The 71467-nt window shown below is 41.8% G+C and overlaps 4 protein-coding genes across 10 annotated transcripts in view; 1 reads left to right on the top strand and 3 right to left on the bottom strand.

Moving 5' to 3' along the window:
- Positions 1 to 7154: 7154 nt before the first annotated feature.
- On the bottom strand, positions 7155 to 26062 carry CCL28 (C-C motif chemokine ligand 28). 2 transcript variants are annotated; one of them, XM_039234137.1, is made up of 2 exons: positions 25697 to 26062; positions 7155 to 7862 (listed from the first exon to the last, which is right to left on the bottom strand). In XM_039234137.1, the coding sequence occupies exons 1-2, from the start codon at positions 25918 to 25920 to the stop codon at positions 7670 to 7672; spliced, it is 417 nt and encodes a 138-aa protein (XP_039090068.1). In that variant the 5' UTR covers positions 25921 to 26062; the 3' UTR covers positions 7155 to 7669. The 2 variants fall into 2 exon arrangements, with proteins under 2 accessions (XP_039090068.1, XP_039090069.1); XM_039234138.1 differs by lacking the exon at positions 7155 to 7862 and adding an exon at positions 14989 to 15073.
- An 11103-nt stretch (positions 26063 to 37165) lies between these two features.
- Positions 37166 to 37852, top strand: LOC120233077 (60S ribosomal protein L9-like). Its single transcript, XM_039234165.1, has one exon. It carries the CDS (start codon positions 37189 to 37191, stop codon positions 37765 to 37767), a length of 579 nt encoding a protein of 192 aa, XP_039090096.1. The 5' UTR covers positions 37166 to 37188; the 3' UTR covers positions 37768 to 37852.
- A 14013-nt stretch (positions 37853 to 51865) lies between these two features.
- Positions 51866 to 66373, bottom strand: TMEM267 (transmembrane protein 267). 6 transcript variants are annotated; one of them, XM_039234133.1, is made up of 5 exons: positions 65189 to 66373; positions 58645 to 58735; positions 58500 to 58548; positions 55858 to 56245; positions 51866 to 52637 (listed from the first exon to the last, which is right to left on the bottom strand). In XM_039234133.1, the coding sequence occupies exons 4-5, from the start codon at positions 56167 to 56169 to the stop codon at positions 52302 to 52304; spliced, it is 648 nt and encodes a 215-aa protein (XP_039090064.1). In that variant the 5' UTR covers positions 56170 to 56245; positions 58500 to 58548; positions 58645 to 58735; positions 65189 to 66373; the 3' UTR covers positions 51866 to 52301. The 6 variants fall into 6 exon arrangements, with proteins under 6 accessions (XP_039090064.1, XP_039090062.1, XP_039090065.1 ...); XM_039234131.1 differs by having other exon boundaries at positions 58500 to 58551; XM_039234134.1 differs by lacking the exon at positions 65189 to 66373 and adding an exon at positions 65116 to 65132 and having other exon boundaries at positions 58500 to 58551.
- Positions 66374 to 67396: 1023 nt separating this feature from the next.
- CUNH5orf34 (chromosome unknown C5orf34 homolog) overlaps positions 67397 to 71467 on the bottom strand; it is a 27188-nt gene continuing 23117 nt past the window's right edge. The window contains exon 14 of the mRNA XM_039234149.1: positions 67397 to 67798. Coding sequence (XP_039090080.1) covers positions 67605 to 67798 — 194 coding nt within the window. The 3' untranslated portion in view covers positions 67397 to 67604. The remainder of the gene's footprint in view (positions 67799 to 71467) is intronic.

Here is a 71467-nt window from a genome sequence, read left to right on the forward strand (position 1 = left end):
CTTTCGGTTCTGTGGCAAATGAAGCCCCTCAAGAAACCCTTCACAGAACAATGGAGACTAGTGAATCACCATTGCAAGATGACTTCCTGTTTCTGCCTAGAAAAAAAGAGGCTGAGATCATTGAAATAATAACAGCACTGCATTCTCCAGAAAATTCTTATTTATAGTCTTTATTTGCCAATAAACATTAAGATTTTTTACTGAGATATAAGGGACATATAGCATTGTATTAGTGTTGGGTGTACAACAGAATAATTAGATAGATGCATATACTGCAAAATGATTACCACAATACATTTAGTTAACATCCACCACCACATAGTTAATTGTTTCCCCTAGGATGAGAACCTTTAAGATCTACTATCTTATCAACTTTCAAATGCACAATATTCACTATAGTCACCATGCTGTACATTATATCACCATGACTTATTTATTTCATAACTGGAATTTTGTACCTTTTGAACCCCTTCACCCATTTCACTCACCCTCCCGCCCCCTGCCTCTGACAACCACCAGTCTATTATCTGAATCTATGAGTTCAGGGATTTTTAAATTCCACATACAAGTTAAGATAATAGGTGATTTTTTTTTCAAAAGTTTATTTATTTTGAGAGAGAGAGAGAAGGTGAGAGAGAGTGAGTAGCTGAGAGAGAGAGAGAGAGAGAGAGAGAGAGAGAGAATCCAAAGCAGGCTCCATGCTGTCAGCACAGAGCCCAACACAGGGCTCAATTCCAAGAATCATGAGATCATGAGCTGAGCCAAACCCAAGAGTCAGTTGTTTAACCGACTGCGAGACCCAGGCACCCCATAGGTGATTCTTGTTAAATTAGAACAACACAGAACAAAGTGATGCCTTGGGGGTGGGTTTAGGAGGGGAGAAAGAAAGGACAGTAATTTTCCACAAAAGCAAAATGTGTGTGTGTCTTGCATAGGTTGTTATATATAAATACAAAATACTTTATATCTTTATGCCGTTGCATGTTTTACTTATGAAATTTTGTTTGCCTATCTGCTAGCCCATGAAGTCTAGAAATGGACAGTTTTGATGTCTCCCATACAAATCCTCAAGCCAGTAACCAGAACTGACAATAAAGTGAATTGAAGCAAAAAGCTAAGTCTGCCAGATCTCTCCTCACCAGCGCTCTTGATCCTGATTCCTTTGCATTGAATCTTGTTCCCTTGTCCGTATACTTGTGAGATACATCCACGTTAATGCATCAATTATAAATTGTCCTTCCTCATTGTCAGACACTATTTCATCTTATGAATGTATAATTCTAAATCTATCCATCCTACTGTTGATGGGCACTTAGGTAGTTTCCCATTTTTGGGCCGTTGTGAACATTCTTTTTTTTTTATTACATTTTTTTAAATGTTTTTATTTATTTCTGAGAGAGAGAGAGAGAGAGAGAGAGAGAGAGAGAGAGAACGTGAGCAGGGGAGGGTCAGAGGGAGAGGGAGACACAGAATCTGAAACAGGCTCCAAGCTCTGAACTAGCTGTCAGCACAGAGCCCGACGCGGGGCCCAAACCCACAAACCATGAGATCATGACCCGAGCCGAAGTCAGATGCTTAACCGGCTGAGCCACTCAGGCGCCCCCTGTTGTGAACATTCTTATACATGTGTTTTGGTGAATATATTCACTTAACTGGATATTACTTAAGTGTAGGATTTTGGGCACATAGCATAGGTATATAGTCTTAGTAGATACTCCTAGACAGTTTTCCAAAGTGATTTTATTAATTTACCCTCCCTTCAGCACGCAGAAGGGTTCTAGTTGCTCCACATCCTTGTCAACACTTGGTATTTTCGTCTTTTTAATTTAACTCACTCTGGTATGTCCAGGGCCACTCTGAGAATCAAACAGGGACTCTCCTCTGTTTTCTTCCCCCCTTATAATTCCTAAGGCTTCCAAGATCCCATTTTCTTCCCAAACCTAGATTTTCTTGCAGATTGTACAATTTGCCTGCACTGTGGTCTGGGTTTAGCAAAATCAACCTAACAGAAACCACTTCTCTTGCTTTACCTCCTCTGCAAAGAAGGTTCTTTAACTCACTGATACAGATTATTATGTCCTGGGAGAAAGATGAACACAAATGGACATAAAGTCCATTTTATGGATAGGCTTATATCAGAGCTGTAGGGAAGAGGTAAAGAACATAAAAATTCTGAGATTAAGAAAAGCTTGAGAACACTGGAGCCCAGTCCCACTGGCTTATTAAATATACTCCCCCAGCCCAGGTCTTGGCAGAATTTAACCCTTAGGAACCTTCTCACTCTTCAGTAGTGGTTGGTTGTTATTTGGAGGGCATGACTGCTCTGTGGTGTTTAGTTTTCACTGCAACTGGCCAAAGGAGTGGTCTCTCTACTAGATTTAATCAGTAAATATTTACTGAGTGCCTACTAAGTGCCAAACCCTGGATGAAGGAAGGAGATATTTATGCAGAGGCAGAATAGACAACAAGATAGAAAAGCTACATTATGCCAATTATGCAAATTATTTGTCAGTGATTTATGAGAAAGAGTATACTCACAGCATTTGGGGTAGGATGGGATGAACTTGGAGTTCTCTTAAGTTTACCAGAGGGAAAACGTGATTTTTATAACTTTTTTTTTGATGTGCTATAACGGGGCACCTGGCTGGCTCAGTTAGTAGAACATGCAACTCTTGATCTCAGGGTTGTAAGTTCAAGCCCCACGTTGGGTGTAGAGATTACTTAAAATTAAATAAAATATTTTTGGGAGTGCCTGGGTGGCTCAGTCGGTGAAGCATCTGACTTGGGCTCAGGTCATGATCTCACGGTTTGTGAGTTCAAGCCCCACATTGGACTCTGTGCTGACAGCTCAGAGCCTGGAGCCTGCTTCAGACTCTGTCTCCCTCTCTCTCTGCGCCTTCTCTGCTCATATTCTCTTTCTGTCTCTCAAAAATAAATGAACATACAAAAATTTATCTAAAAAATTATTTTAAAAATCTTTGTAAAGAGTACTACAATTGTCAAAAGAGCATCAAATGGGTTATATAGATTGTGAAGTATATGCCATAGATCTATTTGTTCTGTGATCATAAAGAAATCCGGATCTTAGAAGGTGGTGTGCTACTACCAGTCACGGGTCATCTTTGCCCACCTTCCCACACTTGCTAGTCAAGCTTTCTGGTGATGAGTGGAAGTATTCTAGATCATCTTCTAGCCAACCCAATTTGGACTGGAATAGTTAGTGGATGTTTAATGGTGCTAAACACAGTCCATATTTCTACAAAATGGAAGATCCTTTTCAACTCAGACTGAAAGCTACAGTAGACTTTCCCCCATCAAAAGGGGTAAATATAAAACTCACCCACCACCTCAGGGCAACCAGAACACAGAGGCAGCCTTTTATCTCAGAAAGGAAAAGCCAGGGGGCTATGCTGTTAGAAGGCCATTGCCAAATTTTAGGTATTTGGAGAAAGATATATTGCGGACATTTTGCATTATTGAAGAGCACAGCTCTCTCCAGCAAAAGAGATAAGAACACTATTACTTGAAAATCTTAGAATTTTGAACAGCTTCTAAATGCACAAATGCAGATTTCTCTGCAATTAGTAGAAGGAACCCTGATACCTCAAGTAAGTGACTGACAAAAACAAGAAGCAGATGTAAATAATCTGGGTGCCTGGCCATACCTGAGAAGGAAGTAAAATATCTACACCACATGAATAATATAGAAATACTCCATCAGATTCCAATTACCTGAATAGTGAATCACATACAATTCACTGTTAGAGAAGGGTATTAAACGAACACACTACTCGGCTCAGCAGGAAACAAAACTTACATAGTTAGGATGGTTCAAGTGCCATTTATTGACTGTGTTAATTTTCTGTTGCTGCATAATAATGTACCACATACTTAGCCACTTTAAATGGCACCCATTTATTAGCTCACAGTCTATAAGTCAGAAGTCCAGACATGGCATGACTGGGTTCTCTGTGCAGGGTCTCAGAAAGCCAAAATCAAGCTATTGGCTGGGCTACATGCCCTCTGAAGGCTCCATGAAAGAATTTGCTCCAAGCTCATTCCTGTTCCTGGCTAAAGTCAGTTCCTGTTGGTGGTAGGACTGAGGTCCTTGTTTCCTTGCTGTCGGCTAAAGGCTGCTCTCAGCTGACTTGTGTCAGGCAGCAAGAATTCCTGTTCCCTCAAAGGTCCTTCTAGCTGGACTAAGAATCGAATTGACATGAAACAGATTAGCAGGAGAAAATCAAATTTAGTAAGTATACATAAGGGAAATCCACATAGACATGGAAATTCCAAAGACAGTCGGGCAAAATGAGGTACATATGTCATTCTGAACTGAGGAGAAGGGGCGAGGGGTCTGGGATTTCAGAAGAAGGGAATGTACTTCACAGGGTACTAAGAAGAGCAAATGTTCGGGAATTAGATATTTCCCTACCATACAGGTAGGTCACTCAGATAAAATTTATCTCTGTTAATAACACTTATTCTGGAAAAGACCCCCAATTTAGATTCTTCTATGTAGTTAAGGGAGGGGCAAAAATTTCTTTTGAGGCCGCAAGATCTCAAGTGCCTCTAGGTCAAAATAATCCACATGTCAAAGTATCACTTTGGCGGGGGGGCGGGGGTATGGGGAGCTGTCCTGGACCCCTTCACTTGGCCCCCTCCATCTTCAAAGCCAGCAGTAGCATGTTGAATCCTTCTGTTTTGAGTCTCTCTGACTACCCTGTCTCTGACCTCTAGGCTCAGACTTAAAGAGCTCTTGTGATGAAGTCACACCCACGCAGATAATCTCTCTCCCTATCTTAAGATCAACTGATTTGTGACCTTCATTACATCTGCAAAAATACATTAGCGCTACACCTACATGAGTGTTTGGGAGAAGACATGTGTATACCAGGGCAGGAGAGTCGTGTGTGTGTGTGGTGGGGTGGTACTTTAGAATGGGATTCGTGCCTGATAAAAGAAGTTCCAGAGAGCCCCCTGGTCCCTTTCTCCTTGTAAGGACACAGGGAGAAGTCAGCAGTCCACAGCCCAGAAGAGGGATTTCACCAGATACCAAATCTGCCAATGCCATGATCCAGGAATTCCCAGCCTCCAGAGAGGCTGAGAAATAAATATTTGTTGTGTATAACAGTCTCTGGGATTTTCTTATAGAAGACCAAACAGGATAAGACATTTAGGAACCATTTTCCTCAGGATCATATTATCATATTAAAAAGCAGGATGGGGGCCACCTGGGTGGCTGAGTCGGTTAAGCGTCCAGCTTTGGCTCAGGTCATGGTCTCACGGTTTGTGAGTTCAAGCCCCGCATCAGGCTCTGTGCTGACAGCTCAGGACCTGCAGCCTGATTTGGATTCTAGGTCTCCCTCTCTCTCTGCCCCTCCCCTGCTCACTCTTTGTCACTCAAAAAATAAATAAATAATAAATAATGTTGAAAAAAACTTTTTAAAAAAAGCATGATGGATTTGAGTGGAAGAATACTGTATTTTTTGACAAAATCCATCTTAAAGTTGAAAAGAGAAACGTGGTGAGGGAGATTTGGCAAAACAAAGGCTACAAATATCTCCTCCACTCTGTCTAAGAGTGTGAAACTGGAAACTCGGTAAAATCAGGCTGGGGCCTGTTTGAATCTACCAAGGTGGCTGATGTTAGTATCGGCACCAGCAACGCCAGTAAGCAGCATGTTTTAATACTAGACTTCCAAGTAAAATTGTCATCTGGCATCTCCTAGCCCTTCATGAGGCGCCAGATGCACAGATCTTTATCCAAATTCCTCTCCCTCTGCCCCACCTCTTTGTCCACACCTTTCAGGGTCCACTGCTGGGGCTGATAGAATTGAGGAGGGTCTGGAGACCTGGGCACAAAGCTTGTCTCTGCCACTTCCCGCATGAACTCGGGCAAGTCATTTTACCTCTATGAGTTCCAAATTTCCCCGTCCATAAAGTAGAAATATCAATACAAAGCTCACAGAATTGCTGGTGAGAATAAATAAATCACTTGCTATATTACTGTCCATGAGGGGAATTAGTCGGCGGCCATTTGATATTTTAACCTGCATCAGGCCCAGCGCTTCCGTGTGACCCATTATCACCTCCAAGTCAGCCTGGCAACACCACTGCTTGGAACTGGCCTGCGGGGAGGCACAGGACAACTGACGCCTGGCGAAACGGACACTGTGTTCCTGCCATCTGATGGCTATTTATTAAAACTAGGTCTTACTCTGCATCTGGAAGTCTTTGTGGACGGCAAGGAGGCCAAAAGATGAGCGATACAGTGGGACCCACCCACAAGGTGTGGGAGACGTGGGCCAGGAGTTAAAAGGTATAGGCTCCTTATTGAGGAGAGTGTAAAGTCATCCCACATGGGTTCCAACTCGGGACCCCTCCCTAGTGATCCAAGAACTCACCGTGGGAGGATGATGGCTTCCTGAGCAAAGCAGGCTTTTTTTTCCAGCATCAGAATTTATCAATCCAAACAACAGCCGTTACTCAAACTAGATGTGATATTAAAGTGATACTCAGCTAAAACTTTTCTATGTAGAAAATGAACTCCAATGTTTATACACTCTAAATAATGCAATAAGAAATATACAAATTCACATAGAAAGCATTTTTTCCTACTGAAAATGTTGAACCTGAATGTGGTTGTGAGGAAACAGCCTAACCCCGAATGTGGAACAGATTCTGCACTAGACTCTTTTAACAAGTCTGTGCCATGGGAAGACTCTTTTAACAAGTTTGTGCCAAAGGAAAAAAAGGTAGAGATTTTCTTCTAGTAAAATATACTAAAGAAGTGTAAACATTAATTGCAATATGTGAGCTTGATTAAGAAACCTATACAAAATTTATGCTCTGAGAGGCCCCTGGGTGGCTCAGTCGATTGAGCGTCGGATTTTGGCTCAAGTCATGATCTCTCAGTCTGTGGGTTTGGGCCCCGCGTCGGGCTCTGTGCTGACAGCTCAGAGCCTGGAGCCTCCTTCAGACTGTGTCTCCTCTCTTTCTGCCCCTCCCCCTCTTGCACTCTATCTCTCAAAAATTAATAAACATTAAAAAAAATTTTTTTAATTTATGCTCTGGAAATGGGGGAAATTCAGAGGTGGAATACATATATATGAGGTGCACTTGTTAATTTTTTTAAGCATAAACCTGATAACGTGATTATATACAAAATGTCTTTATTAAGGGATGTCAAGTTGTAACACTAAAAAAAAATTAGAAGTATCATGATGTTTGCAAGTTGTTTTCAAATGGTTTAGCAAAACAATTACATATTTATATATAAAACGTTTTATACACACAAAGAGAGGAAAAAAAAACAAATGTGGCAACGTATTAACGATTATTAATCTAGGCGAAAAGTATACGAGTGTTTATTGTGCTAATCTTTCAACTTTTCTGTAGGTTTGCAAACCTTTCCAATAAAAATGTTGGAGAAATTCTATCTGTATGCTGCTCTTAAAACATTATGTGAAGGTAAGTGTTATCTTTTCATTTCATTTTCAGATGAGTATATTATTGGCTACATTTGTATCCTGTATAATTGCTCCTTTAAAAAACATATTTTGTTCTGCCCTGTTGTCTCCCAATAAGGAACATTCACGTGATACATTTATAAGCAACCGATGGCCAAGTTCACTTCAGGAATTGTCCACGTGGATTCACTTGTAAACGCTTTAATAAGGAGTCTGATGGCCACGGGTTTCGGGTTTCCCGTGACGCGCCCCTTTACTGTTGCCCTTGCCGGCCTGGCTCTTCCTGTGGCAGAGGTTGCCTTTAGCGCTCTTCTTGGCCGCTTGTTCTTTCATCCACTGCTTAATGACGTGACTGTGCGGGCTGACGCAGAGCCTCCTGCGCCGGACGTGAAGGCTGCCAGAAGGGAAAACAAAAATCACTGATGGAAAGTGCGAGTCAGTAAAACTTTAGTGACTTCTAGGCAGTTCCCACTTTTAGTCTTTAGTATTTTTAAAGACTGAATCGTCAAGTTGACTACCACCGGGATGAATCTTTACTATACCTCTGCCTGGGTTCCTCGAACATCAGTATTAATGGGAGAAGGAATCTGAGGAGGGGAGAGAGGGGAGGGAGGGGAGGGAGGAGGGGGAGGGAGGAGGGGAACTGGGACAGGGAGGAGGAGGAAGAAAGAAGGAATGAGGGAAAGTAGTGAAAGCAAGGGTCTTTCCTGACCCCAAGTTTCACCCACCGAAACCAATTCACACCTCAGTGCCCATCTCAAACAGCTCCATAGAGTTTTTCTAGATTCTCTCAGCTAAATGCTCTTTTTTCCTTTGAGTCGCAGCATTACCTCTCTTCTGGCACTTAACTTACGCTGTTCTTTGAGTTTTTGTTTCAAAACTTCTCCTTGTCCTATGGCGTTATGCTCCTTGAAAGAGGAATAGTCTGGAATTTCCTTGAAAAGACCTCATTCACAGTAGGAATTCAGTAGTTACAGAGATGAAGTGAAAATTGTTCAAAACAGTCTGGTTTTGTTTTCAACAAAGCAAACGACTAAAATGTTCTAGGCATTTGTTACCATTTTGATAATAATTTTTAAAATGTTGTGCAGAGGCAGGAAGGAGGGAGCATGTTTAGGGCACAGGACATGGCCTGGATAAAGCATGGCAAGTGATGAGAAAGAAGGCTGGAAACATACATTACAGCCAGTGGATGGGCACGTTAGAGAATTTAAACTTTATCTGGTAGGCAGTGAGAAGAGAGAGGATGTTCAAGAAAGGAGGTGATAGGGACTGGACGCAGATTTCTCTCAGAACAGTATGTAGTAAAGGTGAAAGTAGGAAAAGAATAGAAAGAAACCATTTAAAGGGCTACTGCAGGGGCGTCTGGGTGGCTCAGTCACTTGAGCAGTTAACCGTCCAACTTCAGCTCAAGTCATGATCTTGTAGTTGCTGAGTTCAAGCCCCCCTTCAGGCTCTGTGCTGACAGCTCTGAGCCTTGAGCCTGCTTAAGATTCTGTGTCTGTTTCTCTCTCTGTCCCTCCCCTTCTCACACTCTGTCTGTCTCTCTTTTAAAAATAAATGAACATTTTGGGGCGCCTGGGTGGCTTAGTCGGTTAAGCGTCCGACTTTCGCTTGGGTCATGATCTCGCGGTTCGTGGGTTCGAGCCCCGCGTCGGGCTCTGTGCTGACTGCCAGCTCAGAGCCTGGAGCCTGTTTCAGTCTGTGACTCCCTCTCTCTCTGACCCTCCCCTGCTCACGCTCTCTCTCTCTCTCTCTCCTAGAAATAAATAAAACATTTAAAATAAATAAATAAATAAATAAATGAACATTTTTTAAAAATTAAAAAGGAAAGAAAGGGCTACTGCAGAATACAATGGTGACCTGAACTGGGTGGGGACAGTAGAAACAGAACAAGAATACCAAACATGAGAGAACTGGAAAATCATATAAAACCAACTTATCAACTCATCCAACGCTGGAAGATGAGGGAGAGAAAGGGTTTGAAGGTGAGTTTGAAATTCCATTCCCGGAAGCCTGGATGGATGTTGGGGTCAGGTGAAGCTTCTGGGCAGGAAATCAAAAGTTCCCCTTTGGGATGTGCTAGCATAAGGTGCTCGTAAAATGGCCCACAGGCAAAAAAAAAAAAAAAAAAAAAAAGGAAGTCTGCCTTTAGGAGAGTAATCAGATATAAAGAGGTGGGTGGTTATGGGGTAGTTCTCTTATAGCAAATACTTGAAGCCATGACAGCAGGTACGAAAACTAAAGATACAAAGCGAAAACTCTTTGGAAAGAAGAACTGGGGACATATCTATATTTAAGGATGAGAAAGAGCAAGAGGAGTTAAGAACAGCTAAGGAAGAGCATTTAGTAAAAGAGGGGAATCAGAAAAGTTTAGGGCAATGGAGGCCAAAGGAGAAAAGTTTCAGTAAGATGAGCAACGGTGTCAGGGGCTCCAAGAAAGCATCGAGCCATTTGTTAACATTTTATTATACTATAGATCTATACCCCATCTCAAATGTTTTCATAATCATCTTGACCTTGGGGTGGGAGAACCCTAAAACAGCGTTCAGTTTCTGATAACTGGAAGAATTTCTTGTGACAAAACATTTTGTGACTTTTAACTTCCCACCAGGTATCATCTAACTCTTGTTAAATGTCACACTTCCTGCTGGCTCTACATATACAACACTTCTGTGTCTGGATCATCTGAACCCCCTGCCCTGTTATTGGGAGAAAAAAACGGGGGATAGAGAGGAGGCAGCCATTTCCCCAGATGACCTAGGAGGATCATCTGCTAATGTGGGGACTCTTGAAATGACAGGAGAGTTGGGACAAGGTCTGAATGAGCTAAAGTATAATCAAGCTGGCACGTGGGAATATTAATTTGAAAGAAGTGAGGCTTCTTGATAGGAAGACAATACATTCTCCAAGTGCATTACAATGGGAGGTCTTCCAAAGGAAAGCTCCCCCTCACTGTGGCTAGCTGCTTTCCCTTTGGCTGTGGTGAGTGAGAACCTGGCTGTAGCATGCAGTGGAGGAACTAGAAAGACTCGAAGCTCCTATCTTTCCCAAAGGACTACCGCTCTCTCCCTTCCGTGCAGTGTCGGCAAGGACGTGAGCAGACATCCAGTGGAGAAAGGCTCCACGGACAATCACGTTAGCCCACAGGGTATGCAGGAGGGAAGTGGCACTCGGCTCCCCGGCTCCGTGAGGAACGGGCGCTCCCAGGACGGGCACAGGCCCTGGGGCTGAAGTGAGCACCAGACGGGGCAACGCAGACAGAGGCCTGGGGAGGTGCAGAGCACCAGGAAAACAGGCAGCAGTAGCTGCTGTGCAGCACCGTTTTCTTTAAAAAAATTTTTTTAAACATTTATTTTTTTGAGAGAGAGAGAGAGAGAGCAAGCAAGAGAGCGAGTGGGGGGAGGAGCAGACAGAGGGAGACAGAGGATCCAAAGCAGGCTCCACACTATGAGCACAGAGCCTGATGCAAGGCTTGAACTCACAGACCGTGAGATCGTGACCTGGGCAGAAATCAAGAGTTGGCCACTTAACTGACTAAGCCACCCAGGCACCCCAGGACCCTTTTCAAAGGCCTTCCCAGTGGAGCCTCAACTCTCAATGTAATACAATGGGAAAAGGTCGGCTACCAGAACACAGCTCCCAAATTCAAGATGCTATGATGTTTTCAAACCTTGAAGTGTGAAGACTGCTTTCACCTGCACTCTATCCCCTGTGAATTCCGTCAGGATACAAAGAGACGAGGCAATCATGCTAGACAAGGAGGCAGCCTATTCCACACTCCGTCATTCGCCCCCAACTCCACGGTATTCTGATAGGCATTGCCCCGCCTCGTGGTGCACTCCTGGGTGGAGAGTTTGGGCTCTAAGGAACCATAAAGCTGATCCCCTGATTCTTTTGCCCAAAAGAGAGTAGCTAGGGACAGGCCAATGGACCACAGGGTTGGCCCTGCCACAGAGATTAAACCTGGGATTGTTCCCTAAACCTTTTTTCTTTCCCCTTTCCCCTGAGCACAATAACTACTCAACAATCACTTCTGAAAAAGTACGCAAGCCTCCCAGATAACTTTAACAACCCCATGTTTTCTTCCCAACAGATAGTATCTGGGAGCTTCAAAACCTCAGCCCTCTGCCCAAGATAAACAACTTTGCACTGTATTTATGTTTAGAAATAAGCCAGAGGCTCTTTAATGAATCACTGTAGAGGGATTTAAACAAACTCCTCTCTCAGAGAACAAAAATTACAATGATCATTTATAGGGTGTGAAATAAAGGATCTATTCTAGGCAGAAAAGGAAAAGGAAAGAAATCTAGTGAGTCCACTATAAGCTAATTTATATTAGTTAGTTGCGGGTAATAATACATACTTTTTGGGAGTGACACTGCCAACACTTGCAACGTTTTCTGCATCTAAACTACTGTCTCAAACCTATACACTCAGAGTGAAGGGACTACATATTAGATAAGTAAAGACATCCTCTGTATTAAAACAATTTGAAAACAAGAGAACTTTTATCTATGTTGAATGTCAGAAAAACAACAATGAAGATCTGTAATTTTATGATTTAAAAATATGACTTAGTCAAATCTCATCTTATTTGAGATGAGGTCATAACTACTCTATTTTTCAGTTGTCTTATAGCTCAGAGAGGCCAATTTATGAACCTGTACGTTAACAAAGTATTTTTATTTATTAATTTTTTTAATGTTTATTTGTTTTTGAGGAGAGAGAGAGAACAAGCAGGGGAGGGGCAGAGAGAGACAGAAAGAGAGAGAGAGAAAGAGAGAGAGAGAGAATCTGAAGCAGGCTCCAGGCTCTGAGCCTGTACTGCTCTGAGTCAGTACAGAACCCAACCTAGTGCTTGAACCCACAAACTGTGAAATCATGACCTGAGCTGAAGTTAGAGGCTTAACCGACTGAGCCACCCAGGTGTCCCAAGTATTTTTAGATCCATGCGACTGGTTTCATAGTTTCCCTTTAATTAAAATCAAGTGCTTTTCAATTTTTTTTTTTTTTTTTTGAGGGCAGGAGAGGGGCAGAGAGAAGAGTGGGAGAGAGAGAATCCTAGAATCTGTGCTGACAGTACAGAGCCTGATGCAGGACTCCTTCCCATGAACCATGAGATCAAGACCTGAGCCAAAATCAACAGTAGGACGCTTAACTGACTAAACCACCCAGGCACCCCTCTTCCTCTGAATTTCTAAGAATCCTGTCATGGAGCAGTGTTTTTCAAGGTTGGGTAATGGATGGATTCCTCTGAAAGGGAAAAAACGGATCTTAAATCTCAGAGAATGGTCTGTAAGACCCAGTGGAATAGAGTCACTGGGGACTGTAGGAGGCATAGTCTATTCGGTCACTGCTGCATCCCCAGCACAAGCACCATCCCCAAGAACGGTGCTTGGTACATAAATGTTAATCAATGACTATTTGTCGAATTCATTTAATAAATAAAGAGGCTTCTCAGTGACTCAGGCACTCAGGCCTAAGCAATGGGCTTATCTGGAGCTCAAAGAAGGGGGTACCAAATGGCTCATTAGCATCCCCTACAGCCATAAGTGGTATTAAAACCAGCACACAGGGAGATGCCTAATGTGCTGTGGTTATGACTTGAAGGTGCAGAATCAATGAAGTTTGGAGAGAGCATTTTATGGCTGGTTCCATCATCACTTTTGAGAGATCTTTGAGGTATGTGGTGTTCTGAATGAGAAGACCTGGCTCACATCCATCTCCGCCATTCTCTAGCTGTATGTCACCCAGGTTAACCTGATGCTCTCCTCAGCCACAGCTTTATCCTGCGTAACATGGAGATAATTTAAGCCTTCCTCGCAGCATTGTTGTCAGAACCCAGATTTGTTAAATACCAGTGCATTTCAGGTTTTAAAGTTTCTATGAAGACATGAAGAACGCAGAAATCTAAAATATTTAATAACTGAGCCAGAGGTAGGGGTGAAAGGGTTCACCATGAGCCAACAGCTCAGAATCAAGAGCAGAGATGAACATTTGCGCTTGGCTGCATGTGACAGGTACAGACACCTCTATACTTCTGTTCGTTTTTTCAAGTTAAAAAAATTTTTTTTTAATTTTTATTTATTTTGGGGAGAGAGATACACACAGAGTGTGAGTGTGGGAGTGGGGAGAGAGAGGAACACAGAATCTGAAGCAGGCTCCAGGCTCTGAACAGAGCCCAATGCGGGGCTCAAATCGCAAACCGTGAGCTCATGACCTGAACTAAAGTTGGACGCTTAACCAACTGAGCCACCCCGGTGCCCTGTTTTTTCAGGTTTTTATTTAAATTCTAGTTAGTTAATATACAATGCTGTATTGGTTTCAGGAGTAGAATTTAGTGACTCATCACCCAGTGTATGTAAGCGCTCATCACAAGTGCTCTCCGTATCCATTTAGCCCATCCCCTACCCAACTCCCTCCACAAACCCTCAGTTTGTTCTCTATAGTTAAGAGTCTCTTATGGTTTGCTTCCCTCTCTTTTTTTTCCCTTCCCCTTTGTTCACCTGTTTTGTTTCTTAAATTCCACTTATGAGTGACATCATATATTTGTCTTTCTCTGACCGACTAATTTCACTTAGCGGACCACATTCTAGTTCCATCCCCATTGTTGCAAATGGCAAGATTTTATTCCTTTTGATGGCCAAGTAATATTCCATTGTATATGTACCATATCTTCTTTATCTGTTCATCAGTCAATGGACATCTGGGCTCTTTCCATAGTTTGGCTATTGTTGACAATGCTGCTATAATACTGGGGTGCATGTGCCCCTTCAAATCTGTATTTTTATATCTTTGGATAAATACCTAGGAGTGCAATTGCTGGGCCATAGGGTAGCTCTATTTTTAATTTTCTGAGGAACCTCCACACTGTTTTGCAGACTGGCTGCACCAATTTGCATTCCCACCAGCAGTGCAAGAGGGTTCCCATTTCTCTACAACCTCACCAACATCTGTTATTTCCTCTGTTGTTAATTTTAGCCATTCTGACAGGTGTGAGGTGGTATCTCGTCATGGTCTTTTCTATACTTTTCTTTGAACCTTGTATACACCCCTGATGAATTCAGAGGGTAAAAATGACAGCAATTCATATACTTGCCCGGAAAAAGCTACAGTTAAAGCCACAATAAAATAGAGTCACCTTCTGGTTTTTTTTGTTTGGTTTGTTCTTTTCCTCAGAATGTCCCTAGCTGTGTTTAGGACAGCCATGCACATTGCCCAGAAGGTATCTGTCCTGAATAACAGCACTGTGGTGGGGGCCACGGAGGCCAGTGTGGGCTCTAAACATGCCAGTACTGACAGACTGTGTGCTCTCTCCAGGGAGCCTGGCACCAGAAAGGTGGAGTGTTTATTCTTCCCTCCCTTGTTTGAATGACTGTATGTTGCACATCAGGCAAAGCCTTCTCAACCTATTGCTTACTGGCCGACAAATGGTCACTGGACAGATTTAGACCTCCCTGAGGCAGGGCACTCACATGACAGCAGCCAAGTCACAATCCCCATCAGCTCTCTGAATTCGACATAAATTCACTCTCTCCAGAAGCCGTCTGGAGATATGGCGTGAAACCTCAGTGCAGCAGCTGGAGGCAATGGGAAGTATGGCTAAAAGAAGAAAAGAAAGAAAAGGTTACATCTTATAGTTCATAGAACAATGGCCTGGACACCAAAAGACAAATAATCCAATTTAAAAATGGGCAGAAAACAGAAACAGACATTTTCTAAAGAAGACATACACATGGCCAACAGACACATGAAGAGCAGCTCAGCATCACTTGTCGGGGAAATGCACATCAAAAATACAATGAGGTTATCAGCTCACACCAATCAGAATGGCTAATATCAACAACACAAGAAACAACAAGTTTTGGCAAGCATGTGAAGAAAAAAGAAACTTGTGCACTGCTGGTGGAAATACAAACTGGTACAGCCACTATGGAAAACAATATGGCGGTTCCTCAAAAAGTTAAAAATAGAAGTGAAGTACCTTACGATTGATTCAGTAATCAATCACACTACTACTTTTTACCCAAAAAATACAGACACTAATTCAAAAGGATACATGGACTGCTATGTTTATAGCAGCATTATTTACAATAGCCAATTATAATTTGGCTATTATGAAACCAGCCCGAGTGTCCAGTAACAGATGAATGGATAAAGACGTGGTGTATGTATATACAATGGAGTATGACTCAGCCATAAAAAGGAATGAAATCCTGCCATCTGCAATGACACAAACAGAGATAAAGAGTATAATGCTAAGTGAAATAAGTCAGAGAAAGACATAGGATTTCACTCATATGTGGAATTTCAGAAACAAAACAAATGAGCAAAGGTTTAAAGAGAGAGAGAGAAGCCAAGAAACAGACTCTTGACTATCGAGAACAAACTGATGGTTACCAGAGGGATAGGAGTGGGGGGACAGGTGAAATAAGTGATAGGGATTAAGGAGGGCACTTGTGATGAGAAACCAGTGATGTATGGAACGGCTGAATCATTATACTGTATACCTGAAACTAATACAACACTCTTTGTTAACTCTACTGGAATTTAAAAACAAAAACAACAAACAAACAACAGCCTGGACCTGGGTCTCTTCATAGATTCCAGAGAAACAGAATGCTAATCCATTCAAGTAAGGGGCAAACATGTACTAAGGCCTCTGTGAATGCAGACCTGGGACAGGACATCTCCCTTCCAGAACTTACACTGTATTTGGGGAAGATAAAACATTAAGTACAGGCAAAGACACAAAACAATGAAGAGATGAAAAATAACTCCAGACAACCATGCTAGCAGGGTTGAAGACTGACCTGATTAGAGATAAAGGAAGTGAGGTTGACAGAGTGTCCCACGCAGTTTAGAGGAGAGGAGGGACCACATGAGTCCCGGAACAGGTTTGAAGTTTCCTACCAGGGAAGGACTTGGATGAATCTTTAAGAATTTGGGTGAGAGGAGAAAAATGAAGACTTGTCAAGACTAAAGGAAGTGCATGGTCAAGAATTCTGAAACAGGACAGCCCAAGATGTATTTAGGGAATAGAGAAAAACAGATTACTTAGTTTGAATTGAGTAGCTAGGAAGGTGAGGTATGGGAGATATAATTCAAAAGATAGACTGAGGTCACACCAGTGAGGCCCTGAATGATTTATGAAATGGGGATCATTAAAGATTTGGGAAAGGAGAATTTTAGGAAAATCCATCTTGCAGTGATAAGCAAGATGCATTACGGTGGGGAGTGACTGGAGGAGGAGGTCAAGGTAGGAGGAGCTTATGTTATCCAGAAGTAAGGAGGGCAACACAAATATGAAAGGAAATCCTACCTCCTACTAAAACGTGTCTCTGCAAATTCCTACATGCCACACACACACACAGTATTCTCCTATGTTTCCCATTCCACCAAGTGGGTAGTAAATGTTAAAAATATTTTTTGGAAATTACAGCCAATAGTGGGTGCAGGTGGCAGCCTCATAACAACAGAAACTAGCCCCTAAATTAGTGCTAAAATAAGTCTTTTGACCTCTCCATAGTGTCAGCTCTAAATAACAGTGGTATCTACCCTAGGATAGGGGGAAATCTCAGTAGCCATGCTGTGTCCACATGAAAACATCAGGTCACTCATAACTATGGAGTAGAGGAGCTGAATATGAAATTAAGAATGTTTATGTGACTCATTTTTTGAGCATCACAACTTTCCATTATTATTCATTTATTCACTCATTCATTCAATTACTCAACATTTATTGTGCAGTTAAAATGTTCCAGGCACAATGCTAATGGGGGGGAGGAGATACACAAATAAATATAACAGTATGTCCGTGTCCTCAAGAGGCTATAGGAGAGGAGGCACATTTGGAATTAAATGCTTAGGATACAACCCCATTGTCCCACTATAATTGTGCTTATGGAATTCTGTCCTTCTGTCCAAGTCATAAAGACAGGTGCACAGCCGTCCACTATAGAACATTAGAGACCATCTAAATGTCTACCAATAATTAAATAATAGTACATCCAAATGGAATAAAGGATGAGGTATATATATATATATATACATATATATATGGACATATATGAGTCTCCATAATTTATTGCTATGTGAGAAAAGCAAGTTTCGGTATAAGAACTATAAACAATCTCCATTTTTATAAAAAGAATGTGACACATACACAGAGGAAAAATTATAGAAGTATGTATGCCCAAATTTATAAGCAAAGACCACTTCTAGAGAGGGGGCAACTTTTTAACTAGCATGCACTATTTGTATTTTTTCTAAACCTCCAATGCTATGGAAATCTGAACCAAGTCCTATAGAAACACAGAAAGTTAGAGAAATTAATTCTGAATAGGAAAGACAAGGCAGGCATCAGAGGACATGAAGTTTGGACTCAACTGTAAAAGAGGAGTAAAAATTCACCTGATTGAGAAAGGAGTGGAGCAGCCCAAGGAGAAGGAACTACGTGGCCAGAGCCCCGGTGTAGGAGAAATAAGGATGCTTTTCTTGGTTGCATAACTCACAGAGTCCGAGTCAAAACTCCTGCAAGCTGGTATCTTAGACCAGGGCAAGGATGCTCTGTCAAGGCTCTTGTCAACTATGATACAAGAAAGCCTGTGCTGCCTTCAGGGGAAATGCGTTGACTCTAGTCTCAGAGCCTCAAGGAGGAGCCATGCCAAGTTAGCAGGAGCTCTTTCCCTCTAGGAAGGAAGGCTTTCACCTTCCTCTCCTGTCCCACCTGTCCTGAATAGCCCAGTGCTGCCATATGCCATATTTAGAAGAGAATCTCAGCTTGAGATATAGATCAATCACAACTTAGCATTAGCCCAATAGTATATTTTTAATTCTCAGGAAATTAGATATATATATTTTCAGGAAATTAAATACACACACAAACACACACACTCCCCAAATATATATTAATTATATTTACATAAATTCATTTACAAAAACGTCTTCAATAACTTTTAAACCACTAATTTGAATTAAAAGATATAGTTGAAATATACCCACGTAAGTGATACAGAGTGTTATCAGTCCTGCTCAGCCTCACTTGTGTTAATTGAGCTGTCACGCAAGTGTGCAGCAGCCCAAATGAGGAAAATGTCTACTTCTCCCAGTGCAAGTCCTTTCATGCCACAAGGATCTACTTCTTTGCTCTCAATCTAGATGCAGTAAAGGGTTTTCCATTTTGTTATGCATGTAACGAGTGTGCACAGAGGCACATCCCAGCACCAACCAACCAGATTCACTAGAGTAAGAAAAGCAAACATTTATCGAGTGTCCACTCTGTGCAGGGTCCTGAAGCCTGCATGAGATATGCTGAAATAAACAAGGCGTAGTTTCTGCCCTTGTGATGCTTAATAGTCCAATGGGAGGCAGGGAGGTAAACAAATGATCACAACACAGCAAAACAAATGTTAGCAGATTGACGTGTTAAGTGGAATGGGATTACAGGTGAAAGAAGCCAGACTCAAAAGGCCACATGCTGTAGGACTCCATTCCGATGAAATGTCCTGGAAGGGCAGCTCCACGGACACTGGATGTGGTTGCAGGGCTTGGGGGTTGGAGGGCGCGGGGAGGGGCTGCTAACAGGGACATGGTCTCTGTTTTGGAGGTAATGAAACATGCTGGAATTGGATAGTAGTGATGGTTGTACGATTCTGTGAATGTACTAAAAACCACTGAATTGTATGCTTTAAAATGGTAAATTTTATGTTATGTGAATTATGTTTCCACTTTTAAGTGCTATAGGAGCATTTGGTTAACATTGGTTATCCTTTCCTTTATTAATGCATTTATCTCCTAAAATGAATTTCTTCTTCAGCTACACTATGCTGCCTATTCTCCAAGTCAACTGTTTTAAAATCTCAAAGTTTTGGGTTTATTCACATATCCATCCATTCATTCATCACCTTACTACATAAGAATTACTATGTGAATTCTTGTAGAGTGATATAGATGATCATATATATATATATATATATACTTATAAATTCTTATAGCGTGAGTCATTATGCTAGACTTAGGAGTAGAGAGATGAAGAGTTACTAGCTTCAGAGAGCTAATACTCAGACCACTGCTATTACTTGTGGCCCAAGCATCTATAATATATGACATGGACTTTCAGAAACATTGTGGGAATTAAGAAATATTGGCAGACCTGTGTGATTTAAGAATTTGAGTTATCTGAGTGCTGACATCAATTCAAGGAATAGTTTTAAGCCAGAAAAGCACGCAGAACCTATACACACTCAGTAAACTGAATTACATTTCTCATAAATGAAGGTAGTACGGGCTCACCTAGAGATCATTTAATCTAAATTGGATTAACTATTAAAAGGCAAGAGGCAGGCCAGATTTATTTCACGTTGGCAGATGTGACTGGTGCCCTCCTGAGGCAGCTGGAAATATAAAAAGCCAGGAGAAATGGAATCCTCAGAAGAGTGCTCAAAAAGTCAGGCAGCCAAGACTATTAACAGGGTAGTTTGGACAAGGACAATGCCAAGGTTCTTTTGGAGAACAGCGCCCCCTACAGGTTTTCTCGATCAGTGTCCTGTCAGAACACTTCCATTTCAAAGAATGGTCAGCAACTTCCGCTGATTTCAATGATGATCCAGAATTTCCAGATAGGAAAGATTTGGAGGTGGCAATAAGGCTGAAGAAGGGGCTTAGGTGCAGTTTCTTCCACATTTACATAGTTTTAATTCAATTGATATAGTTACTTGGTTGGGGAAGCAAGCTGGTAAGGGTCTTCCCAGAAAGACCACCCTAGTGCCCCCACTATACAAAGCACGGAATCCTGTGGGAAAGAACCTGTGTTCGCTCCAAAGCTGGAGTTTAAACAAACACAGACCTGTCTGATGGAGTAGGGGTTCCCTGACGGAAATATGGGAAAATTATTGCAAATAAGAAAGAAGGCTTGCAGAGGAGGCTTAATAAAGCTGCAGGGCCCAGAGGTATGAACAAGCAAAGACCTCAGGTTTATTGTGGGGCTTTTTCTGCTCCATCCCACCCCCTTTCCTCTGCGCCAGACATGCCCTTTTGCTTTGGAAAGGACACTCCAGAGTGTATCAACCCCAACAGCTCCACCTGGGAATCTCTTTGGAAAGATGATTTATGGGAACAGTAGATGCACTTCCCTGGGGGCTAAGGTCAGCTCCCTGGGATAAGCGGGTGCCACCAGTGAGTAGGCGGTGGTCAACAGCAGCTGCCCAGGAGAGGCACTGCAATACTGCAGGCAGTGGCACTGATTACGTGAGAGGCCAGCCTCTTTACCCTCTCAGACCACCTCTCCCAGACTCCTAGAGTGAAAAGACCTTTTTCTGCGACCCACAATTTGAGAATTATCAAGAATATTTGGTTTGTGGGATTCTGGGAAAAAACATGTGATGACTGACTAGGCAACAAGGTGGGGACTCAGAACATCATAATTGCTATTCACCGGCCAGTGAAGCCTGGACCATACAGTTTCCATGGGCAGCATGTGTGTACTCAGTCAACTGAACTCAATATTTGAATCATTCTCCAATTTTTTGTAGACTATACTAATTGTTGCCCCATTAAAAGACAATTTGCTACTGAATAAGAAGTGTGAGACAAAGTAGGGGGGAAACACTTCTAACATAAGGCAGAATGTGGCAAGGGCTATGTGAGAAATAGAATGAATGTCTGGAACATTCAGGGGCAGAAAAGATGTACCAGTAACCCAGGTACATCTTTATCAAGGAGGTAGCATTTGAGCTGGGGACTTGAAAGATGGAGAGTTTGAATAGGGCAGTAGATATGGAGGAGACAATGGGTAAAAAGGCACAAAAGTGGGAAAAGATAGAAGCTATTCAAACTTGGTGAGAATTATAGGATATTAGGAGCGCAAGTTATAAGAGAAATGCCAAAAACACAAGTTCAGTGACCTCTACAGGAATCTTTTTTTTTTTTTTTTAATGTTTATTTTTGAGATACAGAGAGAGAGAGAGAGAGAGAAAGAGAGAGAGATGGGGAGGAGCAGAGAGAGAGACACAGAGGACCCAAAGCAGGCTGTGTGCTGTCAGCGCAGAGCCTGATGTGAGGCTCGAATTCACAAATCATGATATCATGACCTGAGCCAGTCAGAGGCTTACCTGACAGAGCCACCCAGGCACCCCCATGAAAATATTTTTGATGAACACATCATGATTTACTTAAACTATCTCCTGTGGAAATCTAAATGTGGAGAGATAAATGATGACACCCTCTGCTATTCTCTTTTGCTCCCAGAATACCCAACATGTAGAGAGGTGCCGGGGTGGCTCAGTCGGTTAGGCGCATGACTTCAGCTCATGTCATGATCTCACGGTTCATGAGTTCGAGCCCCACATGGAGTTCGTGAGTTCAAGCTCCACATCGGGCTCTATGCTGGAGCCTGATTTGGATTCTGTCTGTCTCTCCTCTCTCTCAAAAATAAATAAAAAAACAAAATCAAAATATTCAACACAGAAAAGTACAAGGGATGATACAACACCTATATACCCACCACCCAAAATTTTACCAATTTTAATCCTTTTCCATGTTTGCTTTCAGTCTTATTTTTAAGAAATCTTTTTCCAATACTTTACTGTTAACAAGCAAGGCTGCAATAAATACCCTAATAAGAGGCTACATTTGTGGAGTGCTTACTCTGTGTCAGCCACTGCCCTGTGTGAATTAATTCATGCACAGCTACTATATGCAGAAGGTACTATATTCACCTCCATCTCATAGACGGGTTACTAACAAAAAGAAAAGCTACATCATTTTCTCCAGATTAAAGCACCAAGACATGGTGGGGCTGGGATTGGAATCCAGAGAGCCCAACACTTTAAAACCACTAAATTAAGCCTTGCTTGGTCTTCTATGTCTCCCTGGGCCCTGTATGAGAATTCCTCTAAGGCAGTGGTTCTCAAAATTAAACACGCATCGGAATCATTTGGAAAGCTTTTTAGACCAGATTGCTGTCTATCTCTCCCCTACCCTAGGTTTCTGATTCAGTATACCAAGGATGAGGCCTAAAAATGCCCATGTCTAACAACTTCCCAGTTGATGCTGATTCTGTGAATTCTGGAACACACCTGGAGAACCACTGCTCTGAGAATAGACCTACACATGGAATCACTAGGTTGTAGGATATACTTGCTTTGGCAGGACATATACTAAACTTGGAAGGCTACAGAGAGGAAATATGCACCTTCTACTGTATTTGATGCTAACAAATTGCTCTCCCAGGGATCACACCAATTTACACTCCCACCTGCAGTACATGAAAGTTCCTTTCATGCACATTTTCAACAATACTTCATAAAGTCACTTTAAAATTTTGTCAATCTGGGGCACTTGGAAGGCTCAGTTGGGTTAATGTCTGGACTCCCGATTTCAGTTCAGGTCATGATCCCAGGGTCACGGGAATGAGCCCTGCATCAGGCCCCGCACTGCGCATGAAACCTTCTTGGTTCCTGTATGAAATGTGCATGATTCTGTTCTGACTTCATAGTCCCTTTCAGGCTTGTCGCTCTGTTAACGCTCACCCAATAATATATAGTGTTCGCTTGTCCATATTAGTACAGAGGGATCTTTTGTTGGCAAGATTGCTTCCTTACTACAGCGGAACCACCCAGTCTCACTGATACGTATACTCCCCTTAAATCTTCATGTTCCCATATACACAGAGGTCTCTTTCTGAGCTCTCTTGTTTCATTGCTCTCTTTATCATCTTTGCATCAGTTCCACACTGTCTCATTTAAGGTGACTTTTTAATCAATCCTAATACTTAACACAATTAATTCTTCGCACCCAACTTGTTCTTCTTTCAAAATTGTCTTGACTGCTCTCGGCCCTTTACCCTTCTTATAAACTTCAGAATCTACTTGTTAAGTTCTGTAAAAATCTTTGAAGTTTTGGTTGGAATTCTGAATTTAGAACTGAATTCTGGGAAACCCAACATCTGAAAAATATTGTTTCCTCATCTATAAATATAGAATTATCTCTCTAATCATTCAGGTTTTCTTTGATGTGCTTTAAAACCTTTATGAAGAAAATAATAAAATATTGTTGTATATCTTATCTTACATCTATTCCTAGGTACTTTATAGGTTTTGTGCTACTGTGAATGGTCTTTTGAAAAATTATGTTTTCTAATTAGTTATTTTTGATATGTAGGAATGCTGTTGTTTTATGGTGATCTTGTATCCAGCAACTTTGCTGAACTTTTTTAGTTGTAATAGTTTGGAGTGGATATTCTTTGGTTTTCTAGGTAAAGAAACATTATTATCTCTTCTTTCTCAATTTCTGTATAGAAATAAAAGGCTTTTCTCCTTTAATCCATTACTTTGTTAAATGCCTAGAACAGGGCTTAACCCACTGTAAACTCAATACACAAATTAAAAGTCTTTTTATTTTTGAGAGAGAGACAGGGTGTGAATGGAGGAGAGGCAGAGTGAGAGGGAGACACAGAATCTGAAGCAGGATCCAGGCTTCTGTCAGCACAGAGCCCAACACAGGGCTCAAACTCATGAACTGCAAGGTCATGACATGAGCCAAAGTCAGAGGCTTAACGACTGAGCCACTCAGGTACCACTCAATACACAAATTTTATTATTTATTTTTTTAGTTTTATTTATTTCTGAGAGAGAGAGAGACAGCGTGAACAGGGGAGGGTCAGAGAGAGAGGGAGACACAGAATCTGAAACAGGCTCCAGGCTCTGAGCTAGCTGTCAGCACAGAGGCCAACGTGGGGCTCGAACCCACAAACCGTGATATCATGACCTGAGCTGAAGTCGGATGCTTAACCAACTGAGCCACCCGGGCGGCCCATCAATACACAAATTTTAAATTAATATAATGGATTAATCTATTTTCTTGCCCTCCTAGGATCAACTATACTTGGTGATAATGTATTAATTTCTATACGATTCTGAGTTTGATCTGCTACTTATTTAAAATTTTGCATTTATTTTCATAAACAAGATTAGCCCATACTTTTATGCCCTGATATCAACCTTCAATGTTTTGGGTATTAAGGTTATATTAATCTCAACAATGCATTGGGTAGCTTTCTCTATTATTCTATTATTTGAAGAGTTTGTGTAAGACAAGGATTGTCTGTTCCTCCAATGTTTGATAAAACCTCTGAAACCATTTAGGCCTGATGTCTGTCTGAGGGTAACATACTCAACTGTGATTTAATTTAACAGTTACTTGCTTTCTGGGGGTTTCCTGTATCTTCTCCAATCTTAATATCTTAGTTTTCTAAGAAATTGTCCACTTCATCTACAACTTCGAATTTAATTTCACTAAAGGCATTCAGAAAACCCCACCCCCAAAAGTGCCACTCTATCATATTAAGTTAGAGCCACTTAAAAATAGCGATGCAAAAAGAGCATTCTAACTTTCCTAAAAGGAGATAAAGCTCCCAAAAGGTGACCTCCCTTAACTTGGAGGAAGAAAGACATTTTTATCACTAGGGGGCGGCACTTCACCCCTCCCTTGAGTGGAGCGACAAGGTATTACTCCACTCCAGGGGAAGTTGAGGCCAAGAGAAATCCGTACAAATCCTGTTAAACGAACTCTTATCTTCCTGGTCATTAAGCGCCATAGCCCAGGTACCTTCATCTTACCACCTTCTCACGGTTTACCACTCTGCCCCACTTACTGTGTAAGTGTTGACTCAAACTCCTTTAGGTTTTCATTTCCTTATGAAGGCTCCCATGTCTTATATAGATGTGTATGCGTTTTTCTTTTTAATGTCTTTTGTTACAGGAACCCAAAGTCAACCTATGAAGGGTAGAATGAAAGGGTTTTTTTTCCTCCCCTGTATCATAAAGTTGTATAGTATTATCTCCAGTATCTCGAGGGCTCCTTTTTCATTCTTAATAGCGTTTGAAGAGGAGGCTCCTGTGCAAAGTAACCGTTTAGAAGAGGAGGCTCCTGTGCAAGAGGAAGCTCCGTTTAAAAGCTTGGATCTAAATAATATACACAATAATTATAAACTTACAAATACCATTTGTTTTGAAACTAAAAAAATGTATTCGATTCATAGGTCAAAGAACAAAAAATAAATCACAAAGTATTCTGAGAAGTGTAAGCACTATTTATTGTAACGGGTGGGTTATAAATTTGGCCTAAGTGCATTTATTTGAAACACATGCACGAAAAAACGATTAAGCGTTCAACTAAGAACTTGGGAGAAGAAACATCAATGAGTAAACTAACACAATCACACACCAAAACCAAAGATAGGGCGGCGGGGCGGCGAGCAAAAGCGCGACGTCGCGGCGTTTTACGGCCGTTGCGCTCACGTGTCTGCGGTCATGGCGGCCACGAAGCAGGAGGGTGAGAGCGGGAGACTTGGTGCTGGAACCGGAGCCCGGGCCCAAGGACGAGGAGGAGGGGAAGAGCGGCGGCAACGAGAAGCGGGTGGTGCCTGTTGCGGCAAAGCGGAGCCACATCCTGCCGCCCTCCCGGCCTCTGAGGGTGCGCCACGGGCTTGGTGCCACTCGCGAGGCCCCGCGGCTTTTCTGTTAGCCCGTGGGTGGTGCGCGTGGCGCAGGAAGAGAACGTTCGCGGAGAAGCGGCCCGAGGAGACTAAGGGCCACGCCCAGGGGAGGGGCCACGGGCCCCCAAAGCGCCGGCCTCTTCCGGCGGCGGCCTGGGGCAACTGCGGACGCCTGCTCCGCGTCGCCTGGGACTTCCCCTGGCGCCTCGAGCCTCTGTCCCCAGCGTCCCGGGGCCGCGCTTGGGCGGCGCGGACGGACGTTCGCAGCACCCAGCACCGGCCTGGACTACCGGCCGCTGCCCATCACAGAGTTGCGGGAAATTTTTCGTTTTTTTATTGATCTGTCCGTTTCCGATGCGGGTATGTTAAAAATCTCACACTATTGTCGAGATTATGTCAGGTTTTTTTTTTTTTCCCTTCCGATTTTGTCCACTTTTGCAATATATCACTTGGAGTTATATGTTCAGATGCACACAAGTACCCTTCTGGTCCACAGCGGGGATTGGAGTGAGGCAGTAGCCTCGGGGAAAATTTAAATGGACGCCCAAAACACTCAGTAATTGAGATAAATAATATTTTCAGGCAACATTCTTAAAAATAAAGTTTATACAAAAAAATCTATGATGAATAAAATACAGTTGACCCTTGAAGAACATAGGCTTGAACCCTGTGGGTCCACGTATAAAGGGATTTCTTTTTGATAAACAGAGTGCCCTAAATGTATTTTCCTTACGGTATTCTTAACATTTTCTTTAGCTTACTTTAAGAGTACAGTATATAATACATGTAACATCCAAAATGTGTGTTTATCAGCTGTTTATGTTACTGGTAAGGCTTCTGGTACAGGGTAAGCTATTAAGTTTCAGGAGAGTCAAAATTCATGTGGGGATTTTCCTCTAGGGTGGGGTGAGGTAAGAGGTCCCTACTCCTAGAATGCTCAAGGGTCAGCCTTCCTTCAATTTTAAATAAAAACAAAGTTTGACCCTGCACTTGCATGACAGGCCTAGATGTACCTTCTTGTGAACTGATACTTTTTTTTATTATTATTATTTCTTAGAGAGAGAGAGAGACAGCGTGAGCAGGGGAGGGTCAGAGAGAGAGGGAGTCACAGACTGAAACAGGCTCCAGGCTCTGAGCTGGCAGTCAGCACAGAGCCCGACGCGGGGCTGGAACCCATCAACGGTGAGATCATGACCTGAGCCAAAGTCAGACGCTTAACCGACTGAGCCACCGAGGCGCCCCGTGAACTGATGATTTTTATCCTTCTGTAAAATTCCTCTAGTCCTACTGCAAGTTTTTGCCTAAATTCTACTTTTCTAATATTAATATTGTGACACCTTTTGGCTAAATTTACTTATTCACCTTATTTTTTATTTTCTTTTTATTATCCTTCCCCTCCCACCCCCCCTTTCCTTCACTGGATTGATAAGTTTTCTACATTTATCTTACTTTTTTTACTGAAAATTTAGCCTGGGTTAGGTCAAGAAGAAACTCCCTTGGGAAAATATCAACACTGTCTCAAACGTTTTTGAGTTTGAATCATTTGAATAAATTTATTGTGTTACTAATGAAAGTTATTGTCAAGTCAATAATATTCCATAAGCATTTGTGTAGTGCCTACCTTGTGTCTTTTATTGTTCTAATTACTAAATATACAAGAATTAGTGAGTCATAGTACCTGCCTCAGGTAGCAGGTGTTTTTCTAACATTATCCTATAGGATCTCCTTTCTGCATGTGATACTGGTACCCATTCCTTCCTGGAAATTTTCCATATCCCAGATTGACAAAACACTCGTCTCTCCTAGTTTTCCTACTACTGAGAAATTACAGTCTCTGCTCTTGAACTCCTCCTCCTCTCCTCAATAGTTATTCCTCAGAGTTCCATCCTTGACCTTCTACTCTTCTTTCCATTCACATCTTCTCATGCTTTGAATTACTACCTATGTTAGTAACTTTAAAATATCTTTATCTACTTTACCCTCTATGCCAATAATCCTGACATATATTCAACTGCTGTGTTTGTCCTTTTTTTTTTTTTTAAGAGAGAGAGAGCATGAGTGGGGGAAGGAAGCAGAGGGAGAGAGAAAGAATCTTAAGCAGGCTCCATGCTCAGCACAGAGCCTAATACAGGGCTTAATCCCACTACCCTGGGATCATGACCTGAGCCAAAATCAAGAGTCGGACGTTCAACTGAGACACCCAGGTGTCCGTCAGCTGCTGTTGAACATACCTCTGAATAGTCCACAGGCTATAAATAACTCCATAAATCCCAGACTGAAGACATTATTTCCTACCAGTGAAAAATCTTTCCTTTCCTCGTCTCACTGAATGCTCTCAGATTTGTTCCCTGCTTTTCATCCCTGTTACCACCACCTGAGTTCAAGATGTCATCAAGGACCTCCTTTCTCCCAGTCTTGCTGTTTTCTTATGTGCATCTGTGGTACCACAGCATCCTGTCCTTTCCTGTCATTACCATATATAAAATAAAGGGTTAGTAGGACTCTGTCTTTTGACTGTGAGCTCCCTCAGTGTATCTGTGTACCCATAGCACGAGAACAGGGCCCGGTATATACTGTAATTCATTTTATCTTGTTTTAAGGCTTATGCTGCTAATTTCCCTTTCTTTTTTTAAATTTAGGAAATAAGATTATCAGTGTTTGGTCAAGGTCTTAAGTCCCGAATGTCCTTTAATTACACAATGCTTTTAGAAACATTATCCCTCCACTCTCAAGTAATCAGGGGTCAACTCATGATAAATCTTTTGCCCCATTATATTTAATAATTTAAAGATATCAGTGTCTCATTAAAAGTATTACTATTTGACTTATTAAAGTGTTATCTCTGTTGGTTCTTTTGGTCTGGGGTTTTGTTGTTATAACATTTCCAGAATTAAGTGTCAGAGAGCTGGGTGTGTGGTTTGCCACAACTGTCTGTCCCTGATTTGGTTCTTTCTGTGATCCAATTTTGGATCAAGGCTTTAAAGATTTCCTGCCCAAGATCTGTTAGGATAAACGCTAAAACACTTCACATCACATCAGTGACATAAAAGTTAAGATTTTGGTTTTTAAGGAATGATCCTCTTATTATGGAGAGATGAACCAGCATCCTCTCTTCCTTGGATGTATCGTGTGTCCCTTGCCACTCAAAGTGTGGTTCCACACTGCAGCAATGACATCACTCGGGGGCTTATTAGAAACGCAGTTTGCAAAACACCGGTGTAAAAAACACTTTATAGAACACTAGTAAAATGGAAACAAAGCAGATGTTATGTCACTGTTGGGGAAAGGGCTCCTAGGATAAAGATAAAAACAAAGATTCCTTTGCTTGCTGTCAGTATTTCAAGTTTATGAGTGTGATTTAAGACCAATATATAAACAAACATGTTTTGAATGGGTTTGGTTAAGGATAGGTTTCCCTATTCTAGTGGACTTCACTAGAGCCACTTCAATCAAGCCACAGCACACTGTGGATGCCTACAAATGAAGGTGTCCACCGCTAACACCAAGGAGGTAGGAAGGTCCACCAAGCAATGAGGTATGAGATTGCTATGCCCAAATAATATCTTTCCCAATAATATCCTGGCAGAAACTTTTGGGAACCCTGGGGTAATGTAAGAGCATGAATAAGGCTTTTTCTTTACCTTCATAGGAAGACACTTGGTCACGAGTGCTTCCAGCATGGACATGTAGACCGGTCGGGGAATATTCTTGAAGGGGACTGGGATAATTTTGTGCCACAGGGACATGCTGAAAGGCATTGCTGCACAGTGGTTAAGCATATGGAGACAAACAACCAGGTTCAGTTCCTGGCTTTACCACTTACTGGCTTATGTTGGATGAGTTACTTCCTTCTCTCTGTCTCAGTTTCTTTATCTGTAATATGAGGATGGGAATAGCACCTACTCATAGGGGTGGTGTGAGGATTGCTTGAGTTTATACATTTAAGTGCTTAGAACACTGAAGCTCACAGAGGCACCTGGGTGGTTCAGTTAGCTGAGCGTCCGACTTCAGGTCATGGGCTCACAGTTTGTGAGTTCAAGCCCCCTGTCAGGCTCTGTGCCGGCAGCACAGAACCTGCTTGGGATTCTCTCTGTCCCTCTCCTTCTCTCTGCCCCTCCCCCTATTGCACTCTCTCTCAAAAATGAATAAATATTTATATATAGAGAAAAACAGAACAATCTGACAAATAGTAAACATTCAATGGTTGGAAACAAAACCACATCGCCTGCCCCACGGTAGGCATCCAGGTGTCAATATTAAGTGTCTGTGGAGTGTGCCCATTGTCCATCTACTGCCTTTCAGCTTCAAATTCATCCTTAATTGCCAGTCCTAGGGAATTAAGATGAGCCCTTTAAATGCTTTTCCTTCACAGGCCGGCACGATGGTAAACCATTGTCAGTGGAGGACACTGGAAAGGCATCGCAGCAAGAGGGGGTTTCCCTCCAGGCTCCAGTGTGCTCCCCGGCTGGCGGGCTTGTGCGGGCACCACCCCTGCAGCGCCAGGCTCTGGGAGCGCAGGGCAGCTCGCAGCACCCCTACCCGGGGCAGTTTTGTGGCAGTGTCTCTAGTGAGACACCTCCCTGTGAAGCACTTCCTTCTGCAAACTGGAGGACAGACCAGGGATTTTCCTGCCACTCGGTGAGCCATGGCTGTGCCCTCCCCAACAAGGGCAGAATCGCAGCCGGGCAGGGAAGGGGTACAGGATCTCTTCCCTCGAAAAGTCCACTTCACCCCTAGCAGAATCAGCCCTACCCAGCCCTGTATTCTTCAGAGTTCTGCCTGAAGTTCTGTCTCCCTTCTTCTAGCCTATTTCTTGTTATAGCTAATAATTGTTGTATTAAACTTCCCTTGTTCAGATCATGTCTGGTTTTGTCTCTTAATAGGACTCTGGCTGATAATGAATGAATAACTGAGACTTCAATGTTCCAAGTTATTCCTGGAAGTTTGTATGTTGTCTCTAAGATGAATGATCCAAACTTCTAAGAAATGACTATGTGTGTGAAACAGCTATACTGTCATCTATGATTAAGTGAAAAAATATTAAGTAATGTGTAGATTGTTGTCCTTTATATGTTTCTAAAATCTGTGTGAATGTGTGTGAGTCCATATTTGTAAATGCATAGAGAGGGCTCTGGAAGGGTACACAGAACCCAGAGGGGTTATTATCTCCGGATGGGTAGAGGGATGAAAGGAATAGAGAAAAGAGACTTTTATATATTTTATTCTATATTTTAAAAGTTTACATTGAGTATTTGTTACTTTTCTTCCCTTTTTTTAATGTTTGTTTTTGACAAAGAGAGACAGAGCATGAGTAGAGGAGGGGCAGAGAGAGAGGGAGACACAGAACTGGAAGCAGGCTCCAGGCTCTGCACCGTCAGCACCGAGAGCAACACAAGGCTCAAACCCATGAGTCGTGAGATTATGACCTGGGCCGAAGTAAGACGCTTAGCCGACTGAGCCACCCAGATGCCCCTCAAGCATAAACGTATATTCTTGGTAACCCTCCCTAGCAAGTGTCCTATAATTAAAACAAACAGAAAATAAAATGTCTTTTTTTTTTTTTAATTTTTAGTTTATTTTTGAGAGAGAGAGAGAGAGAGAACCTGAGTGGGGGAAGAGCAGAGAAAGAGGGAGACACAGAATCCGAAGCAGGCTCCAGCCTGATGCGGGGCTTGAACCCATAAACTGCGAGATCATGACCTGAACCAAAGTCAGACACTTAACCGACTGAGCCACCCAGATGCCCCTAAAATGTCCTTTTAAGATGCAAGCGGCAAGTCCCCAGCGACTCTGTGTGTGAGGAGGAGCCATGCTACTGTGAGAAAATAGGTTGTCGGAACCAAGTCAGCTTGGGACTATGAGCCAAAATGCCTGACCCTGCCGCTGCCAGCCACAAGGGGAGCCTTAGTCTGAATGCCTATAGTAATAACAGCCGGTCCGCATAGCCCTTAGATTGTGGCTTTAAGTAATCTGGCTCAGGGCCACTGGAGTGGATGATAGACATTTTTATGGACTTGGCTTTGAGTCCTCGGAGCCAGCAGCCACGTCAGCAGGAATATATACCCTCCTACCTTTGGGTAGAATCCAAGGCTTTTAATTACAGGTAAGTCAACTGCTTCCTGATTTATGCAAAACGCTTTGAGAATGCCAGCTACTGAGCCGTAACATTAAAATGGCCATTGAAGGGACCATTAAGGTAATGGAACCATCGGTGCCTGGAAGAACAAAATGTATTTCTCAAAGTCCCCAACTGGCAAAGACCACTTCCCAGTCCCCTCCTGGAGCCTGTGACAATTACCCAAGCCACCTATACCTCCTTCCCTGCACTGTCCAGTAGTCCCCACCTCCCTGCCTCCCGCTCCTCCCCCCGCCCCCATCCCTTAGAGCCTCCCACGGGACACGTGGGACACACAGATACTCAATGGAAGATTTTTATGGGAAGCAGTGGGTTCCCCTCTCAGTTCCACAACTGCTCTCAGGCCTACTCTCATGTATTTTAACCAGACATCACTTGTTTTTAGACGGCAGGGGGTTGGCGCTGCCCAGATCATGTGATTTTCCTGTGGCCCCCAAATGCCTTAGAAAAAGCTCTGGGAATCACCCAAGAGGCGACTGCGGGTTCTCAGTTCTCTTTCGTTCTTTCATCACCAACTTTACCTTCTTGAAACACCTCTGTGTTGGGCTGTCCCACCCCCTCTGGCAGGACTGGGTCCCGTGGGCAGCCTGTCCTCGGGTCATCACCCCCGCCCTTCTGCCTGCCCTTCTCGCCCTCCCCCACAGGAGGGCTGCTGCTGTTGCTGCAGGGACAGCTGGAAACAGATCAGGAAGCTGAAGGGAGATACATACACTTTTATTTCAAAGCTTTATGTGAAAAACAAAAGTGCATTTGCCAAAACTAGAAATAAAGCATGAGAAGGTAAGCCTTTGAGAAACACTGAAAGTGAACCCTAAAATTTCAATGGTGAATTTTTCTGAAAATTTTTGACAGGAACATAGAAAATGATACACTTGTGTCTTTGTCTTGATACGATAGATTGACAGAAATGAAGAAGAGATTATCCAGGTTTTTCCATGCTTGGTAATACAAGCCCAGTACACTGGTGCACTATATCGGGCCCCCTAAACAAAGGCCTAGGGGAACCAGGCAAGGTTAATAGGATGATAGCCAGCTTCAGAGAAGGACAGGGCTACTGTGCTCTAGCCAATTCCTGCCAGGGAACATGGGACCATAGTTGCCAGATGTGAGTTTTCAAGAGAAGCTTTAAAATCCAATTTGGGTGTATATGTGAGAATGTATATATGAAATCTGCCCGTTTTTAAGGGTTGGCAAATGTTTTCAAAAGCAGATCAGACACGGGGCGCCTGGGTGGCTTAGTTGGTTGGGCGTCTGACTTTCGCTTAGGTCATGATCTCACAGTTCGTGGGTTCGAGCCCCGCGTTGGGCTCTGTGCTGGCTGCCAGCTCGGAGCCTGGAGCCTGTTTCAGATTCTGTGTCTCCCTCTCTCTGACCCTCCCCTGTTCACGCTGTCTCTCTCTCTCCTAGAAATAAATTAAAAAAAAAAAAAAAAAAAAAGCAGATCAGACACGACTTACTTTTCCCTTGTCTTCTGGATTTAGAGAATCTTTACAGGGTAAAGTTTCAGAAAAGGCACAGTGGGAAAGAGTCAAATGAGTCAGGTATTAAGTACTTATGTTTAGTTTTCCTAAGTACCATAGAAAAGATTGCCTCCAGTCCAAATGCAGTTATAATGTCTACATATATGCTAGCAATTCACAATTTGAGTTCTCTTTGACCTAATTTGTATGGTCCAGTCTCCTTGATGACGCCTCCCTTCTGAAAGATCAGATTGGAGTTTTGGCTTTCAGTATCCACAGGGCTGATTTTGTTGCTTCCCAAACCCCTAACCCAGAAGGTGATGTCTGCCTTTCCTCCAGGACCACACACGCTTCGATCCAGTATAGCAGGTTAAGGGAAGGGGAGATGGCTGAATAATAGCGATTTTCCTCCAACCTCTACCTGGGGATTTTCTAAGAGACTATCATCGGAAAAGGAAGCACAGCTCAAAGTTGCTGTGTGGAAGGATCTCATCCTCCATGAGACAAATTACTAATATCCCTGTTCAAATGACATTCCGTCCTTCTTGAAGATCAGCAACTTAAACCTGTGCCAGTCTCTTGTAAGTAACTGGAAATTCCTACCTGAGGAGATCGAACTTCCTGCCCCAAATTGCCGCCAGCACTTCACTCCTTCCTGCTCCATCTTGGGGAGGCAGCACCCCGTCTTTCCACTGGAGGCTTAGATAGCCGGCACCCCCACTCACCTTCTGAGGAAGGAAGAGCCACACAGGCAGCCAAGGCCACCAGAGCGAGTCCTGTCTGCTGCATTCCTGCCTGCCCCAGCAGCCCGGGCTGTACCACAGGTGAAGCTGTAGAATCAGGAAATGAGGCTGAAGGTGTCCTTGGGTGCAGAGAGTGTGGAGGAACAGCAAGCCAGACAGCCCCGCCCTGGGAGGTGCTGGGGTACCTATTTCTCATATTTCTTTCCTTGAGACCAGGCTCTTTCTTAAGATGAGAACTGTGTGCAACCACCTGGGGGGTCTAGCCATGTCAGCGGTGGTTTGGCGGTTGGCGGGGTCCTTGCGAGCCGGGGGTGTGCATCAGAATCACCTGGGAACCATTAAACCATAGCTATCTACTCGAATTCCTTCACAGACGTAGCATTCAGGATTTGGCGCGGGGGGCTAGTAATTTGAATTCTTCTGAAGCTTCATAGGGGATTCTGATGGACACCTCCATTGAGAACTGTTGCATAAAGGAATCCGTTTTTAAGTAGCTTGGTGAAACTCAGAGTTTCTGGGGACAAGGGTGACAAGTCATAAAAAAACAGTATTATCTGGTGGAAGGATATGGAAAAATTCGACCCCACTCTGGCCTTGGTTTATAGCCAAATTGTTTTCAGTGGAGCTGTTCGTTTATTTAGGAGAAAAGACAGGTAGAGAGGCCTCTTCCCTCTAGGCTGTGCCTGGTAGAAAAGAGAGGCCCAGAGGAGATGTAAGCAGGAATGAGGTGGTGGGGTTCTAGTCCAGCTTTGCTGCTAATCAGCTTTGAAACTAAGAATGTACGGTAGGGTAAGAATAACTGGATTATTTTTTTTAATTTTTTAACGTTTTATTTATTTCTGAGAGAGAGACAGCATGAGCAGGGGAGGGTCAGAGAGAGAGGGAGACACAGAATCTGAAACAGGCTCCAGGCTTTGAGCTAGCTGTCAGCACAGAGCCTGACGCAGGGCTCGAACCCACGAACTGTGAGATCATGACCTGAGCTGAAGTCGGACACTCAACCGACTGAGCCACCCAGGCACCCCAAGAATAACTGGATTCTAAACCTGCCTCTTCTACTAACTGGTTGCAAAACCTCAGAATATGTACTTAACGTTTTTTTGTAAATAAGGAGTCAGGCTGGATGATCTCCAAAATTTCACCATGCTCTCTTTATAGTTGCTCTGTCTCATGTGGTAGCTGCTTGTCTGTATGTGGCCCTTGAGCATTTGAAACATGCTCGTCCAAATTCAAATGCACTATGAGCATAAAATACACACCAGCTTTCAGACTTAGTACAAAAAATATAAAATATCTCATTAATAATTTTCGTATTGATTACGTGCTGAAATGATAATATTTGGATATGCTGAGTAAGACATTATTTAAATTAAAATCACTTGTTTCTTCTTACTTTTTTCTTTTCTTTTTTTTTTTTTAATGTTTTATTTATTTCTAGGAGAGAGAGAGAGAGCGTGAGCAGGGGAGGGTCAGAGAGAGAGGGAGTCACAGACTGAAACATGCTCCAGGCTCTGAGCTGGCAGTCAGCACAGAGCCCGACACAGGGCTCGAACCCATGAACCGCGAGATCATGACCTAAGCGAAAGTCGGACGCTTAACCGACTAAGCCACCCAGGAGCCCCTCTTTTTACTTTTTTCATATGACTACTCAGAAAAGCCTAAGTTACACATATACTTATATTTGTGTTGGGTAGTTACTTTGTAAGGTCAAGAGCTCGAGGCCAGAATTGTCCCCTAGCTGTCAAGCTGTGGTCCTTAACCAAACTCCAATTTCACTATCAACCAGCCATAGGAGCCCTGAGGGGGCTCAGTCAGTTGAGTGTGGACTTCGGCTCAGGTCATGATCTCAAGGTTCATGAGTTCCAGTCCTGCATCGGGCTCACTGCTGTCAGTGCAGAGCCTGCTTCAGATCCTCTGTCTCCCTCTCTCACTTCCCCTACACCACTCACATTCTCTCTCTCAAAAATAAATAAAACATAAAAATAACAGCCACAATAAAGGACAAAATCTTGCTATTTGCAACAACATGGTTTGAGCTACAGGGTATAATGCTAAGTGAAATAACTCAGTTCAGAGAGACAGATACCATATGATTTCACTCATATGTGGAGTTTAAGAAACAAAACGAACAAAGAGAAAAAAGACAAACAACCTCCCCCTCCCCAAATATAAAGAACAAACTGACAGTTGCCAGAGGGGAGGGGGGAGGGGGGGAGGGGTGAAACAGGTGAAGGGGGTGAAGAGTGCACTTTCCAAGATGAGTGCCGAAAAATGTATAGAATTGTTGAATCATTATTCTGTACACCTGAAACTAATATCATGCTGTAGGTTAATTATACTCCAAGTTAAAAAATAAATTTTAAAAATTTTAAAAGGGAAGCAAGTTAAAAAGGACCAGAGTGATAATAAACTAAGAAATTGGAGCTATGGAGTACATGGGTGTAGGCAAAGATGGTGGCCTGAACGAAGACCCAATCATGCAGAGAAGCCATTCTGGACGCTGCCACCAAGCAAGGGGACCCTGCAACAAGGTCTTGGTTATAGAACACAAAGAAGCTGCGGAGGTGATCTGCTTCTCTGCAGTAGAATAAAGCCTCTGTTCAGATGAAATGAAGGGTGACTGCTAGAGAACCCAGAGAGATTTTTAATCCAACAGGAAGGTTGGGCTCGATTTTGATGAGACGGGCATTAGACAGAGCCTGTGTTCTTACTCTTGTGCTTTTATTTGCTTCTCTATTTAATGGGACAGCTTCCCTTTCACCGTGTGCTATTTTGCTAGGGAGTGTCACCAGGGGCTTGCCAGGAAGAAGGTAAAGGGGCAGAATCCAAATGCTTAGAAAACACAGGCGCTCGGCTCTCTCTTTGCCGCATCTACTGCGAGAATGAAGACCATTCTCAGCAATCAAACTGTCGACATTCCGGAAAATGTCGACATCACTCTCAAGGGACGTACTGTTATTGTGAAGGGACCCAGAGGAACCCTGCGAAGGGACTTCAATCACATCAATGTAGAACTCAGTCTTCTTGGAAAGAAAAAGAAGAGGCTCCGAGTTGACAAGTGGTGGGGAAATCGAAAAGAACTGGCTACTGTCCGTACTATCTGTAGTCATGTACAGAACATGATCAAGGGTGTTACACTGGGCTTCCGTTACAAGATGAGGTCTGTGTATGCTCACTTCCCCATCAAAGTTGTTATTCAGGAGAATGGTTCTCTTGTTGAAATCCAAAATTTCTTGGGTGAGAAATACATACGCAGGGTTCGGATGAGGCCAGGTGTTGCTTGTTCTGTATCTCAAGCCCAGAAAGATGAATTAATTCTTGAAGGAAATGACATTGAACTTGTATCAAACTCAGCTGCTTTGATTCAGCAAGCGACAACAGTTAAAAACAAGGATATCCGGAAATTTTTGGATGACATCTATGTTTCTGAAAAAGGAACAGTTCAACAGGCTGATGAATAAGATCTACGTTGTCCAGTTACAGAAACCACAAGATGCCGATGATACTTCTGGTATTTTAAAGATGCAATAAAAGCTGTACTGATTTGGAAAAAAAAAAAAAAAAAAAAAAGAAAACACAGGCGCTCTTCCTTGAGTGGTCTCAGCTTGTTAGCATTTTCTCTCTCTTTCCCACTTGGTCCCGGGGCCACTGCAAGGAGATGGTGGGTTGGGTAGTGGCTCCTAGAGGACAATTGGTGTGACATATGGGACTCATGAAATTACCACCATTGGAATGACAGCCCTGGGACAAGGCGTTATGTCAGCCTGGTGTTGAAAGGCAAACCTGAACCCACGAGCAGGAGCCAGCAGCCCCTGGAAATCCCTACGCCATGTTGTATGGAGTGAGCATGAGAGCAGTGCTGGGCAGGTTGGTTTGACTGGTGTGAGGGCAAACTGAACGACGGAATTTCTGCATGGGGAGGACATGGTGCAAGCTACAGTCATGGGGTATGTGTGTCTGCGTGTGACAGGGTGTTCCCCAGGCAGAAGCGGACCAGAATTAACTGTGAAGGAGCCTCGAAAGACTGAGATAAGAACAACTTTGATTATTCAGATATCTGGGCCTGGAGCTTCTCCAAAGCCGAATGAGGAGGAGCCTGGGAAATGTGTGCCCTAAGGACCTAGGGAACAGTTGGAGGGCAAAGCCATAGAATCAAACAGTTTGAGGACAGCCTAAAAGTATGTTTGGTTTTGTGTTCCCCATTGTGAAATGTCCCTGGCTAAGAATACCAGGAGGCAAACTTAAAAAAAATTTTTTTTCAGGGGGGTGGGTAGGGGGTGGGCGCCTGGGTGGCTCTGTCAGTTAAGTGTCCAATTGGGAGATCCCAGTTGGTGGGATCAAGCCACGAGTTAGGCTCTGTTACAGAGCCTGCTTGGGATTCTCTCCCTCTCTCTCTGCTCCCCTTCTCCCCTCCCCCCTGGTTTGAGCATGTACACACTCTAACCCCCTTAAAATAAATAAATAAATATTTTTAAAAAGTTTTTTATTTTGCCAGGAAAAAGCAAATCATTTTCACCTTAAAGAGAATTAAGCATAAATCTCAGACATTCATAAAAATACTTGATACCATCCGTGCTCTAGGTAAAATGACCAATTTGGATTAGGAGGATGAAGAAGATTTCTACCTTATTGCTTAACTTTATTTTTTTTATTTCAGAGAGAGAGACAGAGAGTACTAGCGGGGGGGAGGTGCAGATGGAAAGAGAAAGACTCTTAAGCAGGCTCCATACTTATCATGGAGCCCAATGTGGGGCTCAATCCCACGACCCTGGGATCATGACCTGATCAAAATTGAGTTGGATTCCCAACCAACTGAGCCAACCAGCGCCCTGGTAATGATATTTAAATGTTCATTTCATAGAAGGACTTGTTTTCTATACCATATAGAAAACAAAAAATTATACATGGAGTTTTCTTAAGGCATGGAGGGTGATTAGTTATAAAAATATATTTTACCAGGGGATTTATAGGCTTGAAATTAGGACCAAGAGCTGTGTGTGTGTGTGTGTGTGTGTGTGTGTGTGTGTGTGTGTGTGTAATACTTCAGAAATCTGTAGTCTTTAGAAATAAGATAGAACATTTTCCAGTTGAGATAGCTTCTAAGAGAGCCAGGCCAGGCTGTGGTTTCATGATTTACACTCTGTAGTTAATTAAATGTGTGATGGGGTAGGGCATCAGATAAGGTAAACAGGGAAGAAAAAAATGCAGGACTAATCAGTGGGAACAGAGTTTGAACCTAGAGCCAAAGTAGGGAATTTCCCTAGCACTGAATTTCTTATTCCTGGTTAACATTTTAGTTTCCTTTTCAGACTTAACCGTATAACTGTTTTCTTTTTTTAGCATTCATGCTTTCCGGATATGGAAACAATCCAAATTCATCCCAGTTTCATCATTATCAGTTTTATACTGAGTATGCTGAGGCACGGAAGTTACGTGACTTGACTAGATGAGTCAGTAAATTGGGAATTATAGAGCAGAATAGTATAACAATCTAACAAAAACAAACAGAATGCCCCCCAGGGAAGTCTTAAAAAGGAAAGCAATGGTGGACAAGTAGCCTTTTTGGGTCTTAAAATACATTGTAAATCTACTGTAACTAAAATAGTAGATTCTAGACACCAGTGGATAAATCCAAAAGATATAATGCTCATGAGAATTTCATATGTAAGAAAGTTAGCATTTTACATCAGAGAAAACTGTGGATTATTCAATGGTTTTGAAACAACTGGCTAACCATGTGAAAAAAGATAAAGTTGAAGATTTAAATTTCAGATGTATTAAGTATCTAATGTAAAGAATTAAAATATGGAAGTGTACAAAGGAAATACGGAAGGTTTATAAAAGTTTTGTCATGGGGGAGATCTTTATATATATATATAAATTTTTTTTTACTGTTTATTTATTTGTTTGAGAGAGAGAGAGAACGAATGGGGGAAGGACAGAGAGAGAGGGAGAGAGAGAATTCCCAAGCAGGCTCTGCCCTGGGGAAGGATTTTGTAAGCATAAAACATGACTCAGGAGCCAAGAAGAAAAGAATGAAAATTTTGACCATACAAAAAAGTGAAATCCCATCGTGGAGAAATGAAACTCAATTAAAGACAAATGGCAAAAAGTTGCATGTGGGAGGGCTGACTCAATTGGAAGAGCACTTGACTCTTGATCTCGGCGTAGAGACTTTGGGCCCCACATTGGGTGTAGAGATTACGTAAATGAATAAATAAATAAAAACTTTTAAAAAATCATGTGGGGAAAAGAAGACGTTTGTAAGACAATAGACAACAAAGGGCTGCTTGTATATCAGTGAGGAAGAGGCCAATGACTCCATGAAAAATGGGCTACGGATAGGAACACATAGTTCACAGAAATGAAAAGGCTTATAACACCCTTTTAATGTTTGGCATTCTTCAAAATTACTTAGACACCAATAAAAACAGCAAAATGAGACACACTTTTTACCGGCCAGGCTGGCAAAGAGCAAAGTATTTCATATTACAGGGTATTAGTAAGTATTTACTCATATGTAGGTAATAGGAGTGTAAATTGGTACAAAGTCTTAGGACATTAATCTGGCAATACCTGGCAATTTAAAATGAAGGTATCCTTTGAATTAAGAGTCATGTGGTAATCCACATTCATTTCCTCACAATTTTTGAACTCATGGTGGCTTTTTCAAGGTCAGCGGGAGAGCCTCTGATCTCCAGATCCTCTTTTAAAGAGCTCACCTGATTAGGTCAGGCCCACCCAGGATAAGAGCATCTTTGATTCACTTAAAGTCAACTTTAATTACATCCGCAAAATTTCTTCATGGTTTCCGCATTCTATTGGTTAGAAGCAAATCACAGTTTCCACCTGCACTCAAGACAAGGTGATTGTACAATAGCGTGGATACCTGGAAGCACAAATCACCAGGCTCTTAGAATTGTGCGTGCCACGTCAATATTACCAACTATAAAACCACTGTCTCTACCAGAGAATATCTAATTCTAAAGTAGAGTTCATTTCATAGTAGGTGCTGTTTCAAACATTTTGCATATACTAAGTTACTTATTGGTCAGGACAATCCTATAAAGTATGAACTCTTCTTCCTTTTTACAGATAAGGAAACAGAGGCACAAGTTTAGTGTGCTCAAGGTCATAGAGCTTATAAGTGTTGGAGCTAGCACTGGAACCCAGGCAGTCGATGTTCTGTCTTTCTTGCTACACTATGTATGCATTTTGCAAATATGTACAGTGGTAAAAAAAAGAATTTAATATTCCAGTAATTGAGGCTGTGTAACAAGTATGCCAATGCTTGTAGCTTCAACCACCACAGCATTTGCTGTTTTGCTCATGAGTCTGCTTTTTAGGCTCCACTCACGTCTGCTCCACTCAGCATCTCCTGGAGTGGTTGGAGGCTGGAAGCTGGATTATCTGGGGGGCTCACCCACTCCCATACTGCAGTTGAGGCTGGCTGTTGGCCGGGGACCTCAGTTGTTCTTTATGCGAGCTTCTCCATGTGACTAGCTTGCCTTCTCTCACAGCGTGGTGATTGAGTATCAAGGGCAAGTATCCCATGAGTGAGAGAGCGAGCCAGGAAGAAGCTGTATTGACCTTGGGGCACCTGGGTGGCTCAGCTGGCTAAGCATCTGACTCTTGATCTCAGCTCAGGTCTTGATCTCAGGGTCGTGAATTCAAGCCCTGTGTTGGGCTCCATGCTGGGAGTGAAGCATGCTTATAAACAAACCAACCAACAAACAAAAATTTTGTGTGACTCAAGAAGCTATATTGCCCTTTATGACCTGTTTTGGAATTTACAGTTTCATTTCTACGGCATCTGATTAATCAGGATAGTCAAAAAGTCCTACAGAGGGTGAAGAGGAGGGGAAAAAGACCACCTCTCATTGGAGAGTGGCAAAGTTCTAGAAGAGCATGAGGACCTGAAATATTGCTGTCAATCTTGCACAAAAGATTGATTAATTTATTTCTCTAGCTCAGAGCTAGCCTGTACTGAAACCATCCCAATAACTTAGCTATTCTTTTCTTCAAGAAAAAGGTCCCACAATCTTAGATAATAAAACATTGTCTTTCTTTTTCCTATTTTTATACTCCTAGATCAACTTTTCCTCTTATATTTCTCTTCGGGTGGAGGACAAATGAAATTTTAAGCTTCTATCAGGTCTTTGCTATTGGCTTTGAACCTGAGTAATTATGTTTTCTTTCTTTTGGCTGACATTTCAGGGAAGATTCCTGAGGTAGGACTGTCTAGAACATGCCAGTTCTTATCTTCTAAGAAAATAGGGAAGGATGAAGGAAATAGGTTCATTCAGTTATTCATTTATTCAAAATATATGAGCTTCCATCTTGCACTGAGCACAGCCCTAGGGAAAAAGTAAGAGATGAAGACAGTGACTCTGCCCTTGAGAAACCCATGCTGGTAGAGGAAGAGAGAAAGACAAGCAACAATTTCTGTATTAATTCCTGTGGTAGGGTCCATTCTTTCCTGTTGCTCAGGGTGATGCCGTTGTTACTCTCTTAAGTGTGAAAAATCAAGGTAACCACCCTGACAGGTCTTCAGCTGGGTCTTTGTCTTGTCTGGGATGGATGCTTCCTAGCACCCAAGTCCTCAGAAAGAAGGCTGCTGTTGCACTAAAATTAGAAAGGCAGTGCCTAAACTGTGTGCCCAGGCGTCCCAGGGTACCTAGATGAACTCTCAGGGGTGCCATGGGATATTCTAAATTACTGCATGGCTCAGTCGTTTAAACGTCTGACTCTTGATTTTGACTCAAGTCATGATCTCACGGCCATGGGATTGAGCCCCAAGTAGGGCTTTGTGCTGGGCATGGAGCCTGCTTGGGATTCTCTCCCTCTCTCTGCCTTTCCCCCACTTTTCTCTCTCTCTCTCTCTCTCTCTCAAAAGAAATAAATAAACTTAAAAGAAAGTTTAAATTATTGAGGGAAATGATAGGGACCCCACTACTACTATTAAGTCATTTGGATCTAACTAAATAACAGGAGCTACCTGATATTTCTTTTGGCCTAGTGGTATGGCGAAAAAATGACTGACATTAAGAACACCATACGTAAGCCAAGAAAGTTTGGTAACCATTAGAGTCCCTCATCTATCAATTTTCTTAATACTTCCTTCCTCACATTTTTCTTCAAAGTGAACACATACTGTTTGAGCCACTCTTCATCTGGGACAAGGCCTTATTGCCTGATTCACCCATTGGGACTTCTCCCTGGGCCTTCAGAGGAGTCTTCAGATGGGCATCATTTCCAGTCTCTTCCTGCTTCTGCCTCCCTTTCTGTGGCCTTCTCCCCTTCGCGTTCACCTGTTCAGCATTCCTTCCCCCCGCTGCTCTGCTCTGCATGTCCCCATGGAGATAATCAAGTCTCAGTCCTCACTGGTGACTTGCAGATTTTGTATTCCTGTCCTTTCCTCCTCTGCCCAGTTATTGTTACTCAGAAAAAGGTAAATTGGTGGCCATAGCTGGTTCAGCACCCCAAGATTCACTTCCATTTGAACTCCTGGTGAGATGAGAATGTCCTATCCCTGTTATTAACATATGTTTGCACAGTTCTCTTGCTCGGGATATTAACTGATATCCTGGGGCTACAATCCCTGGACAGCTGTTGCCTCAACTGACATTCCATTTTGGAGATCATCAGTGGTAAATACGCAAATGAGTCCTAGATCAAGGCTTCTCCCCTGGCCCTTGTGGTGGCGCGGAGGTGAGGAAGCTGAATAAGAAGGGACAGGGAAAGCATTTGGTCCTTTGCCACCACACCACAAAACAGAAGGATGCAGAGGACTAGACCAAAGCGGAATCCTAGCTCTATCGTGGAAGCTGGACTGAGAGGTTTAAAATGATTTCTAGACAGGGGTGACTCATTCTGTTAAGCTGGCTGACCTCAGCTCAGGTCATGATCACACGGTTCATAGTGCAAGCTGTTAGCGCTGAACCCGCTTCAGATCTTCTGTCCCCCTCTCTCTGTGCTCCTCTCCCACTCTTTCTCTCTCTTTCTCTCAAAAATAAATACAAACATTCAAAATAAATAAAGTGATTTACAGATAGGATGCACCTGAGGTGATCTTGAAGCAGTAAGAGCTACACAGACACCTAAGTGGGGAAGGAAAAGCCTTCCAGCCAGAGAGAATAGCACGTACCCAAAGCCAAAGGCGAGCACTTTCCATTCTGGGTACTCCCGATTGGTCAGAGCTTGGGGTGGAGGCGGAACCTGATCTGAAAAGGCTACACGCAAGGGGAGAGGGACCACATCCCTGGGTTGCTTAGATATTATTTCTAGTATTTTCTTCTTAGGTTGTAAGTAGCCTAAATTCAGAAGTAATCGGCACTGGGCTCACAGGCCTTTTACTGCTGCTGTGCCTCTAGTCTTCAACCTTCTTGTTGGGAAGACGACACATGACTGCCTGACATCAGTTCAAACACAGGGGCTCTTGGGTTACAGTTACTGGGGAGAAAGGCAAACCTGCTACTATCACTTACCCATCTTGGTGCTTCCACATGGCCCTCAGGGTAAATTCCCAACTCCTCAACACGCAGAGGAGGCAGTCTGGCCCCAGGCTGGTCAGCTGACTGCCTTCAGCCTTCACCTCTCCCACTCCAGACGCCTAATCAGCAAAATTGAATTACCTGTCATCCCACCTTCGCTGTCACTCGGGCTGTCACTCGGGGCTTCGGGGCTTTGCAATTGCTGTTCCCTCTGCCTTGGGGGTCTCCCCACCCTTCCCATCGCCTCCCTCGCACCCTCACTGGAGCCCTCTGCTTTTCCTTTAGTTTTCAGGGAACTCTCCTCTTTTCCTAATGGGACTTCACAGGGCCTGGGCTTGCTCGTATTGCCCCCACTGATCAGGCTATATCTTCTGTATGTCTCTGCCATCAGCCTACAGGCTCTTTTACGACGGAGACTATGTGTTTTTCACCATTAGAACATTTTTTTTTTTAAGTAGGCTCCATGCCCAATGTGGAGCTTGAACTCACAACCCTGAGATCGAACCGCATGCTCCACCAACTGAGGCAGCCAGGCGTCCCCAGAACATTACCTTTTAACACGAGGCCTGCTACACAGTAGGAACACATTAAACACCAAGTGAACCGGTGTTGTGTGGGGGCAAGTACTGGATACATTTTCACTCAAGTAACTGTGGATGTTTCATTGGCCAAGGCTTTTATGAATTTAAATCTTATTTTTTCTTTTCATTGAGAATGGAGAAAGAGTTTGTAGGGGCGCCTGGGTGGCTTAGTCGGTTAAGCGTCCGACTTTCGCTTAGGTCATGATCTTGCGGTTCGTGGGTTCGAGCCCCACGTCGGGCTCTGTGCTGACTGCCAGCTTGGAGCCTGGAGCCTGTTTCAGTCTGTGACTCCCTCTCTCTCTGACCCTCCCCTGCTCACGCTGTCTCTCTCTCTCCTAGAAATAAATAAAACATTAAGAAAAAAAAGAGCTTGTATTAAGATTCAATAGTTCTACACAGAGAAAATAGAGAACAAATGGAACTGTACTGTCAATAGCAAAGGGAAAAAGGTCATTATTTTCCCCAAAACAAACTTAACTCTGGCAAGACAAGTCAGAGGTTATCTCCCCAGAATTTGAGGAGCACCCGCCCCCCCCCCCCATCCTGTGGGATTATGGAAAGCTAGAGCCTGAAGAGAGTCATGGAAAGCATTTGGGCCTATTTCTCATTGGCTTAAAAAGGACATGTGACTTGTGCAAAGACACTGGGGCTAAATTCTGGTCCAGGGCACAGGATTCAAGAGAGCAGTCTTAGTTATACGGGAGGCATCTCACCAGCTCATATCAAACAAGACCACCAGGAACAAAACAACAATGAAAAATATCTCAGGGTAAGCAGAAGTATCGCCCCCGTATCTTAATCCCTGGAATTTGGGAATATGTTACCCTACATGGCAGAAGAGGCTTTGCAAAGTGATAAAGAACCTGGAGCTGACGAACTTGGCCTGGATTATGCAGCTGGGTCTAATATAATCACAAAGGTCCTTAAATCAGAGAATCTTCCCAGCTGTGGCCTGAGGGAGATGTGACTATCAAAAGAGGATCAGAGGGGCGCCTGGGTGGCTCAGTCAGTTAAGCATCTGACTTTGGCTCAGGTCATGATCTTTCGGTTCGTGAGTTCGAGCCCCAGGTCAGGCTCTGTGCTGACAGCTACCTACTTCAAATTCTGTGTCTCCCTCTCTCTCTGTCCCTTCCCCCCCGGCCCCCGCTTGAGTAAATAAACATTAAAAAAAAAGAAGAAGAAGAAAGAAAGAAGATCAGAAAGATGCATGTGAAGAAGGAATCCGACCTCCCATTGCTGGCTTTGAAGATGGAACACAGGGGCCACAAGCCAAGGGATGCAGGTGGCATCTAGAAGCTGCAGGAGGCAAGGAAACAGATCCTTCCCTAGAAACTCACATGGGACACGTCCCTGCTGATGCCTTGACTTTAACCCAGTGAGACCTGTTTTGGATTTCTGACATATGGAACTGGATGATAATGCATTTATCTTGTTTTAACCAACAAACGTATGGTAATTTGTTAGAGCAGCAAAAGAAGAGTAATACCGGACTCACGCAGGCACACCCCCTCCAACCTCTCAGCAGCCACGTGGGCAGCCTTCCCGTCTCTCTTCCATTCTTTCTTCTCACTCTTTTTTTTTTTTTTAAGTTTATTTCTTTATTTTGAGGGAGAGAGAGCAAGTGAGGGAGCAGGGGAGGGGCAGAGAGAGAGGGAGAGAGAGAATCCCAAGCAGTCTCCATGCTCAGCACGAAGTCCCCACAAGCGAGAGATCATGACCTGAGCTGAAATCAAGAGTTGGATGCTTAACTGATGGAGCCACCCAGGAGCCCTTCTTCTCACTCTTCTTAAGTACTTTCACCCCTCCAAAGATCCCCTGAGGTTTAATTTACGCCCATCTCACTTGGATCACTATGTGGCTATGGGAGCAGAGAGCTTGCCTAGTGACTGGCTCTGGGTCTCACATCTGAGGAAGGAAGAGCCCTTTGCAGAAGGCATGGCCTGGGGTCCATGCCACCCTTCATGAAGCCAGTCCTGGGTCAACCTGTTTAGAATCTAAAGAAACACTGGAGTCCCTACGGGCCAGGAGAGCAGGTCTAACACTGAGAGACTATTGTTACAGACTCTGGGCAAACAGCCGTGGCAGTCCAGGAAGAGGAAGGGTGTGTTTACACACAGCTCTCCAAGAAAAGCAAGGCTCTACAGCACACAATGAGGTCCTTATAGTAGAGTCTTTCATGAAGACTTTAAAAAGCTCCAGTCATTTCTCTGTGACTCGTGAAATAGCTGTGGGTAATGAGGTCTGACCGCTGTCACTGAGCTATGTTATACCTGCATGCAGTCTGTTCCGTAACCACCAGCCCGTTTTATACTTTATTGAGCATCACCCAGATATCTAGGGGAATTTTCTCTCTGCCTTGCAGTTCATGTGCATGGCACCACGGACGCTGACCTGGGAACCCAGGCATTGCTTGAATTAAGTCAAATGAATACTGAATGAGAAAGGGTGTGTGAATTCGGATGGGTGCTTTGTTTGAAAGCTCACAGAGTACTGAGGAGGCTCATGATGAGTGTTAGAGCTTGAAGCGGACGTTCCCCTCCCGGTTGCTGGACATCAAAACGTTACTGACTGCTGCTGGGTACGTAAGCCAAATAACTCCTTGTCGGTCAGGCAAAGGGTAAAATGCTGCAGAAACGCTTTAATTAATATCTTTATTCCTGCGAAGTAAAGAAAGGCCAAGGGGACACACATGGCAATGCCTTGGGTTTATGCAAAGCGCAAAGTAGCTGTGGAGATCGAATATTAATATAAATTTCTCAGATCAGTGGAATGCTGTGAGCATCTTGGCTTGGATCTAATATGGACAGAAATTCTGAGGCTTGGCTTTTCTGGTACAGTATCTGGGAAAAAAAAATGTTTAGTAGTGAGCAAAGTGTTATTAAGATACCCAGCTGAAGTTAGACGGCAGGCCAAGTCAACAGGGTTTCCTAACAACTTTAAAGATGTGTGTTCTGGAGAAGAACTGGGGAAAAGGCAACCATGCGTGTGACTCTGGGTCGGCTGATTGGAGAGTACATGAGGGCGTCTGGGCACTGAGTGTTGAAATAGTAAACAGGAACCTAGAACACTGCCTTGGTAGGAGAAGGGCAGAGTCAAATGTGCCTAGCAGAGGACTGATGGACCTAGCGACAAAGGAAGGTTGAGAAAAATTAAAGATATCGACAAGGGAAAGAGTTGGCTTAAGGAAGAGGAGGGAAGGGAATGAAGTCAAAGAAACAGGAGGAGTCTAGAGTCATGGTTCTTCTTTAAAAAAAATTTTTTTTTAAGTTTTATTATTTATTTCTGAGAGAGGAAGAGACAGAATGAGCATGGGAGGGTCAGAGTGAGAGGGAGACACAGAATCCAAAACAGGATACAGGTTCTGAGCTGGCTGTCAGCATAGAGCCTGACACAGGGCTTGAACCCACAAACCATGAGACCATGAGATGAGCCAAAGTCAAATGCTTAACCCACTGAGCCACCCAGGTACCCCTAGAGTTATGGTTCTGAAAGTGTGGTTCTTGAATAGCAGCATCAATATCGTCAACCTAAAATCTCCAGGAAGCAGTAATTAAGAAAGGATGTTTATTTGAGATCAAAGAATTGGAATTCAGGGTACACAGATTTGGGTTGTAACTCAAATAGCATCTGCTAGGGAGCGAACTCAGAGGTTTTTAAAGCAAAAAAGGAAAGTCTGTATAGTTGTTCAAAAGAATTTTTTATTGGTGTTCAGGGCAAAAAGTTACTTTTGAGGGAGTATAAATTGGTTGCTAAGGCTGTTGCTAAGCAAAGTCTTTTAGTGTAGCAAGTTGCAGGTGTTCAGGCTGAGTGCTTGTAATAGTTGAGGTTTGGCTCAGTTCAAAAGTCGATGGTTCCACTAGTGAGGACATGCCTAAGGCCCATCTCCTTAATGGCCTCCCAGCTCCATTTTAAAACTGCTTGACGTAAGTGAGCGCATTTCATTTCACCTTTCACAGTATCAACCGGAAACTTGTTGGAAATGAAAATTCTTGGGATCTACTGAATCAAAACTCTGGAGGTGGGTCTCAAGCAATCCCTGGTCTAACAAGTCTTACAGGTGATTCTGATGTATGCTAGAATTTGAGAACCACTGGTCTAGAAAGTTAAACAAAGTTGGAGATCCCAGCAATGAGCAATGTCATCTAAAAAGCAGGTACAGAGGCCTGTTGTACTGGTGCATGGCCGGTGTGATGTAGTGATGAGTCATTGTTATAGAAGAAAAAGGGAATATTCAGGAGGCTCATCTGATGACTGAGGGTAAAATCAAGCATTGGAATAAAAGGAAAAAAAGAAATCCAGGTGCTCATATTATCAAAGAAGGTGAAAGTGAGTCTCAGAGAGTAGCATGTGAGGATGAGGAGAATTAAGAATGAGGAATATAGTGAGATATCAAATGAAAGAAACTGGGAACTATGGTGGATAAAAGGTTTAGCCATGACAATAGCGAGCAAGGACCAGAATATCCACTATTTCCTCTCCTCTGCAGTTGGGAAAATGGGAAAAACTAAATAATTATTCCCCTAGCGAAAACAAAATGGAGCCAGGGTGTGTCTGCCTGACTGGATAGAGTGATGGTGATTGCCTTAACTGAAGAAAGGAAGTGAGGATACAGGGAGTTTTGACTTAGCCTACCACTTAAAGGAAACTAGGCTTGAGGAGGAGTAGAGAACAGTTCAATGGTGGAAGTTCTTCTGAGTGGCAACATAACTAAACATTCCTCTAGAAAACAGTAGACTGGAAGGTTAGATCAGTGGACCAGCCTCCACTAAGTGAGTGGAGGACATTTAGTGGATGGAGAAAACATATACATGCCAACAAGATAATAATCCAATTTTCAGTATAATGTAGCGACACAAACTCTTTCAATAAGGTAAAAAACAAAATGGTGGCATGGGAAGTTGGCTGCTGTATTTATAGAGGTTACAATCACAGCTGTCATAGACCATTTAGAGGACAAGGATCATTTCTGATGGTAGACGCAGGCAAGAAGACAAACCCTCATTTGAAATGTGCAGTTATCGGTTAAGCAAGGAGTCACGGTCAAAGTGAATTCCTATTCTAATACAAAAAGTTAGGACAACCCCAAAAATGCCAATGTGGCATTCTTAAACAAGGCCCTATATTTTAATAGCATTCCTTTGTTTTATATGGAGAAAGAAAAAGTAGTTCTATAAATTAGTCAGAAAGTGATATAATATATATGCTTTATTTCCATGGATTTCTGAATTCATATACTTTAAAAAAATCTCTACCTTATTCAAATTTCCCCCTACTATGTGATATTTATTATACCAACCAAACCGACACAAACGTTGCTTTTGAAAGATAACAGATTGTAAAATCTAATAGATTCTAAAATCCAATAGATTGCAACCAATTTGTTAACAACAAAAAGAAAAACTAAATTAAGGTGAACATTTGTAACAATTTACAGAGCTCTGTTTAACTTAATTAATAAGAAAAACATGCTTTGGATAAGGCATTGTTTCAGCATTTCTCAGAGAATAAGGCACACAATCACTAGCACTACAAATCACAATGTGTGAGAAAAGCTAAAGATAGCAGATGGCACATATGAGACAAAAAAGCAAAGCAAGTGCCTTTAGGGCACTGACTTCTATATCAAAGTGACATTAAATTGTGAAAATGTAAAATTTTATCGCAACTAAATTTTCCATCTCTAATAAGGGTTAATCATTTTGGACAGGTTAACCTGAAAGAACAAAGGACAAAGCAAACTTCCTAAAAAGACTTCATTTTGAAAAACGTATGTTTTGTCTCTCTGTATCAGGTATATGTTTTAAAAATAAATGAATTGGTATAATATTTTAAAATAGTGTATAAACAAATCGATAGGAACTAAAACAATTTTATTGGCACCTCAGGAGTTTCCTTCTGAAATAACATTACTGGTAAGTCCTTTTTTGTGTGAATTCAAATTCCATAGTTATAAGCCACGTATTAATAGTTTGTTAATTTAATTATGTTTTTCAGAACCATTAAAACCTTAACACATGAGACTTGGGGGCAAAGATACTAAAATAATACTGGGCGCCTGGGTAGTTCAGTCAGTGGCTCAGTCTTGATTTTGGCTCAGGTCATGATCTCCTGATTTGTGAGTTCAAGCCCCACATCAGGCTCTGTGCTGACAGAGCAGAGCCTGCTGGGGATTCTCTCTCTCTCCATCCCTCCCCCACTCAGGAGCACCCTCTCTCTCTCAAAACAAATAAATACACTTAAAAAAATAATACTTGAGTAATGTTATTACAGGTAGCATATTACAATAGTTATTTCCTAAAGATTCCTGAAACAATAATCTAGATGTGATATTAGTTGTCATCTTTTATGAATATTATGACGATTTCTTACAAGTACACTGGTGCCAATTCTGCCAGTAATCACAACTCAACTAAAGTTCCTGGCAAATCAAACTTCAGTCAGGATCAACAGATAGGAAAGAAAGAAATCTTAGTGGTCACCAGACGTCTTATTCAGGATCTCGTTTATTCTGGCTCTTTCACTGTTTCAACATCTCAGGGAAATGTGGACATGAATGCTGACAAATTAGGCCCCCTACAATTTGGTCTGTTTTTCATCCTGAAGTGGACTGCCGTAAACGTATACCTCCAGAAAACGTAACTGGATGTTAATCTACTAGAGCTACTGGTAAAGCGAGATGAACAGAAGAAACAATAAAAATGTATCATGGGATAAATGAAACTCTAATATCATACGAGAGTATTAGAGAAGAAAGAAGTAAAATTACAACAAATGTATATTTAAAAAAAAAAAGGTACATGCCTCCTGAGCAAGAGGATTCAGGAATTACAACAAATATATATTTTTTAATTTATAATGTCAGCTACCCTTAATTATCATTGTCTGAACCATTTCCTTCTCTCAGTGGGGCATACAGTTACTTCAGACGTCAATCTGAATTCCATGTTTTGCAGACATCATTTGTCTGGTCCCTGTTAAATACATAACGAATGAACAGATATGAGGTAAAGACGATGTGATTATGACATAGAGCCAGAATGGCAAAGGAGAAGTTTTTCCAAATGGACATATCCACAAGCCATGACGAATTCCATCTCGGATATGATGTGAGGTCCAGGATATAAATAACATCCAGGGAAGAAAGCACCATGAGTCTTTGAGTTTGAAAAGGTGCATAGTAAACTTCAAGGTCAGAGCTGCGACAGGTATCACAGTAGAACAGTGAAGGAAAGGTCTTCGGGGAAGAGTCAAAGCAGCCTGCAGGGAAAGAAGTAGCTGGTATCATTTCCTTCTTGGCAAACAAAATTTTGTAGACGCTTCCTAATATTCTAAGATATTTTCCAGGAGTCTGTCAGAAATGCAGTGGAAACATTTTCTATGTCACCTGTGACTATATGTATTAAATCTGGCTTGTAGAAGCAAAGAAGATATAAATGTGAGTAGGATATTCTTTGCATTAAAAATGAAATCAAGATCTCAAGAACCTGTTCATTAATTTTTTAAAGTTTTCTATCATTTGCTTAGAAAAGTCACAGTATGAACGTAATTTATATCCCAAATGTACGGTTTGTGTAAATTTGGAGTTTTAGAGAATTATCTGGGGGCTCTAATAGCATTGAAAAAAAATATCACAACCAAATAAAATATTCTTCTATCAATAAAGGCATGAAAAAAATATTTTTGTTGTGTCCGCTTTATATTAGCCTTGAATATTTTCAGAATGCCCTCATAATAACATTTAGAAAGACTATGTTATTTTAGTTTGGTTTATTTATTTTGAGAGAGAGAGAGAAAGAGAGAGAGACTGTGAGTGCATGGGCAAGCTAGAAAGATCATGACCTGAGCTGAAATCAAGAGTTAGATGCTTAACTGCCTGAGAGACCCAGGCTCCCCTCAATTAGATAATTTCTAATAAAAAGGAGGCCGAGGGCATTGAAAATTGCCTGATTCTGAATCTCCCGACACATCCTCAAAAACATTACAGACAAGGACAAATAAAACTATATCAAACCCCACTCAGCATTAGACAGAAGTTAGTGCCCCCAACTTCAAATACTCTAAAGTATTAAGACAAACACCACCCTGGTGCGCTCTCTCGCACACTCCCACCAAAAGCCAAGAAAGAAGAGGACACCTAAGATTGATGTAAGATAACCACTAGAAAGAGAAACACTGGAAAGGGTCCTGGTAAATCAGAACACTGACTACAAAGCAAAGACTTAAAAGTGTGCATGATTCAAGGCATTAAAAGGCATTGATTCTGGGGGAGAAGATGATAAAAAGAGGAGAGGAACCCTTTGGGGATGCTAAAGAGGAAAAGGAGGAGTGAAAAAAACAACTTAGGTACCTATAAAAACAATTATGAGCCATAACCTTCCCAGTACATTAAAGTACAAAACATCCATTAAAAAAACTACCTTGGGGGCGCCTGGGTGGCTCAGTCAGTTAAGCGTCCAACTCTTGATTTCGGCTCAGGTTGTGATCTCATGGCTGTGAGTTCAAGCCCCGCGTCGGGCTCTGTGCTGACAGCCTGGAGCCTGGAGCCGGGAGCCTGCTTCAGATTCTGTGTCTCCCTCTCTCTCTCTCTGCCCCTCCCCTGCCCACGCTCTCTCTCTCTCTCTCTCAAAAATAAACAAAAATATATTTTTTAAAATGTTCAGATTTCATTTTAAAAAAAGGACCATTGCCAGCACTATGCTCTACTTTATGTGCACTACGTCCTTTAATCCTTGTAACAGCTGCATGAGCTAGAGACCATTTTACAGAGCGGGGAGCTGAGGCTTACAGGGACCAAGTAGCTGCCTCGTGTTGTACAGACACTGAGTCTGTCTGACTCCTTGGCTCATATTCTTAATGCTGCTGCTTCTAAGTGAATCAAAGAATAAACGTAGTATTTGCTTAAATGTTTTAAAAAAACGACAATCATTAAATTCTAGGTGAATGCACTTATGAACCACACTTTCTGTGATGCTTCATAGCTTATCCAAATCTCAACTAACGTTTATTGTGAGCTATTTGCCACAGTACATCCTGTAAACTTGCTCACACTTAACACGCAAGACAACCCAAAGAGATCAGTAAAGACAGAATCCACATTTTCTAGACGAGGACACGGAGTCTTAAAGAAGAAGGTGCCCTCCTAACACCACATACCAGGATTCAAACTTGGGTCTCTGATGCCAGTCTCAAACACAGTGTTATTCTGCCTCCACTTATAGCCAAAAGTTACGATTTGTCTTTCATCAGGAATTAGTGATTCCTAACTGATTAAGTGTTTTCATAAGTAAGACAACCTCTGAAAAATAACTGGTATGTGACATATAAAGGAAGAAGTGATCATTTCCTGTTTATTCAACAAATATCTACCAAACGCCCACTAAGGTGTTCCAGGCTCCATTCCAGGCCTGCGGTGAACAAGCAAAGTCCTTGCTCTGTGGGTCTGTATTTCTTTCCTGAAATGTTTACAGGTCATAAACATGTAAAAGGTAGGCAAATCTGTTGACACTTAGAAAATATTATCTGAACAGGGACACCTGGGTGGTTCTTGATTTTGACTTAGGTCATGATCCCAGGGTCATGGGATCCTGTTTGGGCTCCATGCTGAGCGTGGAACCTGCCTGAGACTCTCATTCTCTCTCTCTCTCTCTCTCCCCTCTGCCCCTCTTCCCCACTTGTGTGTACTCTCTCTCTAAAAAGAAAAAAAAAAAAGAAAAAAGAAAATACTGTCTGAACATAGTTCATTTCCAAAGCTAACAGGTCACTGTATAGCTAAACACCTGAAGCCTCAATGAAGTTCCTCAAATTTCTCCACCAGGGACTGTGTCCTAAGGAATCCATTGAAATGCACACCTTTGGCCCCCAGAGGGACTGGGGAATGAATTTCCTGAAGCCATACCCCAGGACTAGGAGTCATCTTAAAGCTACTTAACTGTTATGGAGCACGTAGGAGCTGTATACTAACTGTACGTACAAGATGAAGAGTAAGGGCGAAAATCCTAAGTGTGGCCCTGAAGAAAGAACACGGAGAAAAGAACCAGGTTAGCCCTGGGAATGACCCCTATTACTTTAAACCACTTGGCTAACATTTCCTTCAAGACTTGGCTAAGCACCTGAAGAAAGAACACGGAGAAAAGAACCAGGTTAGCCCTGGGAATGACCCCTATTACTTTAAACCACTTGGCTAACATTTCCTTCAAGACTTGGCTAAGCACCGGCCTCTGTAAAGCCAGCACAGAACTCCTCAGGTACACGTAGTGAGTCCTTGCTCTGTATGCATCCTTGGCCCTTTGTGATGCCAAATAACTTGATTAGCAACAGGTCTGTGTTCACCTTCAGGGAAGTACTAAGTGCCCAAAAAAGGTGGATGAATGGGTTTTCTAATTTTAAAATAAAGCTAATCTCTAGCTCCAAAATGATGCTGTGAAGATCAATATAATGGTGCTAAAGATCAGAAAAATTAAACATACATGCTTCTTACCTTCAAAGATAAAGATCCAGCTAGAAAAAAATGGTCTACATCAATAACAGAGGCTAAAAATCCGGCTAAAATGATTTCCCCAAAGTCAGTTGTCTTCTTGACTCCAATGACAATTGCCCACAACCACATGCCAATCACACAATGTACTGCATTATCTGAGAGGGCTCGAAGCCAGTCACTTTGCTGAATTACTGAAAACTGAAGAAGTCTGTCGGCTACTAGGCAAAATACTCCCAGACCGAGGCTGGAAAAAAGAGACTCGGTGCTACAAGACTGGAGTAAAGCATGGGTCTTCTCAGCCTCTGAGGCCATCACAAACAATACGTCAGCATACACCAAAAGCCATCAGGACACGAACAGCTTATTCTTGTTTACATTCCCAGTCACCCTAAAATAGAAAGCAAAGAAAAATATTAATGCTATATAGCATTAAACAAAACATAATCAGCAAGAATTTCAGAAATACAAAATCAAGTTGTGGAAACTGGTAATTTAAAAAAATTTTTTAAAAAATGTTATTTATTTTTAAGAGACAGAATGCAAGCAGGGGAGGGGCAGAGAGAGAGAGGGAGACAAAGAATCTGAGGCAGGCTCCAGGCTCTGAGCTGTCAGCACGGAGCCCAATGTGGGGCTCGAACCCATGAACTGTGAGATCATGATATGAGCTGAAGTCAGACGCTTACCTGACTGAGCCACCCAGGCACCCCTGGTATTTCTTTCTTTTTTCAACTGTTGTCAGTAATTTCATTTTGTTTTTCCCAGCTTTGTTGAGATATAACTGATATATAACACTGTGTAAGTTTAAGGTGTGTAATGTGATGATTTCATACCCACATACGTCGTGAAATGGTTACCACAGTGTGGTTACTTAACATCTTCATTACTTCACATAGTTATCTTTTGGTGAGTGTGGTGAGAACATTTAAGATTACTCTCAGTAACTTGCAAGTGTAACAAAATTGTAATTCTTACATGTTATATACGATACGCCAGGAAGCCCAAAGAGAACAGAAACAACAGTTTACATGTTAGTATATATCAAGGTGAATTTAAGAATGTCCACCAACTGTAATCCATTACTTTGAGGTCATCCATTGGTTCTATCTCTCAGCAATGTGTGCTACATGGTAGTGGGCATCCGTGTCTGTGTACCCAGCATCTATTTTCCAGACTTCTGAAAACAGCATCTCCCCTTCCTGTAGGAAAACTGCTCATCACGAGACCCACTCTGGAGCCGACCGATTAGAATTCCCGTCTCTCTTAGTAGCAGTAATTAATTAGTAATGATTAATTAGCCATCATTTTCTAGTAGTGAGTAGACTAGTGGTGAATACTCTAGTGATTAAGGTGACCCAGGCTGGGCCAATCCAATTCTCCCTTCTAGAATTTTCCAAAGTGGAGCTGGTAGGGGAAAGTGCCTCTTCTTCTCACAGACCATGGGCTTTACTACGTGGAGCACCCTAAAAACAAAGAATCATAAGGACATCAAATCCTCAGGCCCAGTCGTTAAGTTTCGCAGAGCTGGTCTTGTTCCTGCAGCTTACCATTTACTTCTAGGAGATACCCTAGCATTCTTCCAATAAATCCCTTTTTCCTTTCTGTTGCCTCTAACCAAAGAACTTTAATTGATATAAAAAGGCAATCATAATTCTGTACTGAGTGCTTACCTGGCATAGGATACTGAAATCATTTATCCAGTTAAAGTTATCAGTGTTATGTGATACCTGAAGTTTTTGTTTTATATTGTTTTGTTTTCATTCTAAGACTAAAGAATAAATGATGTATTAAGAATGATTCAACTTCCATTCTGTCATAAAAACTATACATGGCTAATTATACATACTCTAGAATTTATAAGAAAACATTCCTTGAATTGGAAAACAACTTGGAAAAAGATGAACTAAGTTGAAGGACTCACACCATCTGACTTCAAGTTTTATAAAACCACAGTAATTAAGACAGTGTGGTATTGATATAAAGATAGACAAATAGATTGATGAAACAGAATAGAAAGTGGGATCAGAAACAGATCCACCCGTACACGGTCAATTGATTTTTAACAAAGATGCAAAAGCAAGTAAATGGAGAAAAGACGGTCCTTTCACCAGATGGTGTGGAACAACTGGATATCCATACGTAAAAATACCTTACTCCACATACAAAAATTAAGTCAAAATGGATTACAGACCTAAAAGTAAAATATAAAAGTGTACAGCTTCTGGAAGAAAACATACAATATTTTTGTGTCCTTGGGTTATAAAAAGAATTCTTAGAAGCAACATCAAAAAGTCAGTCTGGTTTTTAAAAATTGATAAATTAAAACTCTGTCAAAATTAAGCTCTGGTCTTTGAAAGACGTTAAGAGAATGAAACCACAAGCCACAGACTTGGGATAAAATATTTGCATATCTCGTATTTGATAAAGGATTTCTATCCAGAGCAAAGAATTCTCAAAACACAATAACACAAAATTGGACTAATACAAAAATGGGCAAAAGATTTGAAAAGGTAAAAAGGTGATATAGAGGTGATCAATAAGCACATGAAATATACTCAACGTCATTAATTATTAGGGAAATGCAAATCAAAGCCACAATGAGATACCAGATAAACTTATTAGAATGGCTACAATTAAGGACTTACCATCCCCAATGTTGAAAAGCTGAGGAGCAACGAGAACTCTCACACACTGCTGCTGGAGATGTAAAATGGTAAACCACTTTTCAGTTTCTCAAAAGTTAAACATACTTCTATCACACATTCAGTCATTCTGCTCCTACATATTTACCTGAGAGAGATGCAAGCATGTATCCACACAGACTTGTATGAATGTTCAGAGCAGCTTTATCTACATTAGCTCCAAACTGGAAACAATCCAACTGGATAAACAAAACGTGGAAAAGGAAACAAAAATGTAACACATGCGAAAACTGATGAACTTAGTGAATACTAAGTGAAATACTTAGTGAAATAAACCAAACAAAAAGAGAAGAAAAATGGAGTAATAGTCAAAATCCATGGAACTATACAACACAAACAACGAACCCTAATGTAAACTATGGACTTCAATCAATGTACCAATGTTGGCTTATTAGTTTTAACAAGTGTACCACACAAACACAAAATGTTAATAGGGAGAAATGTGTGTGGAGGGAGAGGTAACATATGGAACACTCTGTACTACCTGCTCAATTTTTCTGTAAACCTAAAACTGCTATAAAAAATAAAGTCTTAATTTTTAAAAATTAAGTAAATGAAGCAAGTATGGGAAATGTTATAACTGTTTAATACCAGTAATGGATACCTGTAGTTCATTATTCTATTCTCTACTTTTCTATATATTTGAAATTTTCATTTAGAATTTTAAAAAAAAATTATTTCTTAGAGAGAGACAGCCTGAACAGGGGAGGGTCAGAGAGAGAGGGAGACACAGAATCTGAAGCAGGCTCCAGGCTCTGAGCTGGCAGTTAGCACAGAGCCCGACGCGGGTCTCGAACCCATGAACTGTGAGATCATGACCTGAGCCGAAGTCGGACGCTTAACCAACTGAGCCGCCCAGGTGCCCCTAGAATTTTTTAAAAGAATAAATGATTCCATTTACATAAAATTCTAGAAAATACAAATCAATTTAAGTGACAGAAAACAGATCAGCGGTTGCCTAGGGAAAGGAGGGACTGGAAGGATTAAAAAGGACCATGTGGAAACTTTGGGGGAACAGTTAAGCTCATTATCTTGACTGTGGTGATAGTTTCATGGTTCATAGTTTCACGTGTACATCAAAATGTATCAAGGTCAAGAGTGCTACCCTTTCCTGCAGTCCGCCCACAGCATGAAGGCTGGAGTTGGTTGGAAGCCAGTGCAGAGTGCGTTCTGTCCTGGCTCTCCTCCACATCCAGTTTCCTTCTTGACTGTCTAGCTGATCTGCAGCAGCTTTGGGCTCAACAATAGGCTCAGAGGCAAGAGTCTGCCCAGAACACTCTCCCAGCCCCCACAGCTACAGCTCTAACCCCTGTAATCAATCAATTCCACATTGTTCAGCAGGCAAGGTAGTTCTGCTTCTTTGACGGGACTTAACGAATACAAGAGCCAGACCATTTGATTGAGTAAGAAGACAGCACTGATGGTGTTATTTTCTTCCAGTGGAATCTCTACATTTAATATACTCCTAATTGCAATCAAAAGGGATTTTCTTTTAGGAACATCCTGAAATGTTTCTAAATTTCATTTAGAAAAGCAAATACCGGGTGCCTGGGTGGCTTTAGTTGGTAAGCATCTGACTTTGACTCAGGTCATGATTTCACAGTTCATGAGTTTGAGCCCCACTTCGGGTGAGCTTGAGCCCTGCTTTGGGTGAACACAAGTTCCGCTTCTGGTAAAATAAAAGAGTAAATGCCAATAAACTTGAAAAAGCAGAATATCATAAGTACTTAAAGGTGAAAACAAAGTCCAGAAACAAATTAAGTATGTGTATGGAGGAGTCAAGAATGTATGTATAATTCTAAATTGAAAGAGGAACAATTATTCTTTAACTCAGATCCTATATCAGTTAGGGTTCTTAAGTACATGGAAAAGAAGTAAACGCAAAAACCAAAATTTATTAAAAGGATACTGGGAAATCACAGACTTGACAGGTTTTAAGAACCAGGCCTCAAATACCTCAGTGAAAATAACACCAGACACCTGGTCTGGTGAATACCTCCCACCACTGAGCCCAGCTTACACTGCCCACCCCGTCACCAGATGGTACCACTGGCATTGGTGCCAATGCAGCACTGTCTGCTGCTGCCATGAAAGATTCTTGGCAGCATTTGTTTTTTTGATCTCAATACAAAATTTGGAGTGCGGCAGCGTTATGTGTCTGATTGGGTGGCTCTACATTCATTACATGACCAGACCCTTGCTGCAAGGGAGGTTGGAAAAGAGAATACTTAGCCTTTTCACCATATAATGTAGAAAGAGGGCTCTTTGATTCTTCCAGTTAATTAGAAGAACAATCTCACAAATATACTATCTGGACAGGAAGTGAGCAGTCCACACTGGTTGTCAAGTCTGTTGATTGCTACATACTCCTGGAGAGAGTCAATCATCAGACGAAACCTGAGATTGGGTTATCTGCTTTCAATCTGTGCAATGCACAGTTTTACACAGTAAAGTTGTTAAAACAACTAGGTTTTAAAATGTCACATTCAAATGGATTAGAGTTTTGCAATATAACAGACCATTTCCCTGCTTAAATAAGACAGGGAATCTGTTTCATTGACTTGCTGCTTGGAAAATTTCTGTGATTAGATAGCTTTTGTAATCAGTTTGGTTATCAAGTTTGGGATATTTACACGAATTTGTAAACATACTCTTCATAGTCCAGCTAAGTAGCCTTTTAGAGAGGAGCTCAAAATTATTTTTAAAATATTGACAGTCATGACTATAGAAGAATGTAAAACTTCTGCATGGCCAAGTTAAAGACAAATGGAGGAAATTTAGAACCTTTACGATGGAGAAGGATTTAAAGTTTTTACTTTATTAAGGGCTCTTAAAATTAAGAAGGAAAAATAAGTACCCCACTAGTAAAGTGGGCAATGTCTATGGAAAGGCAATTTTGAAAAGGAAGAAATACAAATGATCAAAAATTATTAGAAGATTTCAATTTTATTAGTAACCAATTGAATTTAAATTAAAACAATAAGGGGCACTCAGGTGGCTCAGATGGTTAAGCGTCCAACTTTGGCTCCCGTCACGATCTCACTGTTCATGAGTTCGAGCCCTGCATCAGGCTCACTGCTGTCAGGGGGTAGCCCGCTTCCAATCCTCTGTCTCCCTCTCTCTTCACCCCACCCCTGCTCATGTTCTCTCTCTCTGTTTCAAAAATAAATAAGCATTAATTAATTAATTAAAACAATGAGATTTCAATGTAAGATTGCCAAGAGACTGCTAATGCTTTCTGAGAAATGATCACTCATGCTGAGTATGATCAGGAGTTTAAGTTGGTATAATTTTCTAGTGGACAATTTGACAACAAATGTACCAAAACCCATTTAAAAATGAGCAAATATTTTTGATTCAGCATTTCCAATTCTAAAAATTTATCCACAGAAAATAAGTAGATTTAAATACAAAGAGTTACATATGGATATTCAGTATAGCATTGTTTATAATAAGAAAAAATGAGAAATTATAGGTCCAAAATATGAGACTAATAAAATTAATTCCACACAATTATGCAGCCATTATAAACACTGATTCTCATTTTTACTGATACGGAAACATGCTCAAAACATTGAAGCTTAAAAGACTGCCTGTAAAATAATATGTAAAATATTAATTTTTGTAAAAAAACATACATTTAAAAATATAGCAGACTAGGGGCGCCTGGGTGGCTTAGTCGGTTAAGCGTCCGACTTTCGCTTAGGTCATAATCTCTCGGTTCGTGGGTTCGAGCCCCGCGTTGGGCTCTGTGCTGACTGCCAGCTCAGAGCCTGGAGCCTGTTTCGGAGTCTGTAACCCTCTCTCTCTGACCCTCCCCTGCTCACGCTCTCTCTCCCCTAGAAATTAAAAAAAAAAAAAAAATATATATATATATATATATATATATAGCAGACTGTTCATTTGACTTGTATGTCACTCATGGGTTTACATACGATCATTACTTTTTTTTGATTCCCTAAACATTGTCAATGCCTTAATATTATGATCACAAAACAATAAAGCACTCTGAAAAGTTAGTCAGAAGTCATTAAACAACTCAGACCATGATGCCTGTCAGCCTCTTCAAAGTATAATTTTAAAACATTATAAGTATGTTAATAAAAATATTAGAATACATAACATTAATAAACATTAATAGGGGTGCCTGGGTGGCTCAGCTGGTTAAATGCCCAACTCTTGATTTCAGCGCAGGTCATGATCTCACAGTTCATGAGCTCAAGTCCCACATCAGGCTCTGCGCTGTGTGGAGCCTGATTGGGATTTGCTCTCTCCCCTCTCTCTACCCCTAACCCAATTGCTCTCTCAAAAATAAAATAAACTTAAAAATTTTTAAATTAAAATAAACATTAATAAAATTTTATACAATTCTTATAAGCCAAATTTAACAAAAATTACTTGTTCATATGGGACTCAAACTCACGAACTGTGAGATCATAACCTGAACCCAAGTCAGATGCTTAATGACTGAGCCACCCAGGAGCCCCTGTTTGCTTTTTTTTTTTTTAAAAAAGGTATAATATGGGGGCGCTTGGGTGGCTCTGTCGGTTAAGTGTCCAACTTCTGCTCAGGTCACTATCTCACGGTTCGTGGGTTTGAGCCCCAAGTGGGGTTCTGTGCAGATAGCTCAGAGCCTGGAGCCTGCTTCAAATTCTGTGTCTCTCTCTCTCTGCCTCTCTCTGACTCGTGTTCTGTCTCTCTCTCTCAAAATAAACATTAAAAAAATTAAAAAGGTGTATTTATGGTCCCATAAATACAATTCTGACATTTTTCCACTTTTTAGTGCAAATATTTAACATCTCTGGATTAGATTCTGAGTATGAGAAAGAGAATTTTCTGAAAAAGAGAACTTTAATGAGTGTAGTTTCTTTTATTTATTGTCTCTAACTAGAAAACCCAAGTCTATCCATTTTCTTCATACCTTGTTCTTCCTTTTTCCACTTCCTGCCCCTTCCCTACAAATAGAATGGACCTCAAAAACTATAACTGTTTATTCTACATATTCACTTTTATTGGGCAGTTCCCTTAAGAGTAGAAATTATAATTTTCTTTTAAACCTGTCACCTATAAAATCTCATGTGCACAAGGTATTTACCAAATATTTCATTATACTAATACAAGGTGTAAGCAAGTAAGCAACCCTCAGCCTATGAACTAAATATATTGTTTAGGATGACTTCTGATCTCATAACAGCCAGTAACCTAGATGATAAATTTCTTGCAGCCACCTTCTACAGTGGTCAAACTGCCACACCCCATCCCATTATAGTAAAATGTTATCAACTATGGGGCCTTTTAAGTATACATCCATAATAAATAGTAGGGCGCCTGGGTGGCTCAGTCCCTTAAGCATCTGACTTACGCTCAGGTCAAGATCTCATAGCTCCTGGGGCTCTGTGCTGACAGGTCAGAGCCCGGAGCCTGTTTTGGATTCTGTCCACTCTCTTTCTTCCCCTCCCCTGCTCATGTTGTCTCTCTCTCAAAAATAAACTTGAAAAAAAATTTTAAAAAGGTATACATGGTAGTAATCTTTCCTTTCCTGAACTCGCAAACCTAATTAGTCAGTTACTTTAAATATACACTACTATGCATTAATAATGTTAGACAAATATTTCTACCAAAACAAAGAGCTAACACAGTCCCAATTGTCAATGTAACCTGCTTCCCTCTTCCATCACACAAATACTTACAAAAACCTGAGGTAAACGCAATCTAAAATCCAGTAACTACCTTTAGCGTTGCTTTATAAATAAGCCTTTTTCACTGTTGGTGCTGCAAAAGTTCATATATTTAATTTTTTAAAATTTAAAATTCTTTAAATAATCTCTACACCCAAGGGGGGCTCCAAATCAAACTGGACATCTAGTGGCAGGCTCCGCCCAGTGAGACAGCCTGGCGCCCCTCATACACACATATTTTTAATGCTACAATACCTAAAGCAGATGCCAAATCTAATGCAGCTAATTTGCAAAGGAAAGAAACACAAATCCTGCTCACTTTCTCAGAAACTTTTTATAGCCTGAACACAAAATGTTTAATTCCTACACTATTAGGAATAAAACATACAATTCTGAATCTCAATACATTTCGAATCTCCGCAAATTCCCAAAGCATTCTTTCCTAAGGCTGCTGTGATGCAGTAATCTTAAAATGCCCATTAAGAACAATGGACAGGAAGGCCTGGCGTCAACGGAACTAAACACTGCATTTGCAAAGAAGGGACCCCGTCACACTTATAACATTCACGCCTCGAGGGAGACGGGGCGTGCAGAGCTCTCGTGGTCGTAAAGAGGGCAATGGGCAACTCCCGCAAGACCCCCGTCACGCCGCCGCGGGCCAGGGAAACGCCGGGGCACAAAGCCTAGGGGAGGACACGGTGCTCCAGAAATCTCGAAGGCGCAACTAAGCCGGAGGGAGACGCCGGGGCTTCGCGCAGATCCCGGTACCACCAGACAGTGCCGGCCCACGGGTCCAGCACAGCCCGCTCGCTCTCGCGTCCCACGCGCTTGCCGCCCCTACACGCCCTCCCCATGTAGAATCTGGAGCTTCGGCCTCCCACCTCAGGACGCAGTTCGCAGCGTCCACTCCAACCCCCTCCCGCCTGGTCCCCCGCGGAGCTCAGCAGCACCCACCCTCGGCTCTGCAGGTTGAAGTCCGCAGCGCAAACGGCGGCCCCGCCCCTCTCCCCGCCCCTAGGCCGGCACCATAGAGATGCCGGACGCCGGCCAGAGAGGCCGCAGCCCCCAAACGTCCGCCGAGAGGACGCCGGGATACTGGCCCCATTCATAACGGACCGGAACCGATAGCTCGGGAGTCTTTGGTGGAGGTGGTGGGTTCCTCGCCGTCTGCCCCATAAGGAGATCTTTGGGAGAGTGGAGGGATAAGTGCAAAGTGCCTTGTTGGTTTCCTCTGTCAAACCTGAGCACTCATTCTTGGCGTTGCCGGCGCCGTGCCCCAGACTTAGCCGATATACCCATAATGCAGTCTTCCTGGGGGCCAGGAAGCTGAGAACGCAGAAGGGGCCTCATCGAATGTCGGAGGGACAGGCCGTATGTCCAGACGCTTGAGCTTGGAGCCAGAGGCCGTCTTGGGTCGCGAAGGGGAAGAGAAATGTTCGGCTTCCTCTACTTCCTATACAAGTTGGGCGCCGGAGAGTTTTTCCACGAGACGGAGGCACCACGCGACTTTGCAGGTCGGCCGCTCCTCCACAGCGCTCCAACGCCCCCTTGGGGAATTCTTGATAATTATACTTTGCCACTTTGTGGGCGGACAGTGGGTGCTACACTTTATTGTAGCAGCAGTGGCAGGGCTGGTTTAATCATGACTACTAAACGCAGAGGAGTTGAAAAAACTACATGAAATGTAGCTTTTCACTAATTAACCAAACTCACAAGATGCAGCTTTTTAATGGGACTGTGGCCAGGTTCCACCCTGTCTTTTGCCCAATGAGCACCAAGGAGATGTCTAGCTTGGCATTGGCTCTAGGAAGCACTGGCACAAAAGAATCGGCTTAAAGAGGGGCACTACTTTCTTCTTCCTACCTACGGTTTATCAAAACAAGCGTCAGATGGAAAGCAAGGGCAGTAGTGAGATTAATCAGTTGTAAGAGAATTCTGTAGTAAAAAGTGAGATCTTCCATCTCAAGCAAACTCCGAGGCCTCTCGCAGAACTCTAAAGTGTGACTCGGTTTCTTCATGATAGAACTTTTTATTGCTTGCCATACTTGGTCCTTAGCCAGTGGAAAAGATTCAACTGAGGAAAACGATACTCAATTTACTCACATAGTTTAAAGGCTAATTAAAAAACATAACCACAGTATGGCGTGCTTTTAGTCGTGTTAAGGGCCATTTGTCACAAGTGTAGTAACAATTTCACATTGCCCTTAGGCAGCATTGTACATTTTACACTACAGGCTTTCTAGAACTATTGAACGACATGGAAGGCTGCCTGCAACCAAAACGAAGAGAAAGTGTTACAGTTCTTTTCTGTGCAGTCAGCCTACAGCCCAAAGGCACTGATCCGTGTATACAATACATACTGAATTCTCTGTGTGGCAAGCACTATACTTGGTAACAGGATATAGAATGACTTTATGGAGCTCACGTTCTAGTGAAGGATCTAGACCACAAAGAAACAAAGGTTGTACAACTGTAGTCAAGTAACTACAGGGATGTAATAGAAAGTGGGGGAGGCCTTTCTGAAGAAGTACTAATTGGTGCTGAGATTTGAAGGTGGCAAGGAGCCCAGACAGAAGCTAACAAGAGAACACTGTGCCCATTCAAATCTTTGACATTATCACTCCTAATCTATGCTCTGCTTCTTTTCCTTTTTCTCCATGTTTCCTATGTTGTATCTTCTCTTTTCTGTCAAGAAGCTGGTCTTTTCTAGAAATCAGAAGTTAATTAGAACGTATTTGCTATATTGGTCTAATTTTGAAGTCTCTTTAGATGTGTGGTTTTGTTCTTTTCCAATAGACAAGGTTCTAATAAATAGCACTTTTGATGAGCTCATTTTAGTTTAACACACTTGTATAGCATCAGTTTTTTTTTTTCCAGATGTTCAAAAGAAATGAAAAGATTTAATGAGCCAATTCAGATAAAATTGGTCTTTGCTGAAGTGCTCAATTCTTAGCTTGAAGCAATATTGCTTATATGATTTAAACATCTAATTCTCTTTTGGCAGTTCTGTTGAAAAATGTTTGGAGAGACAAAATAGCAAATGACCAAACGCACACGATTCTGCATATTTGAAAAAGAAAAAACTTGAGGATTAATAGTGAATGCTCCACAAGATAAAACAGCAACAACTATAATTTTATAATTTTTTTCATAAATCTGAAATGGTTCAAAATTTTTAAATAGTTCTTTATTAATAAAGTACATTATAAATATAGATCTTAAAATTTACAAGTTAGGTAACCTCGAAAGTTAAATGTCATTTTTTCATACAATCATTGCCCAGAAGTAATTAATATATATAACTTCTTGGCTTGCTAGTAATTTTATACTAGTCACTTGAAACAACATCCTTAAGGTTTGTGATAATTTTTCACTTTTTAGAATTTGATAGAAGACAGTCAATATCCTGAAGGATTTCAGAGGTTTTTTTCAATGCCACTGATACTCTCTTTTCATGAACTTCTTCCAGCAAGGGTTCCGAAGGTTTTGGCTCATAATGATCAGATGATTGTTCATTTTCTTTGTTAGAAATCTGGTTTAGGATACCACTATTCTCCAGTAACACTAAGTTGCTTAGTTAAGGAGTTTTTCCCCATATTTTTTGTTATATAAGTACTTTTAATTTCAGAAAGACTGGTCTTCATATTAAAATATAATTTCTCTGTTAGGAAGGTCTCTTAGATTCATAATAGATTTGGTACTTCAAAACTTATCAAGTCTACCCCTTATTTAAAAAGAAATTGGTTAGAGTAGAAGAAAAGAAGAAAGGAAAGAGAGTATATATGTGTGTATATTTGCATGGAAGTTTGGTGATAGTGAGGAGATAATTAAAATTTCCACATTTCTTTAAGTGAAGAAGTGATACAGGAATAAAAGAACAAAAGAGTGATAGAAATATAAATAATCTATGCAGTGTATTTTTTTATTCAAAAAAGATCTAGAGTGAAAAGAAACCTGTCCTCGGTTGCAGAGCTACTTTATTATTTGAATAGGATTACAGAAAAATTACAAGGTAAAAGAAATTTAGGTGAATGGGGTGGGAATGAACTAAAAATTTCTTAAGAAAATGAGCCCAGTTATATGCCAACAAACTGGACAACCTAGAAGAAACAGATAACTTCCTACAAACTTATAACCTACCAAGACTGAATCATGAAATAGAAAATCTGAATAGACCAATCACTTATAAGGAGGTTGAATCCGTAATCCAGAACCTCCAAATAAGTAAGAGCCCAGGGCCAGATGGTTTCGCTGGTGAATTCCACCAAACACTGAAAAAGAATTAATACCAATCTACCAATCCTTCTCAAACTTTAGCAAAAAACAGAAGAGGTGGGAATATGTCCAAACTCATTTTTAAATCCAGCATTACCTTGACAACCAAAACCAGACAAGAACACTGGTCAGAAAAAATTATAGGGGCACCTGGCTGGCTCAGTCAGAAGAATATATGACTCTTCAACTCAGGGTCACAGGTTCAAGCCCCACACTGTGTGTAGAGATTACTTTTTAATAAATAAATAAATATGTTAAAAAAAAGAAAAAATTACAGGCCAGTATCCCTGATAAATATACATGCAAAAAAATCCTCAAAAGATTAGCAAATGGAATGCAACAATACCTTAAAATGATCATACACCATAATCAACTGAGATTTATTCCAGGAATGCATGGATGTTTCAACATATGAAAATCAGTCAATATGATCTACCACATTAACAAAATGAAGGATAAAAGTTCTCCGATTATCTTGATAGATGCAGAAAAACTCTCTACAAAGTGGGTATTGAAGGAATGTACCTCATGATAATAAAGGTCACATATGACTAGCCTACAGCTAATATCATAATCGGTGGTGAAAAACTGAAAGCTTTTCCTCTAAGATTAGGAATAAGACAAGGATGCCCACTCCCAACATAATGTTGTCCTAGACAGAGCAATTAGGCAAAAAAACAAAAAAACAAAAAAAAGAAAAAAGAAAAAAAAGGAATTCAAGTCAGAAAAAGTAAATTTTTTTTTTAAATTCTTTTAATGTTTTTATTTCTAGGAGAGAGAGAGAGACAGCGTGAGCAGGGGAGGGTCAGAGAGAGAGGGAGTCACAGACTGAAACAAGCTTCAGGCTCTGAGCTGACAGTCAGCACAGAGCCTGACGGGGCCTGAACCCANGAGAGGGAGAGAGAGAGCGCGAGCAGGGGAGGGTCAGAGAGAGAGGGAGTCACAGACTGAAACAAGCTTCAGGCTCTGAGCTGACAGTCAGCACAGAGCCTGACGGGGCCTGAACCCACAAACCGCGAGATCATGACCTAAGCGAAAGTCGGACGCTTAACCGACTAAGCCACCCAGGGGCCCCAAAACTTTTTTTTTTTTTAACGTTTTTATTTATTTCTGAGAGAGAGAGAGCGCGTGAGCAGGGGAGGGTCAGAGAGAGAGGGAAATACAGAATCTGAAGCAGGCTCCAGGCTCTGAGCCATCTGTCTGCACAGAGCCCGACGCAGGGCTCGAACCCACGAACCATGAGATCATGACCTGAGCCAAAGTCGGACACTTAACCGACTGAGCCACCCAGGTGCCCCAGAAAAAGTAAAACTTTCTATTTGCAGATGATATGATATTACATACAGAAGATCCTAAAGACCACCAAAAAAGAAAACAATCCCATTTATTAATTATCTCAAAAAAGAATAAAATACTGAGGAATACGTATAAGCAAGGAAGTGAAAGATCTGTATACTGAAAGACATTTATGACAGAAACTGAAGAAGACACAAATAAATGGAAAGATATACTCATGAACTGGAAGAATTAATATTGTTCAAATGTCCATGCCACCTAAAACAATCTACAAATCCAATGCAATCTCTATCAAATTCCAATAGCATTTTTCAAAGAAATAGAACAAACAATCCAATTTGCATGGAACCACAAAAGAACCCAAATGGCCAAAGCAATCTTAAGAACAAAGCTGGAAGCATAATGCTTCCCGATATCAAACTATATTACAAAGTTATAGTAATCAATACAGTATAGCATGGGCATAAAAATAGACATAGATCAATAAAACAGAATGCAGAGCCCAGAAATAAAGCTATTCAATACAAGGCCAATTAATTTACAACCAAGGAGCCAAGAATATACAATGGGGAAAAGATGGTCTCTTCAATAAATGGTGCTGGAAAAACTGGGCCCTCACCTTATACCATACACAAACATCAACTCAAAATGGACTGAAGACGTGAATATAAGACCTGAAACCATAAACCCCTAGAAGAAACCAGAGGGTAAGTTCCTTGACATCAGTCTTGGCAGTGATTTTTTGCATTTGGTAACTTAAAGCAAAAGCAACAAAAGCAAAAATAAACAAATTGAAGTACATCAAACTTAAAAGCCTCTGCACAGCAAAAGGTACTATCAAAAATGAAAAGACAACAACCTATGAAATCAGAGAATGTATTTGCAAATCATATGTTTGATAAGAGGTTAATATCCAAAATACATAAAGAGCTCATACAACTAAATAGCAAAAAAAATCCAAAAAACCAAAAAAACAACCTGATTAAAAAATGGGCAAGGGAACTGAACATTTTTTCAGTTATGGCCAACAGGTATATGGAAAGGTGTTCAACACCACAAATCATAAGGGAAATGCAAATCAAAACCACAATGAGGTATCATCTCATACCTATTAGAATGGCTATCATCAAAAAGACAAGAGTTAACAAGTGCTGATAAGGATGTGGAGAAGACAGAACCCTTGTGTACCTTGCTATAAATGTAAATTTGTGTAGATACTATGGAAAACAGTATGGAAGCTCCTCAAAAAATTGAAAAAAATGAACTATCATACTGTACAGCAATCCAAATTCTGGGTATATATCCGAAGGCTATGACATCAGGATCTCAAAGAGATATCTGCATTCCCATGTTCACTGTAGCATTATTCACAATAGCCAAGATATGGAAACAACCAAGTGTCCATTAACAAACGAATGGATAAAGAAGATATGGTATAGGGGTGCCTGGGTGGCTCAGCTAGTTAAGCGTCCAACTTTGGCTCAGTTCATGATCTCACTGCTCGTGAGTTCAAGCTCCGCACCGGACTCTGTACTAACAGCATGGAGCTTGGAGTCTGCTTCAGATTCTGTCTCTGTCTCTCTGCCCCTTCATTGCTCATGCTCTCTCTCAAATATAAAATAAAACATTAAAAAAATTAAAAAAAAAAAAGAGATATGGTAT

The sequence above is a fragment of the Hyaena hyaena genome, unplaced genomic scaffold (genome assembly GCF_003009895.1).
Source record: "Hyaena hyaena isolate Hyena2069 unplaced genomic scaffold, ASM300989v1 scaffold_83, whole genome shotgun sequence".
NCBI lineage: Eukaryota > Metazoa > Chordata > Mammalia > Carnivora > Hyaenidae > Hyaena > Hyaena hyaena.

What these genes read in the sequence shown, in the direction of transcription:
- CCL28 (XM_039234137.1), bottom strand. Translation starts at nt 25,920, where the DNA reads ATGTGGCTCCGCTTTGCCGCAACAGGCACCACCCGCTTCTCGTTGCCG. An exon ending in CCGCCCTATCTTTGGTTTTG is followed by an intron (nt 7,863 to 25,696) that starts GTGTGTGATTGT and finishes CCCTTCTGGCAG; the next exon opens with CCTTCACGTCCGGCGCAGGA.
- LOC120233077 (XM_039234165.1), top strand. Translation starts at nt 37,189, where the DNA reads ATGAAGACCATTCTCAGCAATCAAACTGTCGACATTCCGGAAAATGTC.
- TMEM267 (XM_039234135.1), bottom strand. Translation starts at nt 56,169, where the DNA reads ATGGCCTCAGAGGCTGAGAAGACCCATGCTTTACTCCAGTCTTGTAGC. An exon ending in CTGGATCTTTATCTTTGAAG is followed by an intron (nt 52,638 to 55,857) that starts GTAAGAAGCATG and finishes CTTTCCCTGCAG; the next exon opens with GCTGCTTTGACTCTTCCCCG.